General features: G+C 44.7%; 1 protein-coding gene across 1 annotated transcript; it reads right to left on the bottom strand.

Moving 5' to 3' along the window:
* Window positions 1–19,898: 19,898 nt before the first annotated feature.
* On the bottom strand, window positions 19,899–57,923 carry MINAR1 (membrane integral NOTCH2 associated receptor 1). The gene is made up of 4 exons (XM_004421887.3): window positions 57,443–57,923; window positions 33,800–36,150; window positions 28,911–29,165; window positions 19,899–24,023 (listed from the first exon to the last, which is right to left on the bottom strand). The coding sequence occupies exons 2-4, from the start codon at window positions 36,098–36,100 to the stop codon at window positions 23,826–23,828; spliced, it is 2,754 nt and encodes a 917-aa protein (XP_004421944.2). The 5' UTR covers window positions 36,101–36,150; window positions 57,443–57,923; the 3' UTR covers window positions 19,899–23,825.
* Window positions 57,924–72,089: the final 14,166 nt, after the last annotated feature.

Below are 72,089 nucleotides of genomic sequence, written 5' to 3'. Positions count from 1 at the left end.
CATTTTGTCCAGGCAACAGCATCCCAGTCATTCTCCATGGCACCCACCAGAGTGCTCATATGATGACTCTCTCACTCAACAACCCTCAGGTGCTCCCCATCATCTAGTGAATAACACCCAAACTCACTGTCCCAGCAGACAAGGCCTTCCCCTAATAACCCCAACCAATCCTTACAGCCTGATTCCCTCCTATTTTCCCATACAGACACTGTGCTGTGGCCCAGGACATGCCTACGATTATCCAGGTCTCTATGTACTGTTTCTCTTGAAAGGATGTCACTCTGAATCCCTCAAGACTGGGCTAGATGATCCTCCTGTGAGTTCCCTAGGCCCTGCTCTGACCCTCACACCAGCATTTGCCACTCTGTGCTGCAATTGTCTGCTTACTTGTGTCTATCACCCAAGTGAATTGAGAGCCCCTTGAGGGCAGGAGCTGTTTGCTATTGTGCCTGAGCACCAACTTCAAGACCTGGCACAAAGTAATGTCTCATATATCATGGATTGAATTGAAGTGTGTCTTCCATGAACTCCCTTCCATTTGTGATCTTTTCTTCTGAACTCCTAAAGTACTTGAATCACATCTCCATAATCCCATTCATCTAATCATTTATTCATCCAATTGATATTGTTTGAATGTCTTCTGGGGCCAAGCCCCACTCAAGATTTTGGGGACAGATACGGTAATAGGACATAATCTAGCCTTTCAGGAGATTTATATTCCAGCAGGCAGTGCAGAAGCAGAGGTGATGATGAGACACTCTACTGGAGTTATAACAATCTCTTTCACTAAGTAGAGAGCTCCTGGAAAGCAGGGACCTTCCAAGATTTTTCAGCTCTCTATCTTCAGTACCTCATCCAGAGTAAGTAAATAGTATGTAATTGTTGAGTGAATAAGTAAATATAGGTAATTCCGTACTTATGCCAATAATTGGGTCATATCTTCCTATCTAGCAGAACCTTTGTGATCTTAGACGAACCCAGAATTTTGGAATGGAAAAGAGCATCAAAGATCAATGAGTCCAGGGTGTTACCTATAATTTTTGTTCCTTCTACACGATTCCTACAATTGATTTCGTGAGGATGTGAGAGCTCCTAGGTATGGAGGTATCATGCAAAAGTAAGATCATGTTTTTTTGGTCCAACTTTAGATGTGGCAGAGATGGAGATTTTAAATTCATAGGCTCCAAGGAAGCCTGTGATCCGTGTACGGCTGGCAACTATTGGTGTTGCTCCCATTCTTCATTATCACAGATAATGTGACATGCAGTTCAGACCCTGTTACAATGAGCACTATGACAACCAGAATATTTGCCTGATGAAACAATTGCCAAGCTTCAACCCACTGCCCACTAATTCCACACACCAGTCATCCCAGGAAACTCAGATAAAAGAATTTGGACAGTTCATTGAAATTCACTGTGTTCCTATTTGTCTCGGAATTAAAACCACATTAATCAAGATGTGCGACAATTCATTCGGGTTCCTTTGCATTGGCTTGCTATGCAAATCGCTAGTGGATACAGGGAAATATTTAACCTAATTGAATGAAAATACACTGAAACCATGTCTGAGTCCTCTTCAAACAGCCTTGGCAACTGCGTTATTGAGGACAAGTAACGAAAGGGCTAAACATAAATAATTTCATCAATTCTTAAAACGCTAGTTTCTATAGCACAACTACTCAATATCTTTTCTCCAATAGCAGCGGTGTCACAATAAATTATTTTATATTGTTGAATTTTTTGTGTGTGTGTGTGATGAAGATCAGCCCTGAGCTAACATCCATGATAATCCTCCTCTCTTTGCTGAGGAAGACTGGCCCTGAGCTAACATCTGTGCCCATCTTCCTCCACTTTATGTGGGACGCTGCCACAGCATGGCCTGACAAGCAGTGCGCAGGTGTGCGCCCGGGATCCAAACCCAGGCCGCCAGCCGCGGAGCGCGCACACTTAACCACTACGCCATGGGGCCGGCCCCTATATTGTTGAATTTTTAAAAATCTTTACCATTTTATCCCTACCTCCTGTTTGGGGGAGTATGTGAAGCTTTGCAGCACGAGGACTCAAAGGAACATGAGAGGCCTCTGAGCTAACGGAATCTGTGCTTTAAATGCCTTGCATAATAAGATGAGTTGTTACATTCCCATTGGCATGGTCAAAGCCAAATGACAGGGATTAGGATTTAGGGATTCAGAGAACAGCAAAGCATCTTTATATCCTTGAGGACAAATTTGTAAACATCTGGTAAGGACATGGGTTGAATCTTTAGGAACCGGGGTTGTCATATTAACCAGGATGCAGAAGATGAACGTGGAAGCTCTGGGGACGCAAAGTTACGTTCATATCACAGCTCTGCTCCCCACAAGCTGTGTCCCCTCAGCCTACACGCCTCACCTTTCTGCATCCCAGTAAGATCGCCTGTAAAAAGGAAGAAATAGAATCTCCCAGGATGTGGGAAGGTGGCTGGGAGAAGATGAGGTAACGTATCCAAAGCAGCCAGCTTAGCGCCTGACACAGATACTTAGTAAATGTGATTCTCCCCACCACCGCCGCGCCCTTAAGGAGCACCCGGGTATGCAGGTGTGCACACAGTCTGTGGAAACAGTAAATTCAAGGATCCAGTTCCAGGGGCCCTTTAAAAAGGAAGCATCCCCAAGAACAGTTATGGGAGTGATTGATTAACTCCACCTGCCACAATTCATTATGAAGGCCAGGAGGGAAGATATTACTGTGACAAATTGCTTGGCTTTCTTTTCTGTCTTTACATGAACGCATTTGTCAGCACAAAAGGAGGAGAGAAAAAATAAACAAAAGAAGTTCTAGTGTCAAAGAGGATCTCTTACTGATTCAGTCCTGCAGACATTCGCATTCAGAATGGGACGAGATGGCTTCCATCAAGTGTGAGGACAGCCCTTCCTGAGGACAGGCAAATGGCCCGGTGACCTCAGGAGGTGACTCCAGGGTATCGTCCCTCCAGCCCTCAGATTCTGCACTTCCCCCTCCCTCCCATTTTTTTCTTAGCAGGGGTAATGGAAGAAAAGAGAGAGGGGGGGAAGGATAATGAAAGTAATATTTCATTCTTTGATGATGGCCTGAGAGGGTGATGGCTAAGAATTTCAGCTTCAGAGTTGGAGAGATCTGAATTTAAATCCAAAATCAAGTCCAAGTTCTAACTTGCTAACCGTGTGACTTTGGATATATTTACTAATCTCTCTGAGCCTCAGTTTTTGCATTTATAAAATGAGTATAATAATACCTACTTCTTAAAGATGGGATAAGTATCAAGTGAGACAAATGTCATTTATCATTGTCAGATATTATATTATATAGTCATTGGCTTCTTTGTGTTTCATGTGTCTCCCCATTCAATTATTATTAGGGTAGAAAAATTGTTTTGTTCACTACCGTATTCTCAGCATGTAGAACCCTGCCTAGCACATAACTGGCACTTTATAAAAACTGGTTGAATGAATAATAATGTATGTAAAGGGTGTAGCGCAGTGTTATTACATAGTAAGGTCTCAGGGTATGATGGCTTTCAAAAATTCAGTGAATAGGTGAAGGAATCTTTGTCTTGAGATCTGGAAGCCAAGTTAGATTTTGCTTTGAAAGGCAGCATAGCAGAGTAGACAAGAACATAAGCTCTGATTTCAGAATGCCTGGGTTTAAATTCTAGATCTCCCACTCTGTAGCCTTGGATGAATTACTTGAGCCCCTGTACCTCTGTCTCCTCAACTGTAAAGCAGGGCTGGCAAGAATATTGGTACCTCCTTCAGAGAGTGGTGGTGAACATAAGTGTGGTCCTTAGAACTGTGCTTGGCTCATGGAAAAGTCCACTGTGATTAGTTGGCTGTGGACAGGGTGGGTTGGAGAGAGGAAGGGGCATGACACAGCCAGAATCACCAAATATCAGGGTCTTGAATGAGAGCTGAAGGTCACTCCCTGCCAACCACAGTTAGAAGAGCTGAGACCTGGGCCTGGCTTGGGGTCAGGCCTGTGTGTCCCATCCTGAGACTGAGGCTCCTTTGCAGTGCCACTCCTGGGAGTGTGTGGGAGGGGCGAGGGGCTTTCCCTGTGGGCATGGCCTCCCTAAAGGCACAGTTCCTCACACTGGAGTGGGCACCATGGAGACACAAAGGTGATTCTCACTCCCAAGAAGAGCTTCTTTGAAAGTCCTTGTCACCTACATCACTGTCACCCACTCCAGGACTAAGTTCGAGCCCTTTATGATAAGATCCTAGCTCACCTTTCCCCTCCTACACGCGTGCCACAGGGGTAATGACTTGCTCTGTGTGTTTCTCCTGACAGACTCAGATCATGAGACTGGGACTGGTGTCTGGATGTTCACTGCTCTACCCCCAGCAGCCAGCAGAGTCCCTGGCGCATCATATGGGTTCAATAAACAGTCTGTAGAATGAATGAATGAATAAATGAATGAATGAATGAATTAATGAATGAGGTACACCCGTTTTAAAGGCAAACAAGAGAACTCTAAGAACATGCAACATGTTTAACTGAATTATACCTCCTGTGCCACAAATATGCATCCTCTTCCTCTCTCTCTCTGTCTGGAATTCAATCCCTGCCACTTGCATTTCAGTAACAAAAAAAAAAGGGATAACTGTGCACCTGGATTCCCCCTGCAGACTCAGAGATGCAGAGCACGGGTATGCGCTGGGCTGGGATGCCCCACTGAAGAGCCCCAACGGTGATGGGCAGGGGTTTGTAGACTCTATGAGAGGTTACCTCCTACCTAAAGGTGCCCCCTCAGACCTGCACAGGAATGTCCTTGTATCCAGGGGTCTGGGGCCACCTTAAAGAGCACAGGGAACACCAGGCCATGGGCAGCCAGAGCCCGAGAGCCTCTGGAAGCCTGTCACTTAGCTCACAGCCAGCCTGACTCGTGCAGACAGTGATTTATTTCAGAGGGATGTGTTTGCATTCCAGCCGCACACCCAGGGAAGCTTCTCTTTCCCCATTTGCCAAGCACATGCCTACACATACCCATACACACCTCACATATGTATACTCACACTGCCACACACACCCCCACACAAACTCACATGTCCACTCACCCACATATTCACACACGTACTTACATGTACTCACAGTCATACACATACACGCAAATACACTCACACACACATATACATTCTCTCACTCCCACACACGTAAACTCACACCACCTTACATACACTCATGCAGTCACATTCATACTTACAAACACACACGCACATGTAATCATCCCGGCCAAAGTGGGAGGAGAGAGAAACAAGGCTCCTTAACCCCTCAGGGAGGCAGTGTCCTGGCCTCTCCCCCCACCCCGGGGTCTGCGGCCCCCAGTTCCTGGCTGGGGCTCTGAGCCCTTTCGTTCAGGCAGATCCTGGGCTGACGGGGGCCCAGCAAGCCCACCTGCCCAGGGGCCTTGAGCACCTCTGGCCAGGCCTGCCCCACCTCGCTGCTCGCTGAGTCCCCTACACCAGCTCTGTCAGAACTTCCCTCTTCATCCCCTTTCTGTCTTCTCAGCAAACGATAAACTCCCTGGCTCCCCTGTCCCACCCAGCTCCAGTGTCCTTGTGTCCCTCCCTCTCTTCCGCCTTCCCCCTTGTCCCAGTAGGAAGAGGGCAGCACAGCCCACGGGAAGGAAGCACACACACAGGCTTTGGAGTCGACAGATGTGGTCTGGTTCCAGCCTGCTCACTTCCTGGCTGTGTGAATTTGGGCAGGTCTCTCACGCTTCTCTGATCTCGAATTTCCTCATCTATAAAATGAGATCACTCGTGTCTCGGATGATAAGTAAAGGAGATAAGGAACGGAAGGGTGCCAAGAGCGGTGCCCGGGACCCAGTGGGCGGTGCATACACCGCGCGCCTCTCTTCTCTTTCTTCCCACCACATTAAGCCTCCACCTGGGCCTAGGTCCCTGTCCTCCAACCCCCAACCTTTCTCTCTACTTGGGCTTCTGCCCCTTGCCCTGTGATCAGGCCAAAATCTTTTGCTCCCTCAAGACAGCCTCCCTTGACAACACCCCACTCCACTGCGAACCCTCTTCTTTTCATTTACAATATTAACACAATATTTACAATATTAACCTTCATCTCCTTCTCCTACTTCCTCCTCTCCTGGCCATCGCAGTGAGGCTTCCATTCACTCCAGCCCACTCTCTTTAAATTACACTCAGTCATGGCTGCCGTGGGGTCCTCAGTGCCCAATTCAATTGCATCCCCTCAATGCTGCCACAGTTCTGGTGCCATTGCCAGCCCCCTTCAGGATGGAGTGTGGGGTGGCCAGAGGCAGACTGCCTGACTTCAAACCCCAGCTCAGCCACTCACCAGCTGTGCCACCTCAGGCCACTCACACTCCCTCTCTAAGCCTCAGTTTCGTCATCTATGAAATGGGGCTCCGAGGAGCACCTGCCTTACATGAGGTAACGCATGCTAGGTGTTTCCCGTGTAACGAGTGTTCGATCATCATTATCTCTTATTATGACCCTTAGAATCTGCTCCTCCCCAGAGTCCTGAACCTCCAGCCTGCCCTGGTCCTTCTCCTGACTTCCTTCCCAGTCCTCACACATGGAAGTTCCACAGGGCTCTGTCTATAGGCTTCAGGTTATGTGCTAGCAAGTCTTACCCCCTCCACAGCTGCCACCATCCTCTCCTCCCAGATGACTCCACCTCCATGACTCTGGTCTTGGTGCTTCTCCTGTGTCCCAGGCCTGGACCGGTGTGGGACTTCTGCACAGCTCTACATGGGCAGGGGCTGCCACTGCCTCGGTCTAGACAGCCATCTTTGGTCTTTGATCAGGGGAGCTGAACTCCCACTGCCTGGGTTTAGACGGCCATCTTTGGTCTTTGAGCAGGGGAGCTAAATGATCAGGCTACTCTATCCTAAGAGTCTCTGGAGGAAATAGGGACTGGAAATGGCAGCCTGATGAGGAGACAGCTGCTGATAGGGCAAAGGAAAGGGAAACTTTCCTCAGTAACCATTACTAAGAATCCTATTTTTTTTAGTTCTAATGATGGTCCTGCAAAGTAAGCATTATTGACCCCACCTCAAAGACGAGGGAATGGAGATGCATCTAACTTCAACTCGGTCACTCTACACCTGAAACAACATCTACTTTAACGATACTTTTCTCCAGACACTGTGCCAGTTATCTTACTATTTTAATTGTTCCAGTGACCCTCAGAAGGAATTATTCCCATTTTACAGATGTGTAAACTGAGTTTCCACGACTTTCTCAAGGTGGGGCGAATTTCAAGTTGAATTCAACTGATGAAAGAGTTACCTTATTTGACAGCCAAGCTCCCTCCTTGCCTCCCTTCATTCTACCTCCTCCCTCCTCCCTGCCACATTTTCTATGTATGCATATAGATAACTAAATTCTGAAGAGACCTAGTCTGGAAATAGAAGATAAGATAGAATCTTCTATAAGGTCCCCTGCTGATGGGGCCAAACCCTAATGCAAGTCTCGGCAGAGATGTCTTTTACACTCATCCTCGAGGAGAAAACTAGACTTTTAGACTATATTTCTTTTGGGTGGATTATGAGAACTCTTCAAACCAAAAAGCAGCTCTATATTTCATAATCCAGTAAATTTCACGGTTTAGTGCAATCTTCCACAGATAACAAAAGATAATTTCAAGGAAATTGTTCTTTGTTTGTGAATCATATATTACTGTGAAATTCTGTGAGGAAACTGACTTTCAGTTCCATAAAAATAGTATAAAAGATGCAATAGTCGATTTAGTAAGCCTGGGTTTACTTCCGAGAAGTATGAGTGGCTTCAAGATATGATATTGCACCCAGAAATTACAGAGGTAGGTAAAATTAGAAGCGAAATTGTTTGTAGAAAGAGTATTGTCGCAGAAATGAGAAGCCTACGGTTAAAGTCTCATCTCTCCTACACACCGAGTGCGTGACCCCTTGTAAAATGAGAATGGCAATACTTATTTTTCATGGTTCCTGAGGATACAAGAAAACATTCTGAATTTTTTTTTCTTTGAATAGTAATACATTCACATAGTTTGAACTTCCAAAAGTATAAAAGGATACATAATGAAAACCATTTTTCCCATCCTCCAATTCCCTTCCCTCTGCAAAGGGTAATCACTGTTATTAGTTACGCTTCTAAAGATGTTTTATGTATATAGATATAGATGCTATATTCTTTTTCACCTCTTTGTTTTTATAAAATAGTAGCATACTAGATACAATTTTTGCTCTTCGCTTTCTTCACTTAACAATATGAATGTTAAAACTTTCGAGTGGCGCACAAATGTAAGGAATTACTATTATCATTTTAAAATATTATTTTAATGATGTAAAATGGTAATTATGAAGATTAAATTAATTTTTATTAGAATGTGGAGAGAAATAAAGGCGAAAGGGTTAGACTAATAGAGTGCAGCTTGGGGGCCAGCCTGGTGGCGTAGTGGTTAAGTTCACATGCTCCACTTCAGTGGCCTGAGGTTCACAGGTTCAGATCCCAGGTGCGGACCTATGTACAGCTTATCAAGCCATGCTGGGTGGCATCCCATATAAAGTAGAAGAAGATGGGCACGGATGTTAGCCTTGGGCTAATATTCCTCAGCAAAAGAAAAAAGAGGAGGATTGGCAATAGATGTTAGCTCAGGGCTAATCTTCCTGAAAAAAAAAAAATAGAGTACAGCTTGGATGCTTTAATGAAAAAATAGTGTACTGAAACCACTTACACATTCCAACTTTTTCAAAATTTAATTTACACACTTCCTCAGTCATAACTAATTAGCAAATACACTTTACATGCAAAGGACGCTTTCCCACTCCACTAAGACACTGGACAACAGAGCTGTCTTGTGTTAACAGTGCCATCTAGAGGTGGAAGGGAATGCCCACTATTTCTTCCCCAGCTGATTCATTCTTTGCTTATCTACACCTCAGGAAATCCATTTCCTACACATATATACACTTGTGTGTCTTCTTTTGATTCCCTTACTCCTCTTTCTGTCTTTGAAAACTGTTGAACCCAGGAAAAGCAATTCAATTCCTTTTTTCTACATTTTAATTTCCATTACCAATTGACTCTGAGTATGGCTGAGGCACTCAAGAGCAGAGCTAGTTTCACATTTGGGTCCCTGAAAGAAAAATCATCAGTTTGCATGCAGTGTCATACAGATTGAGAAGCAGGATGGGTCTTAACGTCTTCTGAAGTGACCAAAGCCTTCTTCAGAACCTCTAGCCTAGTGGTTTTCAAACTTGAGTGTGCATCAGCATCATTTGAGGGGGCTCGTTAAAATCCGGAGTAAGCTTGGGACGAGGTCTAAGAATTTGCCTTTCTAACAAACTCCCAAGTGAAGCTGGGGCAGCCTCCTGTAGTTGCTGCTGGGTGGTGCTGCCCGGATCCTCTCTTCAGCCCTGGGCTGACCAATCCCTCAGCTTCTAGAGTGTCGGGGCTGACGGCTCTCAGGTGAGTTGGTGTCTGGGAATTGCCTTCAGCTGAAGAAAGCCTCCTCCCTCCAAGCCACACCCTCTCCCCAGAGGTGAACTGCCTATGAACACCATTCCCTGCAGAGGCAGAAACACCCAGGCCCCTTGCTTCAAGGTGGGACAACAGCTCAAGAAATCCCCTTGAGCAGGGCCAAGGCCTCTGCTGCAAGTGCATTGTGGTCCAACTCCTCCTCCTGCTCAGACCTACTTCCTCACCCCTCCAGGCCCCCGATCCTGCAGGCACGCCCCAATGAACTCCTGAAAACAACCTCTGTCCCATTGCCTGTCTGCTGGAGAACGTAAACCAAGACACTGTGTCCAAACTAACATCTTAGCCTTGAAAATACAGAGAAAACTATGTAAACAACAATGTGAAAGTGTGTTGTAGATTTTGTAGTGCTGTGTTTAGGTAAAGGACCATTATAATTATTATATGCATCATTTAAAAAATTTTGTTTTATGCTATTTTTCATTATAAATGGAGAATGTTCCAGTTAATTAACAGAAGTTTATCTACAGGCATTTGTAAGCTCATTGAGCATTCCAACCTCACATTAATAACATTCTTTCTACGGTAGGTAACATTTCTTTTAAACAGCAACTTGTATTATTTTTCACCTTTAACACAAATATTAAGAAATACTCCATCCATTCTTTCAACAAATATTCATTGAAGGCGTCTGGGCTTGGCACTGTTCTAGGTGCTGAAGGTGCAGCATTTATGGAGATTCTATTCCAGTATAAAAAATAAATAATTATGTCTGCCTAATGATGAGTTCTACAAATGAACTAAAACCAGTGATGGGACACTTTCTAAAGTGTCTGAGTAGGGAGTGATTTTGGTAAGGAGGTTGGGGAGGACCTGTCTGAGGAGGCGACATGATGACAACTAGGGGAGAAGAAAACCCCTGGCCAAGCAAACGACAAGCGTGGGAGTCCTGAGGGGGAACAAGTTCGGTGTGCTTGAGGAAGAGAAGGAAGGCCAGAGGGCCTGGGGCCTGGTGAAAGAGGTGAGTGCGGTCGGAGAGGAGGTCAGAGAGCCTGGCCAGGTCCTGCAGATTTTAGTCTACGTGCAATGGGGAGCCACTGGAGGGGGACAGAATCAGATCTCATCCGATTAGGTTGATCTCTTTGGCTTCTGGGTGGAGCATGAACTGTAGGGGTAAAAGGAAAAGCAGAGATGCCAGAGAGAAGAATATTATCATCATTTGTGTGAGAGATGGTAGTGGCTTGGAGAAGGATGGTGCCAATGGAGATGCAGGAAGGGCATTATTCAAAATATATTTTTGAAATAGAGTCAATAGGATGAATGACAGATTGAATGTGGAGAATGAGGGAAAGAGAGGAATCAAGAATGCCTCGTAGTCTTTTAGCTGGAGAGTTGGTGACACAACCGAGAGGGGGAGGATTGGCAGAGAATTTGGGAGAGAATGACTCACGCTTTCCCATTTTAGATATATTAAATTTGAGGTATCTATTACATATCCCATGAAGATGTCAAGTAGGTGTTTGGATATATATGCTGGAGGTCAGAAAAGAAATCAGCTGTGAGGATATATATGTGGGGTTCATCAGTATATAGATGGTATTTTAAGCGAAGGAACTGTGTGGGACTACCTAAGGAAACTGTGTCGATGGAAAGAGGAGGGCCCAGGCTTAAGCTGGAGTGTGGGAAAATAGAGAGAGCAGGAAGAGCAGAGGAGCTTGGAAGGGAGACAGAGAAGGAGATAGAAAAGAAGAGGCCAGTGAGAACGAGAAACGCCACCATAGTGTGTCACAAAAGCCAAGAGAAGAAAGTGTTTTAAGCAGGGAGGGTTGAGGTGTGTTGAATGCTCCTGCGTGGTTGAGTTAAACAAAAACAGAGAAGGGATTGCTGCATTTGGCGAGATGGAAGTCACTGTGAACCCTGGCAGGAGCAGTTTCAGTATGGTTATGGGGACCACTGGAGTGGTTTGAGGACAGGTGAGGGGCTGGGGAAGCAGAGGCTGCTCTGCTCTGTTGAGGCCCCCCTTCCCTGCGTCACAGTCGAGAAAGCGCCGCTAGACAAATCTGGGGTGACCACAGCACTGGCCTTGTTTGTTACTCTTCTTCAGATATCACAGTCCTGCCTAGTGTAAAATGTCCGAAAACAATTATTTCATTTATTTCATCTACTTTGTCCACTTTTCTAGATGTGTACTGTGGGAGAGCAAGTCTGGTGCCAGTCTCTCTGTCACAGCTGGAAGCAGATGTTGACTCTTTTATATCATGAAGTCGTCTTTCCCAAACTTGATCTAAACAAGGTGTCACACTTAGAAAAAGCCTTTATTGTTACATATATTTTTCTGCCAGTACCTTAATGACTTCATATTTCTTAACATTAAGTTCTTTAGACCATGTAGAATTATTTTGGTGAAAGACGTAAGGCATCAGTTTAGCTTTTCACAAATGGTTAGCCAATTGTGCTAACACACTAAATAATCCATCCTTTCCCCAGAGGTATAAATTGCCTCCTTTACATACCTAGATTTTACATATAATTGCATCTATATCTTGACTCTTCGTTTTGTTCAAATAAATCATGTTCCTGTTGCTCGAGCAGTATAGGAAAATTACTCTGAGTTCCAAAATACTGACTGACCAATGAAGTGCTAAAGCACACTCCACAGAAAGAAAACATGCAAGAATAGGATCACATGGGACCTGGAGGCGAAGAACCTTGGCTTAACTCTTAATTGGGCAAGTCACTCAACCCACTGGTCTCAGTTTCTTCAGTTGTAAAATGCGGACAATGACATTCCATTATTCCCACTCTACTCTCAACTCTGCACTCCAGCAGGAGGGAACTCGGAACTCCTAAAATACGCCTTCTTTTACACATCTCTATGTACCAGCCCACAGTGTCCTCTCTGCTTGGAATAGCTTTCTTATTTTCTCTTTTTGATGAACTTTTATTCATCATTTGAGAAGTGGGTATCAATGTCTCCTCTTCTCTGACGCTTTCCCTGGTGACTCACCCTCTTCTTTGCTCTCCCAACAGCCGGTGTCCACATCTCACGGTGCTACAGCTATTTATTTACTTACCTGTCTCCTGTGGCTGACTCCAAACTCCTTGGGAATAGAAACTGTGTTTCTTATTGTCCTCTGATCAACAGAATTAACACTTGGAAGGTGCTCAGTAGGCACTGGTTGGAGGAACAGATGGGTGAATGGACATCGATGCAGGGCTGAGTGATGGTCCAGCAAACTGACCATCCCTCTCTGCCTTTGGTAAGCACATCCCAGATGAGATCTTTGCCTTTGTGGCCCATTCCTTACCTTCTTTTCTGCCTCCTGATGACAGAGCCCTTCTCTCTCTCTGAGACTGCTGACCCCTGATGCTAGATCCCTGAAAGCCTGTTTAGAGTTCCTCTAGCAACTGTCTACTTCTCTTCCAACAGACTCTGTCCCCTACTTTCTCTGTGGGTTCTGAACTCCTACTCCAGGGTTTCTGTAAACTCAGGACATTCACATGAAACCATCAGGCCAGTCACTCACTGACCTGCCAGCCTTTGTGATTGTGGCTAGAAATCTGGCAGTTCTGACTACAGGCTTTCAACCTGACCCTCACTTCCCATCTCTACCCTTCCAGGGCTGACCGACTGGGCCCATGACCTCCCATCTGGCTCTGCCCCTTGAATTAGAGGAAGGCAACTAACATTGTTGAGTAATTATTATGAGCCAGGTGCTTTGTATATGAATTTGCATTTAATTCTCTCAAAACCTTGTGAGATTGGGGTTATTGTTTCCATTTCCAGAAACTCAGAAGGGCTAAAATGTGCTCAAGCTTAAACAGAAAACATCCAATTCAGTAATCGAGCCCATATCTGGCTGATTCCAGAGACCCATGCTCCTTCCACATCTTCCTTTGTCTGGTCTCAGTTTCCTGGGCCCTTGCGGTCACGCGGCCATCATGGACCTGGGGTATGTTCGGATCAGGCCAATTGACTTAGACTCCTGGTGTAAATATGTGAGTGGATCTGTCTGGGCTCCCAGCCTAGTAGGTCTTCCCCCGATTCCAACTCCAGGCCAAACACTGCTTGGGATTTGGGGTTAAAGCAGTTGTGCTCACCCAAATTTGAGTTCAAGTCCCATCTGTGTTGCTTATAGGCTGGACGATCTGGGGCAAGACTCATATCCTTGGTTTCTTTGGCCTGCAATAATAATCCCTACTCATGAGGCTGACGTGAGGAGGAAATAAAATGGTCCACATGGAAAGGTCTGGCAGAAAAGAGCACAAGTCAATGTGGTCCAATCATAACACCCCACCCCAGAGAGCCTCATACACACTCCCAGGGCCAACTGAGTTCCAAACGGCAGACTAGCTCTGGAATCCAACTGCCTGGCTTTGTATTAACCACGTGTTGTATTTTCTGCGTTTGGACACTCTGATATCTGGGGCCTTGCTGTCTCTGGAGAGACTGTCCCTCCCAGGGTTGGCCAATTCCCAGAGATAGTAAAGAACTCACCTCGAGTGCACGCTTTACGAATGCAAACCAACCATTCCAGAGCCCACACACCAACAGCCTCCTTTATCAGACTTGCACACTCTGGCTACTATCCACCTACCCCCAACTAGGGACAGCCCCTGTGAAATTGTTCCTACTGGCCAGTCAATCCTAACCCTGCCTACCCACCCTGCCTCATCCGTTCCTTCCCTTGGAAACCACATACAGGCCCTTTGCCTACAGTTCCCTCTCTCTCTCTCTCTCTCTCTCTCCCCCTCTGCCCCCTGCTAGAGCCCGGTGCTTCCCTGTGTGGCCCCTCATGGTGCGGCCTGCCCCCTCCTCTTGGGAATGATCTTTTCAGTGGCAATCATCTCCTGATCTGTTGGTCTTACTATATCTCAATTTTTTTCTGTTAATATATTATTTTAAAACAGGCTTTGAATCCAAGATTCAAGATCCCAGCTGTATAATCCTAGGCACACCTCTCTGAGCCTTCATTTTCTCAACTATAAAATGGGGACAAAAACCATTTCTACTTCTCAAAGTTGCTGTGAGGGTTAAGTAATAGATTGCCTGGCACATGCTAAGTGGTCAACAAGAGGGATCATTAGTGTGATTATCGCAGCTGTACATTCTGCGCTTGCCAAGCACCCACCACGGTGCCATGCGAAAGCCAGGGGTGGACAGGGCATGACCCTGACCTGGACAACGACAAGCAGGTAAGGGTCCTTCTCCATGTGTTTCCTTGGTCATCCAAACACAAATTGGGGCTGCCAGGGCTCTGATTAATTATAGATTTGCTCAGGAGAGGCCAGGAGTGGAACTTGGTTAACCTTAGGACGTGAAGGAGCAGTTGTGCTGGATGGTTAGCAGTACCAGACCAGCACGGGTCACAGAGTGCTGCTGGCCACGTAGGTGGCTGGAGAATGGGTGGGCAAGTGGATGGCACTGCTACATTGGTGTCAAAGTAGGGTTCAAGTCAGAACACAGCAGTGAGCCAGGCTTGCTAAGGAGCAAGGTCAACGCAAGGCAAAAGATCATAGGCCAGGAGTCAGGAGAGGGTAATTGGTCAAAGCTAAATTATAGGAGCACATGTCTATTCACGAAGTTACCAAGACCATTCTCTACCTGAGTGTATCCCAAGAATTGGACCCAGCCCAGCAGGTGGCGCAATGGCAGGGGTGTGAGTGTATAGACAGAGAATAGTGACTTCTAGGAAGTCAGATACTCCTTCGTCCTGCACAAAACACAGGTTCCAAAAGCATTACAGACCGGACCCCCAGACCTGGGCAAGGATGGCAAATGCTACCTTGTTCCTGTGGGTCAAATGATACTTTAGTTTTACAGTTCTACCAATATTTATTGCATACATACCATATGCCAGTCTTGATATTGAAAAGGCTTAATCTTCCAAATAATGCAATAACAACTGTGATAGAAGTGTGGGTGCACTGGGGAATAGTCCTTGACCCAGTCAGTGGAAGAAGAGGGTCAGAGAAGGTGTGTGAGATCAATGATTCTCAAACCTTAGCATGCATTAGAATCACTAGGAGGGCTGGTTAAATCACAGATTACTGGGCCTCCATCCTTCCTCCCGCCTCCACGCTTTTCTCATTCAGTAGATCTGGGGTGGGGCCTGAGAATTTGCATTTCTAACATGCTCCTGTGTTAACCTGCACTATGTTAGTTATTATTTTTCAAAAATAACTGCTGCCTTTCCCTACCAGGCTCCTCCCTCCTTAGACCTTCCTTGAGCAAGAAGTGTTTTTCCCCATTGATATCAGGCTGGGCCTGGTGACTCAACTTGGCAATGAGATGTAAACATGGGACTATGTGTCATTTTGGAGCAGAAGCTGTAAGAGCCATTATGTACTTCTGCCATCTCTCTTTTCCCTGTCAGGAGACCAGCATGTCCCAGATATAGGGCTGCTCGTTGAGCCTGGGTCTGTAATGAAGACATGAAATCCAGCTGCACTGACCCATGATGGACATGAAACATGGGAAATAAACAGACCTTTGTTGTTATAAGCAACTGAGATTTGAGGATTGCTTGTTAGTGTGGCATATCTTGGCCTAACCTGACTGATACAGAAGACTTCCTGGAGAAATGATACTGAGTAGAGTCCTAAAGGTGAATTATCTGGGCAGAGAAGAGGTTGGAGACAGCACTCTGTGTGGGGTATCTAGTGCATAAAACATTTTAGTGTAGAAGGTGGTGGGAGAAGTAGGCAGGAGCCAAACCATCGAGTCTTGTATGTCAAACTTTATTCTGTAGGGGCCAGATGAAAGAAAACTCACATGTAACACGTCCAAAACAGAGCCTTAGGTACCGTTCTCCATCCCCAAATTGTTCCTTCCAAAGTCTTTTCCAAGAAATTAAACAGCACTATCACTTACCCTGTTCCTCAAGCCAAAAATTGAGAAGTCATCCCGAATCAGCTCATCTCATTTTCTCCCTCTCCTCATCAGCAAGTCCAACTGGCTGCACCTACAAATACAAGTTCAGTCCTTTCCACCTCCACTGCCTCACCCAGGCCCAGCGCCGCCATCTCTCCCCTGTATTGCTGCCACTTTCTCCTGACTGGTCTCCCCGTTCCACCCTTGCTTCCCTTTAGGCCATTCTCCACATTGCAGCCAGTGTGATCTCTTAAAAATATAAATCAGATTATGGGTTATGTCATCTCCCTGCTTGCAACCTTCCAAAGGCTTTCCATTATATTGAAAATAAAGCTGAACCTCCTTACTGTGGCCTGCCAGGCCCTACATAATCTAGTCCCTGCCTATTTCACTGATCTCTATTCACACCACGTTCCCTGGTATAGTTCACTAAGTTCAAGCCACACTGGCCTTCTTCCTAGTCTTCGTTCCCACCTCAGGACTTTTATACTGTAAGTTCCCTCTGCCAGAAATGTTCTTCCTCAGTTGTCCACACACCACATCCTCCAGGAAGCCTTCCCTGGCTACCCTAACTCAAGCTGTGCCTCTGCTCCTCTCTCAGTTGATTTCCTTCATTGCACTTATTTCTGTTTGAAATTAATTTATTTGCTTATTTGATTCTTATGGACACACTCATTAAAACGGATGTTCAAGACATCAGATCCAAGACTTTCATTCATTCATTTTTTCATTCATTCATTCAACAAATATTTGTGAACCATCTAGTATGTACAAGATATTGTCGGCTCTAAGGACACAGCGGGAATAATATTTCAGCCGCAAGCCACTGCCTTACACATTCAAATTGCTTAATAAATATCAGTTGACTAAATAAATGAATGAATAAACCAAAGGGTAGGAAAAAGGTTGGATCAGAAAGAAGTATATAGGTCACATATGTATTGCTAATGGTAAAATGAACTTTAATAATAAAATAACAAAATGCTAATTTAGACTGACTGAGACATCCAGATCAAACAGCACTGGTCCCAGAGAAAATGAGCTAGAAAAGGCTCCCTTATTGGGACTTCTGAAATTATACAAGAATCATTCAAATGTAGAACAGGACTGAGTAGCCAGCATGAAAATACCATGTACATTTCTTCTATCAGCAGGTGACTACTCAGTAACTTATCAGGCATAATTTATTAAGTACTTATACTTTCCTCGACAAATGAAAGGAAACTGTATTTGCAATTAATCACACTTGCACTGCTGATTTATAACAATAATTTTATGTCCAGGATTTAATGAATCTTTCAAGAATTTTCAAAAACTGCTACAAGTTGAAGTCAATTTTGAGACAGCAAAGAGACAATGTTTGCATGGATTGAAATGCAGTACCTGGTTCCAGTCAGAAACTCGAAAGCTCTGTTCCCATTTTCAGATACTAGTATATTTCTCACATAACACATTATCACTTCTGTGTGAAGTGATGTGTACCTTCTCCTCCTTCTTTCCATCACAAAGACTAATCAAGACATAAACCAAATCCAGGTACAGCAAAATCTCAATAAGTCAGGCTCACCATGGAGAAAGCCAGTGGGAGCAATGCAAAGCCTGAATTCTAGAGCACTAGAAAAAGGTGTATGCTTTTTTAAAAAGTACATTCAATAATGTAAAGCAAGTTAACCAAGTATTGACTTTTGCTAGCACTTGGGGGGAGGAATCTAAATCACTGACAGATTTAAATGCCTTACAATAGCATATTGCATATTGATTTGTCCTCATGGGGAGGATAAACATTTTTCCCTTCAAGATTACTTATATATTATTTTCTTAATTCACTTTTTCAGAGCACTTAGGAAAAATTCAATCCAGGTCTAGTCAATCTATATGCAAACTTTGGATTTGTGGGCCTGAATTGATATTTTATTGTAAAACTAAAAAGCATTCTTATACCCACTGTTGCATAGTTACTCTAACATTCTCCAAGATCTCACCAGAGACTTCTTTCTGTGTTTAGGTGTCAAGATATAAATTGCTTTTTGCTATGTGCTATGATTCATGTTTAATCACTTTTCGTTAATGACTCAAGCAGGGAACTCAGTGACATTTGCAAATGGCAGAATGATCTTAAAGAAGCCCTTCAACATCCTCCACGATATAATTTCACAAGCAAGAAATGTGCTAAAGCTTCTGGCCAAGTCAGCTATTGTTCATTTACTTCATAGCGAGGAAGGCCGTAACGTCTCTGGGATGAAGAAAGTTATGTTGATCTTGTACTTACACAAGAATAGATGCATAGACAAATGGAGCAGAAAAGTCCATAAAACAATATATATGTTCAACAGACTTATGTCAAAGAGGGAAAGACAATCTTTCTAATAAATGGTGCTGATCAATAGATATTCAAATGGGAAAAAACATACCTTAACCCTCTACCTTACACCAGGTATAATTATCAATCCCAGAAAGAGTACAGATCTAACTACGAAAAGTAAAACAATAAAGCTTCTGGAAGAAAACATAGAGCATCTTCATGACCTTGGAGCCTGTAAAGATTTCTTAAACAGGACTCAAATTGCCAATTATAATGGAAGAAAATGATACATTTCTATATTAAAATAAAGAACTTCCATTGTTCAAAAAGGCACCATTAAGAGAGTAAAAAATGCAGCTCACAGAATGGAAAGTAGTATTTGTAATGTATAGCTGAGTAATAACTCATTTCCAGAATATATACAGAATTTCTAAAAATTAATAAGAAAAAGACAAACAACCTAATAGAAAACTGGCAAAAACATGAACAGACACTTCACAAAATAGGAGATTCAGATGGCCAATAAACATACAAAACGGTAGTAAGTCTTATTAGTCATCAGGAAAATGCAAATTAAATGCACAATGAGGTACCACTACACACGCAGAAGATCGGCTAAAATGAGAGACAGATGATACCAATTGTTGAGTAGGACGTAGAGCAACTGGAACTCCCAGATATACTGCTGATGGGAGTGCAAATTGGTAGAACTATGTTGGAATACTTTTTGGCTGCATCTACTAAAGCATATCTCATGATTCAGCAGTTTTACTCCCAGGTGTACCTATTACAGAAATGCCCACACATATTCACCAAAAGACACATACAAGAATATGCATAGCACCAAACTGGAAGCTAACCAAATGTCCATCAACAGTAGAATGGATAAATAAATTATGTTATATTCACAATCAGTGCAAAGCGAACGAGAAAACAACCACACACAACAACATGGATGTTTGCACAACACCATGTTGATCGGTAGAAGAAAGACACGAAAGAGTACCTACTGCAGGAATGCATTTACATAAAGCTTAAAACAGGCAAAACTAATATGTGCCCTTACAAGTTAGGATAGTCATTTTTCTTTGCAAGGTTTCAACTAGAAGGGGGCATAAGGGAGCCTTCCAGAGTGCTCGCATGTTCTGGTTTTGATCTGGGTGCTGTTACATGGATGTGTTCAATTCATGAAAAATCATCAAGCTGGACACTTATGATTTGTACATAAAACTGAACACTTACAATTTATGCATAGAATAAAATCCCACTGCAAGATAGCTTATAATTTTTCAGTTTATTTTCGATTATACTTGGAGAGGCAGATTTTACATGATAGCTTCAAACCAACCATTGTACGTTAACCAAATTTTACACAAGCCATTTGAAAAAAGATCTAAAAATGTGCTTAGTTATTGGTATTATATAACATTGATCAAGCACCAAGAGTGTGCTGAGAGCTGTACAGACAAACATAGAAAAGACAAGTCCCTGCCTTCTAGGATCTCCGTTCCTTTAGAGTCTCCCGCGTAAAACTTCACTTTACATTTCACACCCTTTTATTCATAAGGCATAAATAAGGAAGTTTGTTGCATTTCTCATTGTTACTTCATTAATAAATATCTAATACCCTTTTCCCCAGTTATACCAACAATTACTAATATCTTTGCCTTAAATACAAATTTCCGTAGTACAATATACAGTATATACTGATTTGGTATTCACACAACTGACCACAATTTTCTTGCAGGTTGGTTATAATATGAAGCATGTTGAATTTCAACATTCACAAATTTTTATACCACTTAACGGAATCGTTTACTGTTGGCAGAGCTTTTTTTGTTAAAAAAAAAAAATGAGATGCCATTGCTCTTACATTGATAAACGGTAAACAAAAACGGCACTGCCTTGATTCCAATAAGGGTATCAGAACTTATGGCACATTCAGAACAGTGAATTTTAGCACATCTATTAAACTAGCCTTGCAGATATCAATCACATAGCCGCATGCCCTAAAGTACTAACAATTTATGATCAGCTAGTAATGGGTGATATAAGTATGATTTGCTTTACAAATACATTTGCAGTTTAAAGAAGAGAGTACTAGTGTAAAATATCTGAAAATTGAGAGCTGGGAAATTTTTTTGCTTTTCTGCAAGGCTGTGTTCAAAGCAAATTCAGACTAGAAAAGAGCATGAAGTGATGCTGCATTTAATCATTGGCTAACGATATCTGATTTCAAAATAAAACCTTAAATAACATCTGATTGTTCATTTTTTAAATGCAAGAGAAATGAAGTGAATTTTCATAGTGTAGTGATTTTAGGCTCAGGCACATTTATGTGGAAATGCCAGAGAGTATGATAGAAGATGGCACCCAGTACAGAAGATAGGCCAGTCCATATGTCACCTGCAGGGACCTCATAGCAGCAGGAGATGAGAGGTCAATTTTAGAGGGATGAGCAGATGTCTCCTTCCCAGCTAGACTCTGGCCTTGCCCCGTTCTGCAAATAAAAGGATGGAGGAGCTAAAGTGCGCCTGGGGTCCAGGGAAAGAAGGCTGTAACGAGCTTGGGGTGAATGGAGAGAAAGGGCCCAACCATGAACTTCACTTTCTCTAGATCCCAAGACCCCAAGCATCCATCAGCTTCAAGCTGTGGCAAAGGTCCTTAACTGGACACCAGACTCAGAACTATCAGACTGAGGATGACCCCTTTCCAGAGGAAACTACTTGCCTTTGAGCCATCACTGTCTGGTTTCTCAGGGGTATTACCAGGTCTGGATGTTTCCATTAGGTGGCAATGATGTTGAGTTGAATTTTAAAGCTACACTGGACTTAGAGCAAGAATAAATTTCTCTGACTACCTCCCCAGTTATGAAAACAGTAGAAGAAAATTCTACAGAGTCCCTTCACTTCCACGTGGGGAGGCGGGGGGTGGGGGGTGCTTACAGTCACGCCCTCCCTGGGTAGCTAGGCACATGGCCCAAAAAGAGCCCATTAGGAATAGAGTCACCCAAGGGCAGTGGCAATAGTGATTTGGTACATCCCCCATCATCCTACCTGGCAAACGGAGGAGTCTGGTTGGGATTTGACAAGATTTTTCTTATCCTGGGTAAGTGCCTCTCCACTTCTCTGCAAATCATAGAGCAAGAGATTGAGAACTACCTATCTCTGATATTCTCATGGCTTAATCTGTAATAAAGGGGAGAGTGGTGGGACTAGGATGTGTTATAAGAGCCATACTGGTTAGGAGGAGAGTTGGGATGGCAAGATTAAGGTAATCAAGTATCCCTTTGGGGTGAGAGAAACAACCTTATTGAATGTGCCCACACTCAAAACAGAGCACCAAAAGACTAAAATTCTGACAATAGATGGTAATATATATATATATATTTTTTTTCATTTTCAATGATAAATCCTCAGTTTTCCTTACTAAGGCTGAAGTTTCAGTCACCTAGTTGAAAATCCATACATAAACATGAGAATAGAAACAGATAACATGAAGACCTCTAAAAATAAGAGTTCACTACAGATGGAAGCATCCATCGTTTATTTGTTCACAGCATGAAATGTTCTGACTACCCCTTATGGTGAACAATAGAATTAGACACGGCAAGCTAAGCACTATTTGGAAGTGTTTAGGATGGATGCTGGACTCCTATTGCTTTAAAATCTGAGATGCTTCCCAAACCTCTCTTTCAGGAATTTAGTATATCACTCAGAGTGATTCTTCTTACTACCAACATTTATTTATATCCCACCTTGTTCTCAGAAGAATTAAGGTAGCTAGTTTCTGTCAATCATTTTTCTTTAACGTGTAACAAGACATTAGAATCAAATGCTGAAAAGGATTCTTTCTGTACAATTATGTCAAAGCACCATTCAACAGGTGGAAACTGAGATCAAATTCTAATGAAATTACAACGGCTTCTTGTACACTGGAGAAACCTTACTCTCAAGTTATTTAACAGACAAGACAATAAACCAAAATCAGGTATTTAGATAGACATATAGATAGATAGATAGATAGATAGATAGATAGATAGATAGATAGATAGATAAATGGTTAAATAGATAATATTTTTTGCACTGCTGACAAGTATTCAAAACTCTGGAGTAGGTGTTAGAGTAGCTGAGAACACCTCAGTGCCTTTATCCTATTATTGACAAGCTTTCAAAATGTTTTTAAAGCCATTGGAGATGGCTGATATCAGGGGTGCACAGAAACCATGGTTAACGGTTAGAATGTCAAAGTTTAGCCATTGTCTCTGCTCTTCAAGGCACAAGGACAAGTTCCAAACTCTTCAACTCATGTGTGAGAAGCAGAGCAGCCAGTACCACCAGGAGATAGAAGCTCAAGGAGTGAAGCCACACACCAAAGCAAGAACGGGAGATCCTTTGGGGCGGCCGTGATTTTTAGATATTGACCTTACACCATTAGCAAGCAGCTCTCCCACATCTTGGGGTGGACACAGGAAGGTCTCCTGGCCGGAATACCTTGGCCTATTCAGCAGAGAGAGCACACTTCATGCCATGCCTGCTTTGGCAGTTCAGCTCCTTCCTACCCTAGGCGCAAGGAAGAAGGTCCAGAATGCGTCCATGAAGATCTGCAATGAAGATCGTAATGATGACAGAAGGGCAAGAATGACAAGTCGGTAGCCCTTGATAAAAGTCAGCAGAGAAGTAACATCCTTTATGGATACATACCTATTATTCACCTGCAACAGTCTAAGAACATTAAGGAAAATAGAACCTCTCCTTTTTCCTTCTCATTTTGCTACCTCCCTTAGCTTCCCCCAAAAGAGGCACGTATTAAATATCTTCTGTATGACATATTCCCCGCCATGAAACTTCATCAAAATGGAAAGAATACAGTTAATTTTCCTGCATTTTTTGTTTGTTTCTTTCTTTCTTTTTGCTTGGAATTCAATTTGTATCTACTGGTAGTCCATTACATTCTTTTGGTAAGAAAAGATATTGCACTTCTAAAAATGCATCCGAATGTAATTAAGTCAAAGCTAATAGGTAGGTAGATTTCTTTCTAGAATGCATACTTTCTGAAGACCATCTTCAGCATTGGCAGAAAAGCCTCCATGATTTCATCTCTATTTCAGCCAACTGTTGCCACACTGCTGCAGTTTTAAACTATGGAGGAAGACATTGCTAGTCACAAGCTGTATGCAACGTCGCCCCCACGGCTCAGGATTTCATCGTGCAGATGGGCACAACGATGACAAGGATGACCGTGCACGCGGCAGCAGCGATCAGAGCAGCTATCTTGCAGACCTTGGCTCGTCTGAACTCGGCTTCTTTACGTTTTAGCAATGAGTCGTAGCCTGGCGTATAAATATCTTCCATCCAATATTCTAAGTTGTTTGGGTTTAAAGATTCTTGCGTCTAAAAGTGAAGAGAAGACGTTAGAAATATACCGAATACTTGCAACCAGGTCCAAGATGTTCTGACAATCGTCACTCCTGAAGCACCTAAGAATTGTCTGCAGCTGGCGGTTAGAGATGACCGAGGCATCCACCACTGCCCACCAGCCCTGGCCTGAGACCGGCTACCAAGGACTCCGGCTCCCACACATCAGAGATTGCACCTGCCCTCCCTTACTGCAAATGTCATCATGTTTTTCACACAGGGAACCCCATGACTCCTCCATTTATGAGCAAGCAAAATAGGGCAGAGACAAACAAGACTTTAAACTTTAAGGGCATACAACCAAGAACAGGCTGGGCCTGCCGTAGGGGAAGCAGGGAAAGTCTGAAAAATATTCTCCACTAACAGTCCCGAAGAACAGAGCCGTTTGAAGCAAGACTATTGTATCATTCTGATTCAGTTCCCAGTTCCTTGGGAAAGCTTCTACTGAAAAATCAAAGGCATCTCTCAGATAAGCAGTTCAAACAAAACGTAAAATATTTCAATTTCAAACATTTGTCTGAGCAGGTCAGGCCACTGCTCAAAGTCAGGGTCTACAGACCGGTGGCAGACCGTCCCCATGCCAGGTGCAGCGTCCCCAACGGAAGAGCCCCCACCAACATTTGTCTCCCGGTCTCCCTGAGATTAATGAACTGTCTGCAGGAGAAATATCATATTTAACCTGCATTGCTCATGAATCCCATTCCCCATTGATGGTTATAATCTATTTCCATAAAGAAAGGCAGTGTTCTCACTTTATGGCAAGCATTTAATAATGTAAGTGTCACATAAAAGCAACAACACATTGCAATTCCAAGTGAGGTCACCTAAATCTTTGAAACACAAACAAAATATCCATTTTGAAGATTTTCTCAGATTACTTAATGCTCATAAACACAGGCACATTAAAAATCACATACACACACACACACACAGGATTACAAAACAAACCCTCCACAAACTTAACGAAACTCAATCGTACCATGTTATTGGTGGAATGTTGATGATTCTAACCCATGCTAGTCATCCTCCACCTGTCCTTCTAGACTCATTCTCTGCTCTTTTCCGCCTTGCTCTGTGATCCCAGGAGACTGGCCTGTAGAAACACATCTATGGGGCTCCCAGGTGGGTTCAGTCAGTGGGATGGGGTGTTTACTCCCCCGGCTTCCTCCCTGCTGGGCTGCAGTTCGGCAGAGGTTTAGTTTCTATCAAGCACCTGCTCCCAGTCCTGGGGGTCTTGGTGGGTTTCAGAAACAGCTCCTTTCCCTTGGCCTTCACATCCAAGGGTGGCAGCAGCCTCTCCCTGTTCGAGGCTCTAGACCCTGCCCACATCACGGTAACACTCTCTGACTGTGCCGTCTGCTTCCTGTTGGGGCGCTCACTGACCACCCAGGGGCCGTGAACTCCTCTGGCTGCTTTAATGCTCTCCTGTTACTAATGGTCTTCTAGAACAGGGGTCTGCAGACTACGGCCCGTGGGCCAAATCCAGCACAACATGTGCCTTTTACAGCCTACAAGTTAAGAATTGTTTCTACATTTTTAAATGGTTGAAAAAAATCAAAGACGAGTAATAGTTCGCAATATGTGACAATTATATGAAATTCAAATCTCAGTGACCAAAAATAACATTTTATTGGAACATAGCCACACTCAGTCATTTACAAATTGTTGGTGGCTGCTGTTGACAACAGCAGAGTTGAGCAGTTGTGACAGAGACTGTAAGGCCTGCAAGGCCTAAAGTAGTTACTATCCAGCCCTTTACAGAAAGAGTTTGCCAACCCCGTTCAAGTACATTCTATACAACATTGCATAATGAAAAGTGTATGGGACTTAGGAGATCGCTGAAAATTCTCTCAGGTCCCCTTCCTCACTGAGGCATAATGTTTAAAGACTACTGTCAAATTTTTCGTGTTATCTGGAGGGGCAGAGGCAGTACTGGCCATCTAGGATGCCCATCATGAGAAAAAGGACACTCTCAATAACAGAAAAGGCCTTGGAAATGCAGGGTGCTCTGTCCAACCCTACAGCCTTTGCAAGAAACTCCTACTATAACATCCTCTGCTGAGTCCCGGGACCCACAGTCTCCCTGAGCTGCCCACAGCAGTTCTGCTACCGCCCAGCTCTGGCTGTTAGAACGCGTGTCCTCATGCTTGAGCTGTACCCTCCTCTTCCTCAAAACTCTGCCCTCCATGGGCACTTGGGATCAGTCTGCTCCCATAGGCATGAAAGCCCTTCAGCAATTTAAAGGGCACTCTAGAAGGGAGAGATGGATCCAAATGGGCATATTTTGTTGGGGGACTGGTATGCAGCAGTGAGTTGGGTTCAGGCAGAAGGCTGAAGTACCAGCCCTCCCTGCCCTGGAACCTTGAAGACAGGCTGTGGCTATGGAGGTTGAAACAACCACCTCCTCTTCTGAATCTTCCCATGGCTGGCCCAGGAGGTAAACAGTGTGTAAATGACACATCAGATTTTCTCTTCTCCCCTCCAGCTCAGACAGAGGGAAATTGGCTTCCTTTCATAAGTACATATACTTCATGGGCTGCGATTCAGCCTGTGAAATAAACTATTTTTAATTAGTTTTTTCCATAACTGCAAGCTCTAATGATACCAAGTAGCAGAGAGGTAATATCAAGGTTTCAAGGGACACAGGTGAGTGTTCTCAGTTGTCAATTAGGCCTGCCCAACATTGGAAACAGAAATAGGGTTTGCACCTCTGCCTACACCCTCAAGTGGCCACCATCGATGGCGAATCTACCTCTTGACACCAAGGGACCCCAAGAAGATTGTTCAGAGGCTGAAGCTGCCCTAAGACAGTACCTGAGTCTCTGCAAAGCGATCAAAACTAACAGGGTGGTGCCTCTGCCTTTAGCAAGCTCCTGAGGCCCAGTTCGCTTTGCTGCAAAACCCCTCGCAAGGCTATTGAACTCTCTGCTCCCTCCCATTTTGTGCCACTGGATAAACTGTCCTTTGCATTTGTAAGGGATGTCACCTAAAGCTCTCTAATCCAAAGATCTGCTTTTATTTTTCATAATTTTGTCTTTATGCCTATAAACATTGGCACATTAAAATTGCATGTATCTGTAGGGACAAAATCTCCGAGACCCTCCTCTCAAACTTTAAAAAGATGTTTCTCAATCTATGACTCATTCAATTAATCTGACCCTTTCAAGTTCATCCCATGATACTGGTGAAATATTGATTATCCCACTAGTTGAGCTGTTCACACCTCCGGGTCCTTTCTGACTCGCTTGCTGCTCGTGGTATCCTAATACCCATGGATAGTGGTGTGACACCGGTGGCACAGCTGCAGGGGGCCCCACTTGCAGAAGAATCAAATCCTTGCCCAGCCTGCTTGCCAACAGGGCAGTAACAGGAGAGGAAGTGGCCTAAAGGGACAGGTGGCATGCAGCACACACAGGGACGTAACATGCTGGAGGGAAGAGGTGCGAGGACTCTCTCGGGGATGGTCCTGCTGCCGCCACAAACCTCACTCTCAGGATCTGGCCAGAGCTGCCCCTTCCCATAACTGCTGTCATTTAGGGTCCAATATAAACAAATGTCATTGCCGTCATGTTTGTGACATGAAGCTCCACTACACTCATCAACAGAGAAATGAAAAGGTGGAGAGGCAACAGAAGAGAAAGGACATGAGACTTATTGCCCGTTAGTCCAGTATGAATTTAGACTTGTCTGACCTGGGGCAAGTTACTGAGCTTCTCGGGGTCTCGATTTCCTCATTGGTAAACCAGAGATGGCCTTAGCACTTCCTGCCTCAAGGCTGCCCCATCGTGCCCTGAGAGCCTGCTGTGAAAAGCACCGTGCTGAGCTGACTGATTTCAGCATCACTTAATCAGCCCCTAACTGCCTTTTCAGTGCCTACTTAATGCCAAGTACTTTAAATACATTATTTTCATTTCTCACAACGACTCCACAAGTTAGATATTATTATGCCCTTTTAACAGGTGAGGGAACCGAAGCTCAAGGAAGTGAAGTGAATGTCCCAGATCATGCAGCAAATGGGCCAGCCCTGGATTCGAACCCAGCACTGCTGGAATTCCAAGTTCCTTTTTCTCCAACACACTGCACCTCCCACAGCCCTCTCTGCCTTAGAGGGAGGCCATTTCAGGGGGGCCTTGCCATACCAACCCCCACTGGCATCTCTCCAACTGACCTTTGAGTGGCGGGGTCATTCTGGGACCTGTACGTGACCAGCACTATGGGACTATGACCTCACGGCCCACAAAGCTAAACCCACAGATGGGGACAGGGTGCTTCCTGTGCTCCCATGGTGATGTGGAGACAAATAGACGTGGTGTGAATGGAACCAGGTGGAGCTGCCCACCAAAATAAAAGTGTGACCACAACCCAGCCCTGCCTGTGGGTGAACAAAAACACGCCCTCCAGCCACAACTGCATTCACAGAGCTGCCGAGGATGGCTCTTACCTGGGACTGCTCCATATGGAAACATAATCCATAGCTTGGCTCCCACAAATATGCTTATCCCACGTGCTACACATGGAAGGAGAGATCAGCTTGTATTTCATTAAACAGTTTGGCCCAGGTCTTGTGAGCAAATGTGAGAATCTGCACTTGGTATGGAGTCTTAAATGCATCGTTAGCAAATAGGATGGCCAAGGGGAATCAGTCCATCAAGCATTCCCACCGCTAGATGTTTACAAATAAGCAAAACAGCAATCCCCTTGTTAAAAATCTCTGCTCTATGATTTATTAAAGTTCAGAATTCCATGGTGGGGACCCAGGAAGCTGAGGTTGAGGGAGCAGGCTGGTCTAAGCCACCCGCGATCATTCTTGCATCTGCCAGGGCGTGGCTGGGCTCCCCCTGCCGGGAGCAGTGAGAGGCTCACCTGCAGGTCCAGGGCTGTCAGCTTGCCCTTGTCACCCGCGTTCCGCGCATACTCCTCAATGGTCCAAGAAGGCTGGCCCCGCTTCACCTCGGCCAGCTCGGTCAGCCGCATGTCCGTGTACAGGGGGTTGTTCTTCATGTGGGCCTTGAGGGAGGTGGGATAGGGGTGAGGGCTGAACACCTGCTCCACCAGGAAGCCGTCTTTGGGCTGCTTGGGCAGTCGGTGCTGCGGGGGGATGTCGTACTGCCTGTCTGCCTGCAGAGGGGCACAGAGAAGTCCAGAAAAGCAGCATAGATGCCATCGGATTTCACAGTGCATTGGGCCCACGAGCTTGACATCACTAGGCTCTGTAGACACCCAGTTAGCAAAAATGCAGTTATTTACGGACAAATAGAAAGTAGACCAGTACTGGGGGAATTCTCTAAGAACAGCCTATGATGATAATAGTACGAATATGAGCTACCACTTCTGTGCCAGGAAGAGATTATTTTATCTAATCCTCATATCATCAGTATTATTATGACTCCTCATTGTGCAAGTAAGGAAATGGAGCCCAGAAAGACTCAGTAACTTAACCCAGGGTGCACAGCTGCTAAAGGGTGGAGCTGGGATTTAAACCTGATCATTTGGCTTCAGAGAATCTTTGCTTAATCACTGCATATTACTGCCATCTCTTTCTTTTATCAATTTGTACCTGGTACCGAGGAGTAAAAGGTATGGGTCCTTCTCTCAAGGAGCTTGCTGAAACCACTGATGTCATGCTGCTTCTCTGGAAGGAAGAAGCCAAGCCAGAAAGCACATGTTGGGAGCCCCTAGTGATTTTCAGAGATATCTGTATGGCATTCAAGATAAGGGAACAGTCTGGGCACCAGTGTGGAGGTAGGAAGGGGCCCAAAACAGCTGGACACCACTTATGTTCTCAGTCTTTGAGTTTCATACCAGGGGGCTCTACTCTCAGTGAACCCTGTTATAACTGGGGCCTTACGACACTTTCTAAGTTTAGGCTCTCAGATCTCCATATAGATGTCACTTCCTCCAAAAAGCACTCCTTGACCCACCAAGGCTGGGTCAGCGCCCGTCTATGTGACTCCTGAGGACTGCATGCAGACCCCTCTGCCAGTGTTGTCCCACTGACCTGTGACTGCCTGTTTGCCTGTCTGTCTCCTCTACTGGACTGTGAGCTCCTTGAGGGCAGGGCACTGTCCTGTTCCCTTTTAATCCCTGATTCCAGCAAAATCTACCACCAAGTAGAAGGCACTCCATCCATATTTGTCAAAGGGATGGATATCAATGACATGAAGTCATGCATATGAAACAGAGAGCACAGAGAGCTGTGGATGTGAGTCACAGAAAGAGGAAAAGGAAAGACAGGATGTGCGTGGAGGTGAGTGTTGACGAGTAAGGGAAGGAGGTGGGTGTCACGAGAGGGAGAGTTTACGTGTCAGCACGTGATGAGCAAATGAGATGTGAGTGTGAGTGTGTGTATCCCACACGTGGACTGGACCAGAAGCACATGCCCACCTATCGGGAAACCTCTTACCCAAACATAGCACAATATTTAGTGCTTCCAAACCACCAAGCTGGCACTGACACAGAGGAAGCAGGATAAACTTTGCCAAACAAGGAAATGAGGTTCCCTCTTACTTTTTAACTCATCAAAGCCAAGTATCTTCTAAGAGGCTTCACTGATTTATCTACTCTGTTCATCATGGCTACTCAACACTCATAGAGCTCCCACTGTAAGCTGGGCCCGCACTGAGCGGGGGAAGCGGGCAGATGGCAACAACAATGGCAACAGCAGCCACTGCAGTCATAATTACAATCAATTGAGGGCTGACTGTGTGTCCACCGCTATGCTCAGTGCCACACGTGCGTTATCTCATTTCATCTTCTCAAGCACATTCCAGGGTTGTAACTATTATTATCCCCACTATGGATCTGGAAACCCAGGTCAGAGAGGTTGAGAGACTGACCCAGTGGTGCACAGCCAGTAAGTGGTACAACCAGGATTTGAACCTGTTCTTAAAGACAGAAAGTTTAACTGCTGCTCATGCCTGCCTCCCTGCTGCTACCATTACATTCTAACTTGGCAGTCAGTATATATACATAATATATATTTTTTTAATATTTTATTTATTTATTTATTTGAGGAAGATTGGCCCCGCGCTAACATCTGTTGCCGATCTTCCTCTTTTTCTTTTTTCTCCCCAAAGCCCCAGTACATAGTTGTGTATCATAGTTGTAGAGTTGTAGCTCTTCTATGTGGGACACCGCCTCAGCATGGCTTGATGAGCGGTGAGCAGGTCCACGTCCAGCATCCAAACCTGAGAACTCCAGGCCGCCGAAGCTGAGCGTGTAAACTTAACCGCTATGCCACCGGGCCTGTCCCAGTAATATATTTTTAAAATAAAAGTTTGTATCTACTATGTCTGAACAAAGAGGACTAAAGGCCAGAGATCAGAGATCAGCAATAATCCCTTGGAAAGCTTTCAGAAGTTTATGAATTCAGAGGCCTTGAGGGGAACACAGGATCTAGATCAGCACAGAGTAAGTGGACAAGACATTCTTGATGGAGGAATCGTGTGAAGAAAGGTTTGACAGTGGAATGGGGCCTGGCCATCACAGATGCTCAATGAGTATTAACTGAATGAGTGACTGAATGAATGAGCATGGCATTTTTGAGGAAAAACAAGTAGACTCGTCAAGGTAGAGAGGGCCCAGTCTGGGCAAACTAGAGCCTTCCTGCTGGGGAGAAGTACGTGAAATTCCCAGGCTTTAAAGGCCTGGCTGAGAAGTTTGAAATTTTTCACTGAGCAAAGGGGATCCAAGGAACAGTTGCAAATAGGAGGCACTGCACACCCACAAAGTAAAGTTTTAGGATGGTGAACGCAGCAGCAGTCTATGAGACAAGATGGAAGGTGCAGAAGACAAGTGAAAGAGACCAGTTATAAATGTGCCCAAAACTCTCAGGTGGGATGTGGTAAGAGCCTGGACTGGGGGGACAGAAGGTGGATTTAAATGGAAAGGGAGGCAGAGATACAAGAAACATCACTCCAGATAAACCCACAGGGTCTAGTGGCTAAACTGGATATGAGAAAGCCCACAAGGAAAGTCAAAGATCAGGGAGGCCTCCTCAGTTTGGGGAATTGCTAGAATGGTGACACCAGAATGGACACAGTGAGAGGGCACGCTGGCTTTGAAGGAATAGAAAAGTCTAGTCAGGACCTGTAGATTTTGACACTTGGGTAGACATCCAGAGGAACCAGCCTGGAGCAGGTTGAGATATGGGACTGAAGTTCAGAAGGTGGGCCAGGGCTGGTCATCACCATGGGAAGCGCCAGCCCAGAGGTGGTGACAGCCACAAACCAGGAGGGAGAAATCGGGTCAGAGAAAGCAACAAAATGAAGAACACAGCTCATCCCAAATATTAGCAACTTTGCACTGTGCATGTCAAGCAGATCTTTCTCAAGCTTTCAGCTACTCCTGTTGGTTTCACAAGGCTTTGACATTTTACAGATTGGAAACATGGCTAGTTCAGTTTAACTTTATATTTCTATAGAAGCACCTAATAATTTGGGTCCTCTAAATGACTACTTCTCAATGCCATCTAAGACCCAGGGCTCCAGAAACCTGGCTAGACCCTGGCAGACCCTGGCAGAGACATGACAATGGGCCCAGAGGAGAGAAACAACAGCTGGGCATCTCGTTGGAGTAGTGGCACGTGTTATACTCCGGCTTCTCTCCAACACCACATGTTGTAAGTGACAACAGAAGGACAGAGCAGTGGCTGGCACAGTTACCAGAGGGTTCTTTGGGATCAGAAAAAAATCACTTCTTTTATTTACTCTTTTCCCCTACTTTGACCCTGAAAACTGTCTTAGAGCCCAGTCTTCCAAGCTTTTCCTTCTTGGCACGATCTGAGGAATCCAGCCTCTTGCTCTGGCTTTGAGTGTCTGCAGCCCACACCATCTTCACTCCCTCTCTCTAATGGCTGGGTCCTCTGAGACCTCAGGAGGCCTCGTGGTCTGTCCACTGACCTTTAGAATCAAGGAAGGAAACTGAAACAAGCAACAAATTGAAATTGCATCACTTCGGCCAGAAAGAGTTCACTATAACCCATTAGAATGAAGAAGAGTAGCCACAAGTTCCACCAAAACAAATCATCCTTACTGCAGAGGACGGGAAAAAGAACGAGTCCAAGTATATGTGTATGCACTCACTCCAGAACCGACTTGGGAGATGTTGGCTGTAAAGACGCCAGACACGCAAGCTCCCACGAAAAGAACAGAACATACAACCATGTAGGGGAAAAACGTCTAAAAAGCAAAGAAAGACACTATATTAAGAGTTGCTATCCCTGGGTGGTGGAACAATGAATAATTTCCTTATTTATTTTTGCTTACTAATCATCTATTGATCTTATAATGAAAAAACTCAAACTTTTAAAACAACACCACGCATGCAATAAAGTACATGAAAAGGACATATGAGTTAGCCTGCTTTTAAGTCATTTCCCTCGTTTTCTTTGCCTGCATCCTGTTGTTTCAGAAAGGACAGGAAGGCATCATGGTGGTGCTCGCCTGCTCTGACACATTCCCCCTTCCATGAAAATCTGGTGTCCCACACCCGTCCAATATCTGAACTGCGCTTTCTCCTCTCGGCAACATGGCAGCGCAGGCTCCTCCTAGCTGACTGACAACTTGCTGGAACAAACAACCTGCCTCTGCTGTCCTCTCTGTTCTGAGGTGAAAGGCCTGCCAAATCTGGAAGGACAACTAGCACACGGAGGGAAGGCCTCCATCTTGTTTAACGTAATGTTCAAGGCTTGGGAATACACCAGGGCCATGATCAAGGTTGTGCCCAATTATGCGAGCTTAAATTTCAGTTACCTCTTTCGATTTTCGATGCCAGTCCTTATTCTCTCCAGGGCCTCTGTCTTTCATCTCTTCCTCACTGAGGCCCACACGGCTGGTGTACGTGATGGTGCGCCAGTCCCTGGGCGAGTTGGAGATGCTGGCGATTTTGGACTCTGTGGCACTGTTCTCCTCCGTCAGGGACCTAGACGATGGTCTGGTGAAGAGGCTTTTTTTTAAGGCCTTGACACGAAGGCTTTCACTGTTGCTTCCACTGGCGTCAGAGCAGCACCAGTCGGCGGTATTCTCCAGTTTAGGTCCGTGGGAGCCATTGTGTGCACGGAACATCCGGGGAGAGGCACTCTCATCGGACGGAGCCTCGCTCGTCAAGGAATTCAGATCTATCTGCACACTCACCTTCTCAGGCTGCTGCATTTTCTGATCTAATTTATTTAGTTTGCCCAAGACCTGGGAGATTTCCTCGCGGACACCCGACAGTGATTCGAGCTTCCGTTCAATTTCGCCGATCCTGAGCACCAGTTTGCACACACTGGTCTTCAACTCCTCCTCGGAGTGGTGGCTGTTTTCAGGCCGGTTGCCCTTTTCTCCTTTGCTGATGGGGAGTCCATTGGCAATTTTGGTTAGGTTGTGCTCCGGTGAACTGTCACAGTCCGACTTGTGAAGCTGAGACAAGGACCCTGTGCTGTTGTAGCAGGACGACTGTATCACTCCCGTCGAGCCACTGATACTCATGTCATCAAGAAATCGGAAAATATCACTGATGTCATCGCTGACAATTTCCGAGTCATCGTCCGACTGCTTCATGGCGTGCCTGTCACTGTACTTGCCCTGCCCCGAGGTGCACAAGTCTTTGCATTTCTTGGGATCCAGCACATGCTGCTCAGTCTGGGTGCCCACGCTACTGGTGTCTGAGCTGAGCTGCCCGCTGGTGCAGCTAATGCTCTTGTCTTTAAACTTTTTGACTGGTTCGTGCTTCTCCAGGTCAATGGGGGATGAAACCTCTTTAGATTTGAGCCCATTTGGTTTTGCTGCGTAGCCAACAGGGAGAATTGGCTGTTGATCCTTTGGCGTGAGGTAAGCCGGGCGCCTATCTGGGCCTGGGAAATTGGGGGTCTGGCTGCTGGAATTTGGATAGCATAGCTTCTCCTCAGAGGGATTTCTATTGAAAAAGGACCGTTCAAAGTCAGGGACTTCTTCGGTGTTTAGGCTCCAGCTTTTGGCTGGCCAGGGGGTCTGCTTGCCTGGCCTCCCTGGACAGCGCCTGGCTTCCTGGGTCCCCATCACTGGAGTGGGTCCAAAATACGTGGAAGCTTGAAGGTCATCCAAGCTTTCATGCTTTGCCCGCCTTTTGTCAGGAACAGGGGAATACACGGGATTCAGGTACTGGCTATTGTAGGGCATTTCAAAGCTGTGATTAAAGAAGGGCGTCTTGTGGGGCTCCTTTCGACTCTGGGGTTCCCCATGCTCACCGTCCGCCTTGCTAGCGGGGCCAACCAAACTGGGGGACACGGCCATCAGATTGTGAAAATCCTCTTTGAAGATGTTCCTCTTCTGGACACAGGACTGGACCACAAACGGCTCCTCGTTAGAAATGAAAGTCTCCTTGAGGCCCTGGTTGACCGGCAGGGAGTCCTGATCGGAAATGGACTCGCTCTCAATGTTCATGGGGAAGTAGGTTCGCTGCATCTCACAGGGCTGAGGGCTGGCGACCGAGTACGGGGCCAGGGCCTGCAGCCTGTCCAGGGACGCAGCCCGGGTTTTCACCTCTTTGCTGACGCCCAGCAAGAAGTTGGGTTCGGAGGCAGGGACAAACTGCAGACAGTCCTTGCAGTCCATCTTCTGGCACTTGGACGACTGTCTGGTGGGGTAGCCGCGGCTGAAAGGCCTCTCGCTCAGCTCACAGTTCAGGGGCTCACACTCGGCCGAGGTGCAGATCTCCGTGTCGGACCTGCACGATTCGAAGGATGCCTCCTTCTTGCGCACCTTCTGCCGGCCAGTGGGCAGCTTCTCCCTGGCGGCGCCCCCATTCATTTGGATCAGGTTGAATATCGTCACAATATCTGCTGCCACCATGATTTTCTTTGATTGCTGGTTATTCACGGTGCATTTCATCTTGTCCTTGAATAACGTGGCTGGAAAATTGGGATCGAGACAAGCCGTGTAGAAGAGCACGCTTCTCAGCTTGGCAAGCTGGGACAGATCAAAGCGGGCACACAGTGATTTGCACAGGTCCTGGTAGGAGACGGTATTTTGCTTGCTGTCCAGTTCCTCCAAGATCTTCACCAAGAAGAGGGAAGTTTCCTGACTGGCCTCCATGATTTAGAATTTCAAAGGCTCACTGACTACACTGAAACTTCGAATCAGTTCTACAGTGACGATATCGAAAAAGAGAGGGAGGAAAAAGAGGGTTATCAACACCAGTGGAGTTTTAAGTCAAGCTTGTTATGAACCACATAAAGAAATATAAGGAAAAACTTTCTAATGATTAAAAATGTATTAAGAGCTTTAAAAATATTTATAACATACAACGTTGTAATTCCCTTCCCAGGAATCTACCTTAAAGAAAGGATCAATGATGATGATTTATACATAAAGATGTTCACTATGATGGTATTTATAACAGTGAAAAAAAAATAAAACATCTTAAATATCCAAATAATAGGGGAAGGCATAAATAAAACACGTTATGATATACAATGCCTTTTTACAAACATTAAAATTACGTTAATGTACATCCTAGGGCCGGCCCCATGGCTTAGCGGTTAAGTGCGCGCGCTCTGCTACTGGCGGCCCGGGTTTGGATCCCAGGCACGCACCGACGCACCGCTTGTCCGGCCATGCTGAGGCCACGTCCCACATACAGCAACTAGAAGGATGTGCAGCTATGACATACAACTATCTACCGGGGCTTTGGGGAGAAAAAGGGGGGAAAAAAATGTACATCCTTACAATGGAATACTACTCATCGATAAAATGGAACAAACTACTAGTACATGCAACAATATGCAAGAATCTCAGTTGTGTTGTGCTTGAATGAAAGAAGCCAGAGTCAAAAGGCTACATCCTATACGATTCCACTTTAATGACATTCTGGAAACAGATCCGTGGTTGCCAGGGGCTGGATGTGAGGTGAAGGGGTGGCTATAAAGGGGGACAGAGAAATTTTCTGGGGTGATGGAACTGTTTCACATCTTGATTGCGGTGCTAGTTATGTGACTGTACGAATTTGTCAAAATTCATGGAACTGTGTGCTAAAATCTGTGCATTTTACTATGTGTAAACATCACCTTAATTTAAAAATTACATAATGAAAACTTTTTATGACAAAAGAAGACTATGATACAATATTAAGTGAAAAATATGAAAATGTATTTGTACAAGGAGCAAGACCTTAATTATATAAAATTATATATTCTTGGAAATGAATATGAAAGAAAATAATATACACTAAAACGTTAATGGTGGTTACGTTTGGATTGTAAATATGGATTTTTTTTCTGAATTAGTAATCTTTGTTCCTCAATATTTTATTATGCAAATTTTCAAACATACAGTAAAGTTGAAAGAATGTTATAGTGAACACATATATATCCACCATCTGGATTCTACTATTAACATTTTGCTATATTTGCTTTGTCACATATCTATCCATCTACCCTTCATCAAGCCATCTTACTTTTTTAACGCACGTCAAAGTAAATTGCAGACATCTGTACACTTCCCCTAAACATTTCATCATGCATATCATTAACCCAAGTTCAGTATACAGTTTTTCTTTTAATATAAGATTTACATATAATGAAGTGCACAACTCTTAAGTGTGCATTTGCTGAAGTTTTGACAAATGTGTATGCTTGTGTAGTAACCAAACCCCTATAAAGATCTAGAATGTTCCCATTTCCCCAGAGAGTTCCCTCATGCCCTTTCTCATTCAACCACTGTTCTTATTTTTTATAGGTAATGTTTATTTTTTCTTTATAATTTCCCACTTGTTCTAAAATATCTACAATAAGCATGTGTTATTTTATAATCACCAAACAATAATAAATCTTACTTTGAAATGGAAAGAAAAAGCTACATTAACTAATCTTGGATGGAAAAACTAAAAGCATCAAACCAAAAGTTTAACCGAATTTCATAAGAGAAAGCAAAGCTCATTGATCAACACAGCCCCACGTTCTGAAATTTACAACAAAACATCATATTACACAGTGTGTTAGCTTCCTCAGCCCCACCCTGCTTAGAAAAGGCATTTTGATGGTTGGCTTATTGATTTTAAAGTTGACTCAGTCCACACAGGTCCAGCCCATTTTCTAGGGGAGCAGTGTCTTTTCTTTGGGTTAAATTTCAGCTGCTCTCACCAATGGGTTCTCTCTCCATCCTGAGGGCAGTGTTCCCAATGGGTTTCTATACACGTTAGCGTGTCCTCTCCCTGTCTGCAGGGACACGCAGAGACCAGTGGCTTGGATTTTCTTGTATGGAAAAGGCAACGAAGACCTGAGAGGTTTTGTTCCTTTCCAGAACAAGTCACTGGGAAACCCACCTCTCCCGCGCAGCACCCCCTGCCCTGCACCAGTCATCGAATCCATCTGATGAAAGCATCCTGTGTCAGGATGTTCTGGTTCGTTAGAGGTGTGGACAACCCGTCACACTTGAGCTTCAGGTAAACAAACGTGCACAGAAAGCCGAGCAGCGGATGAATGGACGCAATCGAGGGAAAAGCAACACAACTCACGCACATCGTGTTTTACAGCTTTGATGACACAAAGCACTTTCACAGACACTCTTTTCTTGAATTCCTAAAAAACCTTAAGAAGCCTCTTTCACTTTTATTATTACTCTCTGACAGATGAGGAACAGGCTTGGAGAGCTTAAGGAAGCAACTGGGAGCAACGAGAACCAGAGCCAGGACCTCCAGGCCACCCCCACGCTGCGCTCCCCTGTGCCTCCCAGGAAAACCCACGACTGCTTCCCTGCAAGGCTGTCTCTACTTTGCATGGCTAAAGAATTATGAATCCAGGTCAAAAAGGGTATTTGGAAAACCAAGGCCAGTGTCTCCTAAAGTGGATAAAGGAAACACAAGTGATCTGCTAAATCTAAGTCATTTTTTATTAAAACTGAAATTTGGGAGCTTATGAACGGAGCAGGGACGTGCCCTCATGCAAATGGGTGCGTGGACACATGCGGGGCACGTGTGCGTCTGACGATTAATCATCATCATAGACACACTCCATATGGATTTCTTTTTTTTTTTTAAAGATTTTATTTATTTATTTTTTCCCCCAAAGCCCCAGTACATAGTTGTCTGTCATAGCTGCACATCCTTCTAGTTGCTGTATGTGGGACGCAGCCTCAGCATGGCTGGAGGAGTGGTGCCTCGGTGCGCACCCGGGATCCGAACCCGGGCCGCCGGCAGCGGAGCGCACGCACTTAACCGCTAAGCCACGGGGCCGGCCCTCCATATGGATTTCTATCATACGCCAGAAAACCAGAGAGGAGTAAGGAGCAAAAGGGGGGCTCAACTGAAAAGTCGATTTCTAGGCTCTCCACAGTGTCATAGGAGGCAGCCTGCAGCACGTGGCCCCTGGCAGCTACCTCACCGGACCACACAAGAACTCTGCGGTGTGGGAAGAGCACTCCCATCTTGCAGATGAAGAAACTGAGGAACTGAGAGGGGGGCTAACTGTCCAATCCAGAGAGGTGACATGAGTTGCCTCTGGGTTAGGGGCCCAAGTGGACTATGACCCAGGCTAATGATGCTGTTGAAGGAGCACCAGGCTCAATCATATGCCAGGAATAGCCTCCATCACCATGTGATGGAATTGAAGGGGGGGCAGGGGGGGCCACTATAGCCTGACCACCTACTATGTGCTGGTACTTTACACAAAATGTCGACAGAAGCCTGGAGAGGGAGGTACCACCACTCTTCAATCTATTCAAGACAAATGAGGGCAATGAGGCTACAGAAATTACACCAAGAGCAACATGCGTGATCTGAAGCCAAATCTGGTTAAATCCAAAGCCCTGGCTCTTTAGTCAGTGACAAAAGAGCAAGGCAGAAACATCAGCCTGAAACTTCTGGGAGCTGAGTAAAACTGCCAAGGAACAGGTATGTGTGTGTGTGAGAGACACACACACAGAGACACACACTCACACATGCACAGACACATTCATACACTCACACACATCACAGACACACATGTACACAGTCACACACATACAGAGACACACACAAATCACACACAGAGACACACTCACATACATACACACACACTCACACACTTGCACAATTCTCAGCCATACATCCACATTCGCACACTTCACACATGTACACATGCTCCTACTCCCACACTCACATACATATGCACACACACTCCTATCCACGCCCTTTATCTCTTTGGTCTCTCTTAGCTCAGCCCTCAGGGCTTGAACATTCTTAAGCTCGCAGCACAATCGGATGCATGTTTGGGAAAGGCCAAGAAGCCAACGCATCCACCCTCTCTGGAGTTTGGGAGGCGACCCCCAGTACATCACCTCCTGGCAACCAGTTTCTCACGAATCACAGTAAATACCTGGAGACGGCAAGCACCAGCCACGGCTGCGTGGCACCTCCACCGGGCAGGATAAGCCCCACAGGCACTGAGGGGTACACGGAACCCACCCCGCAGCCTGGGGAGCTACATGTTGAGGAACGCCATGCCCCCCATGGGCAGGGAAACCAGCAGGAGGAGCCAGGAGCAGCTGGGCATCTGGAAATCAGACCCCATCGGGACCCCATCAGGCCCAACTAACCACCTGGCTCCCCCAACGAGGCCCAGGCCTCCCCTCCCTGCATCTCCTACAGATCACTCTGCATTGCCCACAGGAAGGCCTGGGTCCCCTCACTGCCCACACTCCCGGAATCCTGCTTCTCTCCCAGGCCCTCCTCAGACAGCCCTCTTCCCCCAGTCTCTCACTGGTCCCCAGAGTTTAAATCACTTGTTCCCTCCTCAGTGGGAGCAGCCCTCTGCCTGTGCCTTGGTTATAGCATTTCCCACAGAGGGAAGATTTGCCTGGAATGGTTTAAAACAAATTGAGATCTGGTCCCTCAACCCTAGATCAATTAAATCAGAATTCCTGGGAGGGGTCCAGAACATCAGAGTTTTTTAAAGTCGCCCAGGTATTTCTGAAGCGTGGGCCTTCAGACTGAGGGATTGAGAAGCCCCATCTAGAAAGTAGAGGGCTGGGTTTTGTGAGAGGTAGTGAAACCTAATGGTTGAGAAGATGAGCGATGGGGCCCACAGACCTGGGCTTAGATTCCAGCCCTGCCCATCACCAGCTACGTGACTGTAGCTAGTAGGCCGTCTACAGCTCCCAAACTCAGTTTCCTCATCGGTAACAACGGGTTTAATTAGCAAGTACACGTAAAGCACTTAATGAAGTGTCTCCCAAATGACAGCTATTCACCAAATGACAGCTGTCACTCACAGAATAGCTGTGGCAGTGGGGGTTCTAGTAGTCTCAGTCAGTTTATGCCTCACAGTGCCCCCTGCAGGTTATGAACGAGGACTACATAGGTATTTTTTGAAAAATGACTCCATTCTATACAAAGAGCAAGACACGTCTGCCAAAAGCAACATTTTGGCCTCTCTATGTTTACACTTTTAATGTCTTCAAAGACTCTTAGTTTCCTACTGTAGAAAAGCCATGAGTTACTGCCTTTGGATTACACACCACCTCAGAGGGAAAAGAACAAGTTGTCTATGGAGTTCATTATTCATCTCTTTTTTAAATAGGAGGAGAGTGCATAAACTGATTCCATGAGGAAGTTCTGAAGGCCAGAGGTTGGATGTGTCCACTCAGGATAAATAGACGTGTCCTCTCAGCCGCCTTCCCACACAGTACTGTAAGGCCAGCCCGGCCCCTCCTCATCACCTACCTGGTGCCCACCCCATGCATCCGCCTTGTCTTTCCTTGAAGATTCTTCAGGAATTCAGCCTTCACACACATTCTTAGCACCAGGATGAACATGACACTCTGCTAGGCACAGCTCAAAAAGATAAGGGGGCTACTGTGACAGAGCCCACCATCTCTGAGAAGAAAACAATCGTTAGGGTCAGCGTCAGATGGGACCACAGTGAGCAGCCAAGCTAAGCCCTCGTTTTTTTGTGTTTTTTTTTTGGTGGTGTTTTTGTGTGTGTGTGTGAGGAAGATCAGCCCTGAGCTAACACCCATGCCAATCCTCCTCTTTTTGCTGAGGAGGACTGGCCCTGAGCTAACACCTATTACGAATCCTCCTCCTTTTTGTTTTTCCCTTTTTCTCCCCAAATCCCCAGTAGATAGTTGTAGGTCGTAGTTGCACATCCTTATAGCTGCTGTATGTGGGACGCGGCCTCAGCATGGCCGGAGAAGTGGTGCGTCGGTGCGTGTCCGGGATCTGAACCCGGGCCACCAGTAGCGGAGCGCGCACACTTAACCGCTAAGCCACAGGGCCGGCCCCTAAGCCCTCGTTTTTACCAGTTGGAAAACTGGGCCCAGTGCCATAACTCTTCAAAGGCACGCGGAGAGTTGGTGGCAGAATTGTCCCCAGACCCAGGGTTCCTGACACCGAGCCTATTTTCACAGGTGTCCACGCAAAATGCCAGTCCTGAATGTTAGGTGCCAGAGAAGTACAAATAGCTGGGAGCCTATGAAAGGGTGATGAATTCCAGCCACAGGGAAAGGGAAAAGCTGACTACACAGAGCAGAAGCCTTCTGCAATGGCCTCAAGACTAAAGAGGAGAGGGGTGTTTGATGGTCTAGGGGACAGGGACAAAGTAAGGAGTCCAGGCAGAGGGCAGGAGGCGAGAAGGTGCAGTGGGGCAGGGCAGAGTCTGTCTGTTTGGTCAGGATGGAGAGAGGGAGGCAGAGCTAGACAAGCAGAGGGGCTTTAGAGAGGGCACGGCACTGAATCTGGGCTGGGCGTCTGGAATCGATTCTGTAGGCAGTGGGAGCTGGGAGCACGGACAGAGCAGGTGCTGGAGGGGCCAGGCCTGCAAGTGAGGATGAGCACTCAGCCTACAGGATGCGCAGACTGGGATCCACATTCTCTTTCCTTCAACACCTCCTGTATCTGCAGGGCCAGGAGAACTCCAGGCTCTTCTAACTCCGGATCCATGGCTGTTTCTACTACACAACAGTCTGTGTTTCGGGAAGGCCAGGAACCAGATGCCGGATTTTTTTCCCATTACTCATGGCACCTTGTACATTTCTCATGTCACACTCCAGGTATGACAAATGTTGTTGTCCAGTCTATGAGGCTAAAATGAATGTCCACCTTTTCACAACCTTATGCATTTTTAACTGCTCAAAGTGTTGACATCTGATGTTGATCAAAATGGAGCAGAAGAAAGAAAGATACCATTTAAGGACATAACTGGCAGGATTGCTGCATGAATCTTTGGCCAGAAGACAAGCTCTCTGAATTTCATTTCCACCAACTCACTTAAAGGTTTCACCTCCCCTCTGCCAACAACCCCAAAATCTGATGATGAGAACAAATGATTAAACCTTGAACTGGATTAGCAAAACCCAACTATAAAGTGTTCTTATCAAAGCTTTCCCATATGCCATAATATATTGATCTTTCAGAAACCGAAATAATGTGCCGAGATAGAGCATGGCCCCAATTCTCTCACTTCACGCTCCTGAAAAGCATACTGAGAGAGAATTTGTCTACAACATTTGCATAATCCCTGCCTGCTTGTGTTTTGGATTTTGTTTTTTTCCAGGATGATGCTTACTATTGTGATTCAGTGAAACTATGGATTCAAGGAAACTATAAAAGGAAGGTATTAATTTAGGAATCTAAAATTTATGGTTGGGAATTTCTACAGTCCCTTGTGTCACCTCTAATAAAATTTCAAACTGAAGGGAGACCCCTTTCTCTCCTAGAGGCAGCTTTATTCCACAAAAACTGCTAAACAGGGCAGCACGGAGTTGGGAGGGGGGCTACGCTTCTGTTTGCCAAGATGTATCCCTGCAGAGCGCAACGCTGGTCTGAGTCTTTGATTAAGAAGTCAAGACATTATGAAACAATCTACAGATCTGGCAAGAAGGCAAGCTTAGAAAATGTGAAAAGCCTCTCACTATAAACTCCTTGAAATGCTGGATAAAATACCATTTTTCCCCCTTAACATGTGTAGCTAAGCTTGCAAGAGAACAAGGTAAATGTCCAGGTGCTAGAAACAGAAAGGACTGAAAATCACAGAGGTAAGCAGGAGAGCTGGTAGTGTGGCTGCTCTGGGGGAGGGGCAGGGAGGGTTCCTGCTCAATTAGAACAGAAAAGGCCCTCCATGAGATGATGAGTGGGAACACAGATGTCTGCTTAAAGCTGGGACCCTTGAGGAACTGTTCTCTAGCTCTAAGTGAAAGTATGAAATAGAGAAAAAATCTGCTCATGAGCACAGGAAACAAGGAAACTTGCTAGCCTCTGCCTTGGTTTTAGGTTAAATATAAGTGCAAAACTGCTCTGGACCATCAAGGGTGCCCCACAGAGAAAAGAAGCCACACAAAAGTTGAATTACATTTTTAGAAATTACAACACACAGCAGGAAATACTCAACAGTGAGTAAGAGTTAGCAGACACAAAATAATGAGGAGGATTGATACTTTACAAAATGGCGGGGAGGGGGGCAGCCCTGTGGCATAGTGGTTAAGTCTGGCACACTTCACTTCAGTGGCCCAGGTTTGCAGGTTTGGATCCTGGGCATGGACCTACACCACTCCTCAAGCCATGCTATGGCAGCAACCCACATACAAAATAAAGAAAGATTGGCACAGATGTTAGCTCAGGGCTAACCTTCCTCATCAAAAAAAAAAAAAAAAAAAAGAAAAAACTTCAGGAAATGGAACAGCAATCTTAAAGAAAGCTGTAAGTATATTTAAAATAAGTAAAAATATTTTAAAAATTAGGAAATCCAAATAAAAGAAGACACTGTGAAAAAAACAACGTACAGATCTGGAAAAGAACCAAATAGTACTTCTAGAAATTAAAAATAGTAATTGAAATAAAAATTACAATGGACAGATCAAATAACATATTAAACATAAGTAAAGAGAAAATTAATGAACTGGAAGGTAACTCTAGGGGAATTTAGCAGGATGCAGCACAGAGATACAAAGCCTTGAAAAATATGAAATTGAGGTTAAGAGAGCATAGAAGGAGAAGTTTTAACAAACGTCTAATAGGAGTTCCAGAAAAAAAATAGAGACAATGGTAGAAAGTCAGTAACCAAAGTGATAATGTCTAGGAATGCTCTAGAATTAGAAATATGAATCCTCAATTCAAAGAGGAAGTTAAACCTCGAATAAGACATATAAAAATGAATTCCCCAAAGCATATCATATTGAAACTGAAGAATACCAGAATCAAAGAGAAAGCTTTAAAATTGGGGGAGGGAGGGTAGTAAATTACCCAGAAAAGAATAAAAATAAAAATAGATTTTTTCAAGAATAAAAATAGAGACCAGAAGCCATAGGAATAAAACACATTAAGTGCTAAGGAAAAATAACTTATAGTTTGTAATTCTATTACCAGATAAACTATTGTTCAGAAATAAAGTAAAAAAAAATTTTCAGAAGAAGACAAAGAGTTTGTCACTCAATTCCTCACGGTAAAAACTACTAAAGAAACTCTTTTAGAGAGAAGGAAAGTGAACCCAGATGCAAAAAAACTAGTAAACATGCAGTTAATTCTGAACATATATCAACTGTATAAAACTATATCAGGGACTAATTTTAGAGGTAAAATAGAAGGGGGAGTGATAAGGGCTAAAATTTTCTAAGCATTACCTTGTATTCTCTGGAGGAGCAAAGGGATGTTAAGTAAATTTATATGTTAAGTCAAAAATGTATGTTAGAAAAACTTATGGATAACCACTAATAGACAGGAAAAAAATGTAGAACTTAATGTAGGACTTCTAAACCAATGTAGAGAAAACAGGGAATAAATAAAATTGAACCAATTAATAGAAGGTGGGAAAGCAGGGAAATAAAGAAGTAAAGACAAAGTAAGGCAAGAAAAAATCACGAATAAGATGACAGAATTATTTCCAAATACATCAAATCACAATAAATGTAAATAGGCTAAATTTACCAGATAAAAGACTGTGTCTCTCAAATGGGATTTTTAAAAATTAAAAAAAAAAAAAAAAATTGCAGTCACATGCTACCTATAAGAGACATACCTAAACATGTTGTCATACAGAGGTTGAAAGTATTAGGATGAAATAAGATAGTAAAAACCAAATCAGAATATAGTTGGTATTCGTTACAGGCTGAGTGGTATAATAGCTAAAGCTCACAGACTCTGGAGCCAAACGCCCAAGTTTAAATTCAAGGTCTTCCACGTACTAGCTGTGTGACGTGAGCAAGTTATTAGTCTCTCTGTTCTCAGTTTCCTCAGCCATAAAATGGAGGTGATAATAGTATCTACCTCATATGGTTGAGTTATATGTATTAGTGCCTGACAAACAGTAAGTAATTTGGCAATATGGATAAAGCTCAAGATAAACAAATGCCATTGCCCTCCAAATCCACCTCTAGTTATACACCACAGATAAACATTCACGTGGGTCCACAAGGAGGCAAAACTGTTCATTAAGACACTTTTTAATAGTAAAAGAGAACAGTGGGGGAAGAGATAAACTTGGGTTTATTCATATAAATGATATTACACAGCAGCTAATCTGAATGAATGATTTACAATAAATTTAAGGATAAACTTCAAAAACATAAAAAGCATGGAAAAAGAAAGTTGCAAATCAATGTATCATAACATTGATGTAACTTGAAAAAAAAATAGATTGTTTAGGGATGTATATATAAAAAGGAAAGTACAAAAACATACCTGGAAATGACGTACACCAGGCTTGGGTTAGTGGTTTCCTTCAGGGAGAGAGAGGGGAAGGAAAGATGTGGTGAAAGACCCAAAATTAAGGCCCAATATTATGTGCTGCCTTGACATCTGGTGAAACCTGAAGGGTCTCAAATGACCTAACCACAAGTTCCCCTCTCCACTCTGCTCCCACAGATAAGATCTCCTAACCAAATAACCCTCCTTATCAAGGGGACCAGGCACAGTTGCTACTTATCCCTGAGTAGCAGGTTTTGGTACCCTGCCAGCCCACAGAATTATTCAAACAAGCCAATCACAGCTTCCCACAGGAACCAGGGGTCACCTCACCCTCTTGTTACTACAAAGCCTGCCTCCCACAGACCCTGCTTGTTCACTCTGGTTCCTGAGTGCAACAGAGTGCGTGTGTGGTGTGCTGCGCCCTCCTCCTCCAGCTGGGAGTGTATGTGATTAATAAACAGCTGTCAATCTCATCTGTCCAGTGTCAGGTGTCAGCTGTTTACCCATCCCCATAACCCCAGGCAGGGAATCCTCCCTCTACAATGGGTGAATAGCAGGTGATTAAAACAAAAGCAGTGGCAGATAGAACTTAACTATCACATATTCTTTTCTTAAAAAAAAAAAAAAAACAATAAACAAGTACTGAAGCAAAAATGATAAAACGTTAACACCTATTTAATCTCAGTAGTACATGGACATCTCTTAGGTTATTTTATGTACTTTTCTGCATTTTTAAAAATATGTACTAATTAAAAAGTACAGTAAATTTTAAAAACTAGAAAAACAAGTTCCCACTTAGACCTATCAAAAACGGAGCCAAAAGAAAAATTTTATACCAAGGCTCTAAAAAAGGTGAGTAACCACTAAGAAAATTGAAGAGAGAGTTTTTTGCTGTTGTTTATGTTTTCCTGTGTTTCATTTTTATGGTGAGAGGCTCTGCATGTTAGAGGAAACACTAAATAGTTATTTGCTTTAGGTTAATTAGTTTAAGAGTTCTGGGTCAAAATGGCGATCTATTTGGATAGTCAAATACTAAAACTTATGACAAAGCTCCTATAATTATAATTAGACAGAAAAATCAATGGAACAGAATAGAAAGACAAGAAGCAGACCCAAATGTAGATAAGGATTTAATATACGATGAAGGTAGCCTTTGAAGTTAGTGAGAAAATAATGGTTTATTCAGTAAAACATAAATGTATCTATAGTTAAGTATTATTGGAATAACTGATTAACCAAGTGGTAAAAAATTAAGTTAGCCTTCACTCCTTGCCATATACAAAAGTAAATTATAGGTGAAATAAAAAGAAGGAACTTTGAGTCAAGTTTTATATATCTGAGGTTGTAAAAGGACTTTCCACACAAATTGAAACCCATTCCAAAAGTTGAAATCACGAAGAAAAGATTGATCAGTTTGGATAAATGAAAATGACTTAACTTACGATGTCAATAAACATCACAAAAATTGAAAAAGAATAGAAAGCATAAACTTTTTGCATCTCTGAAAGTTCTAAATATTAATAAAAATGAACATCCCAAAAGAAAAATGATCAATTTACAAAGAAAGGCAAAGAAAAAAAGTGTACACCAACATAATAAAGAAAGAAAGCAAATTAAAACAGCAATTGGTTTGACTACATTATAATTTATAAATCTAAAGAAGATAAAAATGATATTTTCTTTCCAAGGTGGAGAAGCACTAAAATCCTACAGGTTTTTTGCCTCCTGCATCAGTGCTGGTTAAGGACAAGGCTCACACCCCTGCGGGGAGCGTGTGGAGAGCAGGCACTCCCGAGTATTGTTGAAGAGGTATAGATTTCTACGGCTGTGATGGGAAGTGATCTGCAATAAAACTTGAAAATGTGGGGGCTGCCCCAGTGGTGCAGCAGTTAAGTGCACGTGCTCCACTTTGGTGGCCCAGGATTCGCAGGTTTGGATCCCGGGCGCACACCGACACACCGCTTGTCAAGCCATGCTGTTGCAGCGTCCCATACAAAGTAGAAGAAGAGGGGCACGGATGTTAGCCCAGGGCCAATCTTCCTCAGCAGGAAAAAAAAAAAAAAGAGGAGGATTGGCATCAGATGTTAGCTCGGGGCTGATCTTCCTCACCAAAAAAAAAACCTTGAAAATCTGAATCTCCTTTAAATTAAACAAATCCATGCTTCTAGGTTTTTATCTAAAGGATACAATCAGATATATGCAAAAAAAAAGAAAAGTGCTACAAATACATTCTCTTCAATGTCGCTTATAACAAGAAAAATCAGCAATAACTTTTGTATCCAACAACTGGTTATCTAAAATTGTAGTACATAGATATGATGAAGTACCATGCAGCCATGAATAAATCATGTTGCAGAAATATTTTTATTGACATGTTTAAATTTTAATGACGTATTGTTAAGTGAAAAAGCATGTTACTAAATGGTATATTGTAATATGATATAAAATTGTCTATATACACACATCCTCTATATACCAAAATGTTAACAATAGTCCTTGGTGCTTTTTTCTTCATTTTCTTTCAGGTCTGTATTACCTAAATGTTCCAAATATGTGATTTTTCTAATAAAAAATAAAAAAGAAAGGATTTACAGGCAAATCCTGGCAATGAAGACTTGAGGAAGTAAATTATCATCTCTGATCTTTGGTTTTCTCATATAGAAAAGGAAGAGATCAATTCCTCATCCTGGGATTACTCACAGGGTCAAATGAGACATTCATTTATTCATTCAAAAAATATTTGTTTTGTAACTGGCATGTGCCAGGCACTGTTTTAGCTAGTGGAAATACAGCAGGATATAAAGAAGACAAAAAAAAGAAAACCTACCCTCATGAGCTTATATTCTAGATGGGGAGACAGATAATGAGCAAAATAAACAAGTAGAATGTATCATATATTAGATGGTAGAAAGTGCTATAGAGCAAAATAGAGGAGAGGAGGGGGGTGGAGGTTGCAATTTTAAATAAGATGGTCAGAGAAGTCCTCAGGGGAAAGATTACATTTGAATTAAGTCCCAAAATAGGTAATGGAGCAAACCATATGCCTGCCTTCCTTCCCTGAAGAGGAAGGCAAGCATCCCAGGCAGAGGGAACAGCAAGTGCAAAGGCCCTGCGGTAGAAGCATGACTAGAATGTTTGGTTGGCCATGAAGGCACTTTATAAAATATGGTATGCAAAGAAATATTATTTATTAGTGTATTATCTCTGATATAATATTTAGCTCCAAAATGATTACTTTATTTATCAAAATGTCTCCAAAAAGCTTCCTAATGCTCAGGCATTGCTCATGTTCCATTTTAGAGTGAAATAAGAAGTAGGAGCTCCCTTAACTTCCCCTCTCTCCACCTAAAATCTTCCCTAGGTCAGCCTCCCTCCTGACCTTTGACCTCCCAGGAAGAGGGGAGGCGCTGGACCAGATGATGGCAGCCAGAATGGAGAGGTACAGACAGATACCATTTTTTTGGCCAGGGAAGCCAAAATGCTGCTTAACAGCATAAGAATCCTCTGGTTCATTTTGCATTCAGGAAAGTTCTTCTGACTCTCCTTGCATATATTCTCAGAGATATGCCATTTTTCTATCTTTTAACAGTTTGCTTTCATTTCAGCAATAAATCTAAATGCATATTCTAGATCTTGTGTGTGGCCACCTTATAACTGGGTATGGCTATGTGGTTTCAGTGTCTACAGGTGCTTTTGGGACAATGTTGAACTTTTATTGTTGTGGTTCCCAACTGGGGTCCATGGAATCTTTGAGGTCCATGAGTTCAGTTTAGAGAGGGTGGAGTTTATAGGATTAAAGAAACACTGACCAAGGTGAAGAACTCATCAGATTCTCCAGACCGCCCACTGCCCCTGGAAGAAGTCAGACAAAGTTCTGCCTCTGGTTCTGCAAAGTTCTGTTGCCCCCCCACCCTTAGGTGGCAAATACTGGTCATCTCAGAGGTTGTGCTCGATTGGTTTCCTACGGCTGCTGTGACAAATTACCACAAACGTAGTGGCTTAAACAACACAGATGTACCATCTTAGAGTTCTAGAGGTCAGAAGTCCAAAATGGATTTTAAAATCAAAGTGTCAGCAGGGCTGCATTCCTTCCAGAGGGGCGAGGGGAGGATTTATTTCCTCGTGTTGTCGAGCTACTGGAGGCTGCCCGTTTTGCTTGACTCACAGCCTCTTCTTCCATCTTCAAAGCCAGCAATTACATCATTCCGACCTCTACTCCAGGGGTCTCATCTCCCTCTCTAACTCTTCTGCCTGCTCTTGCCCGTTTATAGACTGGTGATTCCACTGGGCCCACTCACACGATCCAGCACAATCCCCCCATCTCAAGGTCTTTAACTTAATCACACCTGCAAAGTCTCTTCTGCCATGTAAGGTAACACATTCACAGGTTCTGGGGATTAGGACATGGGCACCTTTGGGGGCCATTATTCTGCCTATACCACAGGGCCCTTCAGCAGAGGGTCTGACTCTGATCACCAGTGCACACGGAGAAGGAAGGAAAGCTCGTCCTCTCCACTTTCTCATATTTAGGGTAGACATAACTGGAAAGTCTGCAGTCCTCGGAAGACAGATGCTCTGCTCTACTTGAAAAATAAGATCTGGTTTGCCCAGCCTATCAGTTAGAACCCTCTATTGACTGGCAGCTGAGGACAACGATAACTAGCGATGTTAATAAGGACTCTCCTCTACTATAATCCTGAAATACATCCTAAAATCCTGGAAATCTGGAAGGCCGCACTGTCATGTCCCTCTCCCCACTCTCCCCAGTCTTGGAGCTCACAGCAACCCTGACCCATGCCAGCAGGGCATGATGGCCCTGAGACAGGAACAGTCACAGTCTCCCAAGGCAGCCTCTTCCACATTCCCAAGACGTTGTTCTCCCACTCTCTGGTCCTAGCCCTGCCCCCGGGACACGCAGAAGTTGCAGCCCTTTGGAGAGGGCAGCTCGTCCAAGGTTTGAGGATGGTTCTTCCAGCCTGGCTACTCCAACCACTCACTCCAGGACCCGGCTGCAGCTCCCGGCATCCTTCCCATTGATAGGGACATGGCTGCAAGACGCGGTCTCTGACTCGGAACGTCAGCTCAAACCTCAGCCCTTCCCCTTCCTCAGGCAACTTGCAACAGCACTTGTAGGTGTGGGTGATAAACCGGGGCTCAGGACACGTGCCCAGCGATTCTGACTCAGCAGATCTGCGGCGAGGCCTGGGAATCTGCACTTATAAAGATCCCCAAGAGGCTTTGGTGTGGTCGATGCACTGACAGTTGCTGGGGAATTCTGGACGAGACACACCTTGGTGCTGATGATCCATGGTTCTTCTTTAAATAATTTCCAATTGGCTCACGTGCTTCTACAGTTAAGCCTCCCAATATGGAAGTACAGAAAAGAACAGAGGTCTCCTCTCTCAATCCGGACGCCATCTTTCACCAAGGATCTTTTCGGTGGCCACGCCATACTGTTGACTCAGACCAAGGTTATGGGGGACTGAATCATTAAATCTTTTTCCCTCATGTGGCAGCCACAGAGTCAGGCCTCCCCTGTCCCTGCAGAGAGCTTTCTGAATCATCCAATGCATTGTTCCTTCCCTCCTTCACTTGACAGCACTTACTGAACTGTCCAACCTGTGCCAGACACTGTGCTAGTCAGCAGGACAAAATGATGAATGACACTGGCCCATTCCTCCAGGGGCTCACAGTTTAGTAGGAAAGGCAGAGCAGCAAACCGTCTAACACAGTGCAGTGAGTGCTCTGATGGCAATGGGGACAAACAGGAAGAATCCTCAGCCAACTACCCCCACTCACTATCCACCCACCCCACCCCCACTCACTATCTACCCCCACCCCCACTCCAACCCACTCCACCCACTCACTACCCAACCCCAGTCCCCCTACCTACTTCCCCCACCCCATCTCACTATCTACCTCAATCCCTCCTACACAGCCCACTCCCACCCACTCACTATCTACCCCCAGCCCCACTCCTACCCACCTCCACCCACCCCACTCACTATCTACCCCACCCCCACTCCTAGGTACCTCCCCCACCCACTTACTACCTACCCCCACCCCCACTCATTCACTACCCACCCCCAATCCCACCTACTCACTACCCATCTCCACTCCCATGCACTTACTACCCACCCCCACCCACTCACTTACCCACTCCCACCTACTCACTATCTACCCCACCCCTACTCCTACCCACCTCCACCCACACCCACTAACTACCAACCCCCACCCCACACCCACTCACTACCCATCTCCACTCCCACTCACTCACTACCCACCCCACACCCACTCACAATGCACTCACACCCCACACCCACTCGCTACCAACCCCCACTCCCTAGCTACTCCCCATCCTGCACTCACATTGACAAATGACTCCCATTTTCTTCAACTTCGACTCTGTAGACAGGTCCCTATTCCTCATTTCTCTTGGTTGGCCTTTTCACAACCCTTGTCAATCCTCCAGGCTTCCATGATGTTCTAAAGCCATTTGTGCTCACAGGACTCCCACCAATACCTAACAAACCTTTTTTGGTTTGTTTTCTCAGCTGTTTACTAAAGTCTCCTCAAGTAACCATAAAACTTGCATGTTTAGCATCCTTCATAAAACTTTTCTTTCTCAAAATCTCAGTGTTATCACAGAGGCTGCAATGTGTTCATTACTGCACATCAGCCATTGGAGGTGTCAAAACTGCTCAGCAGAACACAAAGGGAATGGCAGGAAGAAAGGGCACAGCTGACGGAGGGCACCCTGAGGAAGACACTCGAGGCAGAGAGGACAGTGGAGGGTTCATTGGCCGAGAGCTTTTGCAATATGCTGTTCTCTAAGGCCAAGCCAGCAGAAAAGGCTGTCATGAAAGCTCTCATTGGCTGAGGGCATGGAATTGCTCAGAGCACCAGAAAAATCATACAGTAATCATGTTCAACAAATCAAGCACTAAGAATGGTATTAAATGATGTACTTGCGTATGTATGTAGTCCATTCAGCAGGTAGTTCTCTAACTTGGATAAAGAGGGCTACATCAGCGTGTCATAGCCATATGACACTGGCCGTTCAGCTCATTCCACTCACGCCTCCAGCTTTAATTCCAAGCAGCTTCTTTTTGTTATCTGGCTTCTAATGGTCATTTCTCCCTGATCAGTGAACACATTTATCAGCTTCACTTTCTTCCCACTAAACTATTAAACCAGCATTTTATGGCTTATACACTAGGCTTTTGGTTATCATGGGTCCTTCTCTAAAAGGGTATAGTATCAAATGAGCTCTCCAACCAGCAAAAATGACCACCACATGCCTCAATGTGGCAATCACACTCAGGTCCTGGCCCCCATGAAGCTCTGTCTCAGCAACCATTGGCGTTCCTGGACAACACTGCTATCCTGATGTGTTCTGATCCAAAGCCAGAATCGTCCTCAGCTCTTTACATATTGCATCTGTCAGGATAGGCTGGGTTATGCTGCAGCAACAAACAGTCCCCAGATTCCAGTGGCTTAAAACACCAATGCTTTACTTCTTATCCATGCTACATGTCAACGTGAATCACTTAGGGGCTCTGCTCCACACCATCTTCAATCCTGGACCCAGGCTGAGGGAGCAGCCACCTTCTGGAGCTTTCACTGTCACTGGAGCAGAGGAAAAGGAAGAACCTGGGAGGCACCTGCTAACTCTTAAAGCTCTCATGCACATTTCTCTAGCCAAGCAAGGCACACAGCCACAACTAATGTCAAGTGAGCAGGGAAATGCAGTTCTACACATGCTCAGAAGGAAAGACTCAGAATCCTTATGAACGGAATTAATAACCACCACACATATATTGCTTATTACCTCTTGGAGAAATCAGTTCCTAGTTAACAACTTTAACTAGTTTAAAGGTTGTCTTACCATGAGCCAAAATCTGCCTGTGCCAGGCAGTGTTCTAGGCACTGGAGATATAGCAACAAATAAATCAAAGTCCCTGCCCTGCTAAGATTCACACTGTAGTGGATCTGTCCTAAGTCCTTGTTTGGTCAAAACACCTTTCCTCCCTCCTCCCTTCCTCGTCCATTCAGCAAGCATTTACTATGCACCTACTCACGTGCCAGGCACTGTGCTAGACTCAGGAGACTTAGGGCTGAGAAGGTAATGGTCCTCCTGGGGCTCCCGTTGCAGGGGTTTAACTAGCCTTCAAGAAGGATCAGAAGCAAGGGAAAAGTACGTGACACATTCACAACACAGAACTAGGTAACCACATATTTCATTTCAAACACTCAAAGAGGGAATATGTCATATTCTAGAGAGAAGCCTTCCAGTGATTCTCAAACTGTGTTCTGCGGAGCTGTTAGAGGTTCCAAAAGGGTACATCAGAAATCACACTGGGAGGGAACAGATCGCCATGTCCTTCCTTCTTCACTATTTAATCTATTTCATATACTTAACTTTCATATAAGATTTAACTTAAAGAGAGAGAGAGAAGGGAAAAAAATTAATCATCTGGTCTGATGCTCTCTCATTTTATATATGTGAAAATAAGCATGCAGAAAAGTTCAGTAACTTACCAAGGTCATATAATGAGTTAGAGGCATACCTGAGCCTGGCCGTCAACGCTTTCTCCCTGTCTCTCAACTCCAGAGCCCTCTTTTCTTTCTTTTTATTTTTTCAGTTTACACCAAGCCTGCAGGTAAGCTTCAAAAACTAAGATCCTAATGTCAGTGGGAAAAGCTAATCAGTGGGCTTTAGTAACATATTCACAGAGGAATCTGGAACCTTTTCCCAGCTAGTTTGAGAATACACGTCACCACTTGGCTGGAGCGGAGAGCAGGGCCTCCCCCTTCCGTCTCCCGGTCATCAAATCCCTGCCCAGCAGGCACAAAGCCAGAGCTGCACCACTGGTTTCTGCTTCACATTTGTCAAGATTCGAGAAAGGACGTATTTTGGGAATCCTGAGTGAGAGAACCCCTAGACCAGTTCTGTGTGCTGTGGATAGAGACAGGACAGACATCTTAACCTTCCAGGAGCATGAATGTTTCAGAGGAAGTATCAGAGAGCTAATACACACAAAGCCTTTTAGAGCTGGAAAGTCACAACAATTTTGCCTCTAGCATTGGCTAGGAAAAAAAAGACACTATATATGTAAAATTCAAAAAGAACACACCACCAACAAAGAAACCTTTGTCTGTCTTCCAAGCATTAAGTGCTATACAACACTTCCTCACCAAACTCATCAGAAATGCAAATAAACTGTTTGATCTATTCTTTCCCTGGCAACTGACATTTATTTTCACATAGTCCCAGATCCATACAAATCTCTCAGACACACACCATAAAAATCAGACTTTATTTACCAGACATTTAAGGTTTTCCCTCTAGGCTCCAGTAACCTAAGAAAATCACCAAATTTGCTCTTTCTGCAGACTCCCCTCTCTCTCCTGCTCCACCTTCCTCTGATATACAAGAAGAAAGCCCATTAAAGGGGGTTGTGCCACTCTCCCTAGAACATCAGACACCCTCCTCTCTCTAACTCCTTTCTCTTATTTCAACATGCTCAAAATACTGCTGCCAGGCTCTCGATGAGCCGGTGGCCCAGAGCTCATTCCAAAAGACATCTTGCAGCCACAGCTGTCTGCTGGCTTCTACCTGCAGAGCAGGCTCCACTGATGCTGGTGGTCACTGAAATGGGAAGGATGCACCGACCCTCTCCAGCCCAGAGAGATGGCGGCAGCAGCTTTTCTGTCGGAGGAAGGGGTGCATAACCGGCCCCATAAGCTGCTGCCAGACTCCTCATGGCTACTCTTCATGTCATGCATAAAATCACAGCAGAGCCCAGCAATGAGGCTCCCAATCGCAGCCATGAGGGCGGCAGCACGGACTCTGCCATCTCCCCATTAAACCACCCCATTCACAAGAGAAATGGGTTTGAAGCCTTTAAGGTAGACCTCTATTGTTTATAGCAGAGACTCTGAATTTTTCCCCTCTCCATAGGTTTCCACCAAACGTGTATACAACAGTTTAACACAGCTACAATCTCCCAGCAAAACAATGCTGATTGAGTGGTATTACAGTTAAGCTACTCAAATGCTATTGGAAGATCCGGGCACTCCCGGAGAGCAGACAATGAGACTCCGGCTGGATTCAGTAGCCCCGAGGAAGACTCGGAGTGCTGGCTTTAGGAGCGATGGTGGAGCAGGTAGGAGATGCTGCATATGCGTGAGTTAGACAGCATGTAAGTACACGCCCCGCCCCCTCGGCCTGGCCTCTGTGTTTTCTGGCAGGTGAAGTTGAACAACCTCATCTCCTCGGGAAGAACAACGATGCCGTTCCACGTCAACGTGACTGGAAATCTCAATTTAAGAACTGGATGCACCGTTCGGGCCATATGGGGTTTGTCCAGGTTTCTATCTTACTTTGCGCCTCTGATGTGTCAGGCTTTTTGCACACCTAGCTCGCATATTTAACCCTCAAAATATCGTTTTGGAGAAGCGAATTTTCAGCCACGAAAACTTGTCGCCCAAACTGCGGTCCTTTCCCGCTGTTTCTCTTCCCGAATCCCTGATCTCTCCACCAGGTTTGGTCAAGCCCAGCACCGCACACACACCTTTCCGCCACAACCCAGAGCGCCGCGGCAAGCCCCCCCGCGCCCCGGCGGCCCGCAGTGCTCGGAAGCCGAGGGGAGGCAGGGAGGTGCGCCCGCAGCCCTGGACTTCACATCCCGCTCGCGTGCACACGGCGAACACACCTCGCACTGGCACACACGCACACGTGCGCTCCCACCCCGCGCCCGTCCCGGGCTCTCCGAAGTTACCTTCGAGGTTCCTCCGGCGCAGGGCCCACACCGCCCCGCGGGTCTCCCGCTTCTTTCCGGCGGTGGTCCGCACGGCCTCCAATGCCGCGCCTCGGAAAGGCTCTGGAGCCCACCAGTCCCCGCCTCCCGGCAGCTCGGGTTCCGCGCCCCAGGCTGCACCCCGGGGGGTGGGGCGCGGGCAGCTTCTGCCGCCCCGGGTCGGGGTCTGCCCTCACCTGCGCGGCGCCCACCGGGCTGCAGCCGGGGCTGGGGCCGGCGCACGGCGGCTGAGGCGGGCCCTCGGGCTCCTCCCGGGCAGGGGGTAGCCAGCACGGGCTCGCATGGCGCTCGGGCTCGCAGCGGCCCCGGGATGCGGCCTCAGCCCCCGGGCGGCCCCCGCCTCGGTCTTTGTGTCTCGGCCAGCTCCGCCACGTCACGGGCTTGGGGGCAGTGAGCAGCGCGGGCCGGGAAGCCGGCGGCAGAGAGCCGGGCTCGGCTTCTCCATAGTCGCCCGCCCGGGGCGCGCGGGCAGGCAGAGCGCACGGGCAGTGACTGCGCGCACCCTGGGGGCCGGAGGGGGCGGGCCCGGCGAGGCGCGCGGCGGACGCGCCTAGGGGGTGCCGGGCTGGAGGCTGCAGCCGGGAAGAGCGGGAGTGCGGGCGCCGCCAGAGCTCTGGGAAGGCGACGTCCGCTGGGTCCCGGGTCGCGCCTGCAGCGCTGAGGGAGAGCGAGCGGAGGCTGCGCGCTGGAAGGAGCCCGGCAGCCGAAGCCGCCGGCGGGGCTCTCGTCTCCCCACTACCCTGCTCTGAAGGTGACTGCGGCCCCCAGCGGCCGTGCGGGAGCGAACGACGTCCTCGCCTCTCCTGTTCCCGGGTGCGCTCGGCTCGCCCTTCCCCGGCCTCCGACTCCGCAGTCCTTTGCAAGGCCAGGGCAAAGTGATCACTTCGCTCATTGATTTTCCCTCTTGGCTAGTCTTGGCGTAATTGGTACCCAGATTGGAGACTGAAGGTCACATGACCACCCCATTCGCAAACAAGCACAAATACACACACACAGACGCACACCCCCCAAGCCCAACGCAACTGGGGTAGGTTTCCAAAAGTCAAATTGGATACATGGATCAGAACTGGAGGCCTTTCGTAAGTCACCCTGTGCGCTGCAGTGGGGCTGAAACGCAGTAGCTGCCTCTGGTGTCACCATCTATACAGGTCCTGTCCCCGCGGCTGGGGGGAAGCTCACATTAACAGCATTTTGGGTCCCCTCGTCAAGAAGAGCGCAAAAAAAGTCATGTTTCAGACCCTTGGGATCCCAATTCGAAAGGAAAGCAAAGTCCCCCACCGAGTCGCGGAACAGAATTGCCGAGGAGCGTACCTCCCCGGGGACAGAACTCTCCCCTGGGCCGTGGTCGCTGGCTTTTCCCGGAGCGCAGCCAAGACACCGGCTCCGGCGTTTGCTACCTGTGGTCTGAGCGCCGGCCCGGGGAACGCAGATCGCGGTCTCAGCCTCCCTCCATGCGCTGCCTGGATGTGGCTGGCGACAACGCTCTAAAAGTGAACCTGCTCATATATGGATACTTTAAATACTGCCTGATCAGAGTGACAAGTGTTGACAACTTGATTTTCCCAGAGCTCTTCTCTGCCCGAGTTTCTAAATTAATTTGCCTTTAGTACCTCATTGGGAGGCGAGTTCAAACCTCTTCTAAGGAGAGGGCAAAAGGATTTGAAAGGGTAAGGTGGAAGGAAAGTTTGTTCCATTCATTCTACCTTCCCCAGGGATTTAAAATTCGTAAATAGTTCTGCCTCTGTCTTTTGTCTCAATAGTGTTTGTGGCAAAGAGAGGTGTAAGCTCAGGAATAAGGGGTGTGAGGGGAGGAGGCTGGGGATAGCCAAAGAGCTCCTGGGACTCTCAGGGTCCGCCCTTTAGTTCAGAGGATTTCTCCCCAAAATGAGAATGGTAGACCTACGTCAACCACTTAGCAAGGACGCTGTGCAGTATCTGCTTTTGCTTCCTCTAAGTTTACTTTCTTGTTCTTTCTTATTTCTTCAGAAAATACCATCACAGAGACCAGGTTCCAGGAGGAAAAACCAGAGCTTCCTAAAGCTAAGAATGGGCAAAAATTTGTTTTTTCTCCTTTAGTTCAGCTGAGACAGGCTAGAGGTTTATTTAATTTCTTTTCTGAAAAACCATTTTGGAAACCAACATTTTAAATTTAAAACAGCATGAAATGAACACGCAGAGTGTAGATCTCTGACGCTAAAATCCAGCTCTATTCTAGTCAGAATTTGGCTAGTGGTGTTCATAGTGACAGAGGATTCAACTGGTTGCCCTTTCCCCGTCCTGGCTCCTGATTTCCTGAGCCTGTCCCAGAAGCCCCCCATTAAAGCCTTGGGAAGTATTCCTCTCGCTTTCTGTTGGCTTCTCACCCCTCCCCAGGAAAGGGAGAGGCACAGGGATGATAACACCTCTGACGGGTGTTCTCCCTCACATTGCTCTCCGGGAAGAGGCTGGAATTCTGTGATTCCCTTTACTTTTCTGCACACACAAGGGACGTTGTGTACCCACACTATGTACCCACATCTATCTTCCCTAGCTGGGGAAGAGAGAAGGTCATTTCTCTGCATCATTTCCTGTGCTAGAAGGATACCAAATAATAGTCACCATTTATCTATGAGCCCAAGGCATAAAAGTTGGGAAAAATGATGCAAATTCACGACATTATACTCCCAGGATAAGTAAAGATTTAAAAAAATTATTTTTTTTAGTCTGGGAAACAGAAGGAGACAGAAGATGAGATGGGGACTGGGCACCAGACCATGAAGACGAGAATGGACTCAGTACCCAGTAACCATCCAGCCTCCACTTTTCTCCCCATTTCTTATGGTGTCCTTCCCAGATCCCCACATTTCACTTCATATATCATTGGTAAAGATGTGAAAATCCAATAAAGTGTAAGCTAAACTGCAATGAATTTGGAATCTGAGGATCTGATTATAGGTATCTGTTAAATGATATAAACTACCCACGTGAACATGGACAAATTACTTGACCTGTTTTTGTTTCTTTAACATTTGAAATGTTGGATTCTACTTAAATTTAGCATTTGGGCTGAGAAATATGGTTGGTTTCCATTCTACAGAATCTGAGCTTGATTATGAAGCCTTAACAAATCTATGAGGATTCATGTGACCCAGTCTCAATAAAGTGTCCAATTAAATACAGTCCGGCAGCCAAAAGAAATTCATTGTTTGTCATATCTTTTACTTGAATTTCTCAGGGACTAACATCTTCTTCTATCTCTTTTCTATAGTTGCTTCTTACCTCAGCTGTTTCAGAGCCTCTTTCTTTCCAATATCCCCCAAATGCTCTCGGAATACATAGCACACATCTTTGTGTTTCTCTTTCTCCCTCCCCCTCTCTACTCTTCTTTATTATGTAGATTTACATACTCATTCTCCTCCCTCTAGAGGGGAAAGGGGAGAATTGTGGTCAAAATCAGAATTCTCTTTAGTGATAGAGCTGGGGGGAGGCTGTGAATGTTCACACATTAATACCTTTGGTCCATCGTAATTAGATCTCCTTTGGGTACATTTTAGATATATTGAAGTATTAGAAACAGGTACTGGATGCGGTATCATTAGACAAAGATTTTTGTCTCTAGCTCATCTACTGACTGTCTAGGTGAACTTGAGACATTTCTTAACCTCTTCTGAGCTTCAGTTTCATCATCTCTAGAAGTGGAATAGGAACCTTCATAAGGTCGTTTGGAAGATTGAATAAATGCAAAGTGCGAGTCTCAATAGGCACTCAGCAAACGTTTGTGGCTCTTAAGATGGCAGGAGAAGGAAAGAAAGAGAGAGAGGAAGGAAGAGTGGGGAGGGAGGGAGAGGGAGGGAAGACTTACATCTTGGGCATCTAGGTAAACGTTTGATTGTACCAATGAACAAGGAACCGAGGCACAGGGAAGTGGTTCCCTCCTCTGGGCTGAAAGGCTGAGCTGTGATCTTTTAGACCCCGAGAGGAGATGCTGCTTTGCTGGTTTGACAAAACGGCAAGCAGCACAATAAAAAAATCGTGCCACTGGCATGGGTGCCCAGGACTAGTGCTCAGCAGCTCACTCTCTGATTCTCCTCTGAGCAGCCCAAGAATCCTGTATCCTTCTTACTCCTGTGTATCTTGTCTCCTGCCAGTACAGCACTTAATGTGCCTCACCCTGAACCTGGGGCTTTCTAGATCCCATCCTATTAAACCTCACTTGTCCTATATCATATCTGAGGTCTTGAAAGGATATATATAATGCAGAAATGAATCTCAGAGATCATTTCAAATGCTGGTTTTTAAACTGAAGGAAAACAGCAATCTCTGCCCTCTACTTCACCTCTCAAGGAAAGCCTTTTTGATATAATATCTGTTCCCAGAGGAGTTTAATCAGTGGCAGGGATTTCAGGCACAGTAATAGGCTTATGAGTCACAAATTTGGGGTGAGGTGGAGTATAGAGCTGCTTCCCAATGCTAATTACTCGGCTGTGAGTTACATGGGTAGACACTGGTGTCAGCAGATTGCCAATCAGGAAAATGAGGCCCAGAAGAAGCTGTCAACTTCTAAGCCACGCTGTGCATTAGGAACAGATCTGAAACTAGCACCGAGGTCTTCTGAAACCTAGCCCAATGTTCACAGTGGGCAACTGCCCAAATTTCCTGAAATGCTGCCAGGTGGTGGTGCTCAGAGCACTTCCACAATGCTTAGGAGCTTCCCTAAGTCAGGCTGGAGACTGGGGGCCTCTGCAGACCAGGTGAGTCTAGGAGTACCCCTGGCCATCTCCAGGGTGCTGGGCCCCAGGCTGGACATGCTCTGAGTTGAGTATGAACCTTTGGGTTCCACTCTTCTGCTTTGCAAGTGGCCTTTTCCAAGCAGAGGCTGCTGTGGTGGTATGTTCGGCAGGTACAGAGGATATTTGTTATTTTTTTGGCTGCCTATATTCTGAATTCTCTTCTTATTTTGGAGGAAGTTGCCATTGTGAAATTTCAATACCCCCCTTCTCCCGAACCCTGGCAGATTGGGCGTGGGCAGGTGGCCCAAGCTTGGCCAACCCAGTGCTCTTCCCTGATGCTATGAATCTGAAGCCAGTGATGGTGCAAGAGAATCTAGTGACAGTTCAGAAATTGTCCCACCACTAGTAGTGGTAGCATCTGGAGTGCCATGGCCTGGGTCCAGTAGAGGGAACAGCAGAGCCGTAAAGAGATCCTTCTTGTAGTAAGACCTTGGCTGTGATTCCAGCCCCACTGCACCCCCAATTTCCCTCAGTGCATTTTCCAAGTCTGATTCTCTGGCCTTTGCACTGATTCAGGCAGCTCCTGAGATCCTTCCAATAAATTCCTTTCCTGCCCATGTAGACCAGAGTCAGGGTCTGATGTTGGCAACACAGAGTCCTGACTGGCAATGAGCAGTTGGCTTTCCACTCTTGGAAATTCTCATGCCTTGGAAATCCCAGACAGGAGACCAGACTGAGGTCCAGCTCAGAGTGTCAGCCACATTGGAGCTGAACTCACCAGGCAACGAGCACTTCCTGCTGCTCCGTCTCCTCTGCAGGATACAGGGCCGTGTTGGACAACACGTGAGCTGCAGGGTGGTGCACGGACCGAGGAGGCAGGCTGCTTGGGTTCCAATCCCAGCTCTCTCCTCTCTGGCTGCGTCACTTGGGCAAGGCATTGCACTCTCTAGGCCTCCGTTTCCTCACCTGCTGCGTGAGGAGTTTGCATCACGTCATCCCTAGAGACCTTTGCCATCCTGATGTTCCAGGATTCTGGGATTCATGGAGGAGAGTCCCCAAACAACATCCTAGCTGCCAGCTGTCACCTCCCGTTGAGTGAGGTCCCTGGGAGGAGCTGCCGTGAAGAAGAGACGAGGGAAGAAGATAGTAGGGGAAAGGAGTTTTGTCCACTGTTTGAGTTCTTTAACTTCCTCGGGTGAAGTGGGAGGGGAGTGAAATGTGCTGTCCCGGAACAAGGGTGAGTGGGGAAGTCAACGAGTTTCAGGCCTCAATAAGTTTAGGAGACACAGTCCATCCTAATTGCCTATTGATTTGCAGTGTCCAAATGAGATAATGGTCATACCCTTTGTTACAGAAAAATCATGACTCCTTTTTGAGACCATAATTACACAATAATGTTTATATAATTCATAAGTGTTAGTGCTTATGTTAGAAGATGAAAGTTGAAACACGAGTTCCCAAGAGAAGTAAATAGGCCTTCCTTCTGTTTCTTCTCAATAGCGCCCCAGTGTCCAACAGCATCCAGGTGACTTGGAAAGCCAAAGGATGGGTTGTTGTGGATTTTGATAACTGATATATCCCAAGCACTGAAACAGTGCTTGAAACATAGTAGGGACTCAGTAAATATCTGTCAAATGATTTAGGTGCTCTTGCAAACATTACTTAACATGAATCTCATCCATTTCTAAGTCTCCAGGCCCCAGTGCAAGGCCTGGCACGTGGTACATGCTCAGCACACGTTTGCAGAATCATCTCCGTGTTTCCGTGGCGGTTATCTAGGCATGACGTTAACCTCACAATATCCTCCTGGTGCCAGGGAGCACGGGTTTGGTTATGTGTTTGTTTTCTTATCGTGACTTGATAGACGAGAGAACAATGCCACAGCACTGTGAATGAAATGACTCCACCAAGGTCATTCAGAGAGCAGGAATTTTCTAAAGCTGATCTAACATTTTCTCCACTAGACTGAACTTCAAAAAGAAATTGGATCTCAATTCAGCTTACCTAAATAATATCGCCTGACCAAGGAGAGCTCACTGGAGGGAAACTCCACGGAGAAGGATACTTAAGAAAAATCCATTTATGCTGCGCCTGGATTGCTGGTGCTTTAGGTGCTATTTTGTGATCAGATAAAGGCCGGCCTCTCTATCTGAAAGTCTGGTAACTAAGCCTCATTCTGAGATCCCATTATTTCCCTGGAGTTATCTGGATCCCTGAGATAAATAAAAATATTTTTAGGGTTGGCACAAATGGACATGCCTCCAGGTTTCTACTGAAATAACCATCTCCTTTATCATGTCAGAGATGTGGAGTTACTGGACAACTTGAATCATCCAGAATTATCTACCAGCTACATAGAAGAAAGACAGCTTTGTGAGCACTGGATCACAGGGAGGTATGCGTATATTTACTCCAGGAAAATGCTGAGTGCTACGATCTGCCAGGCCCTCTGTTAGCTGCACCTGAATGCAGAGATGTCACCAAGAGCTAACAATTACTTAAAACTTATTACATGCCTTGACTCTGTTCTGAGATTTGTCTTACTTAATCCTTACAAAAATCCTATAAGGCAGGTAACGCTATTATTTCCATTTTACAGATGGGAAATTGAGGTGTAGAGAGACTCAGGTGGTTCCCTGAGGTCACATAGCTAGTAAGAGCTGGAGCAGGAGTTTGAGCCTAGGAAGTCTGGCTCCAGAACCTATGTTTTGAATCTTTACACTATACTGAGATGAGTGACACATGGCTTCAAAAGTCTCACTGTCCACTGGGAAGGACAGATGCCGAGAAAGTCCTTACAACTCAGGGTGATCAGTGAGTACAGAACGGCATGGGGACACTGAGGAGGCAAGGCTATCCAGGGGTCATGGGAGTGTCACTTTGTTTTCATTAAATAGATTGCTTAATTTATTGTTTCGAATAAGTAATACATACAATGGTACAAAATTTTACAATATTCAAAAGGTACCAACCAGTTACCCTGTCTAGAGACAACTGCCTTACTTGTCTGCAGTTTCTTACATGTCCTTCCAGACATAGACTAAGAAAATAGAAGTAGATCAGCATCATCTTTTATATTTTTACACATTGGAAACATTCTATATACATGATCTTACACATTAATTTTTTTCTCCATAATTCTTTTGGAGATCACTCCATATCAGTATTTATAAGATTGCCTTATTCTTTTTTTTAAATAAACTTTTTATTTTGAGACATAGGTAGATGCACATGTAGTTACGTATTTCTTTTTTATGGTTGCATAATATTCCATTGTACAGATTACCGTAATTTGTTTAATGAGTCTCCATGAATGGATACCTGGATAATTTACAAATTTTTGCTGTTATAAACACTGATACAATTAATGTACTTGTACACGTTATTTTACACATTTGAGAGTAAGCATCTGTAGGATAAATCCTTAAAAGCAGAACTGATGAGTCAGACGATATATGCAATTTTAATTTATTGATATTAAAAATTTACCCTCCATTGAGGTTATACCAATGCACACTCCTAACAGAACAGAGTTATCTGCACGATTTCAATTTTTTGGACAATTTGGCATTTCCTTCATGGCCCGATTGATGGTCAGATTTTCTTAACTTCTATTTGCTGAACATAGAATTCAACATATGTCAATTTATTTACCTTTAAATGTGTTCTTTAGATCTTCTATAACTGCCCCCTTTTTGCTCCCTTGCTCTGACAGGGACTGAAGTCAGCTTTCTTAGTAAGAGCATGTTTTTGTCTATTTCCCCTTTCAGTTCCCATAGTTTTTGCTTCATGAACGTTGATCCCATGTTATTTGGAGCAGAGATGTTCAAATTTTACACCTTCACCGTGGGTCGCATGGTGTGGTGTTATTAACCTGGCTGGAAATAAAGATTGCAGTCTCCGCTTTTTTTTTGTTTCCATTTTCCCACAATATCTTTGTCCAGTCTTTAATTTCCAACTTTCAAAGTCATCCTGTTTCAGCAGTGTTTCTGAGTGTCTCCTGGAGAGTCAAGCGTTGAATTTTGCACGGCAATCCAACCTTTAATCAGTGAGTTTAATCTACTTGCATAGATTGCTATGACATGTTTTAGTTTAATTCAGTTGTCATAGTTTTTGTTATGCTTCCTATTAGTACAGTTTCTTTCACTGTATGCCTATATTTTCTTTGCATTTGGGGAAAAGAGATTTCAATAATTTTTTAAAATTGTGGTTTTTTTAGTGACTACCTTTATAAACATAACTCTATGTAATGCACTTAATCATCAGTTTCTTTGGACAGTATTCATTAATTCCCCATCACCGCATCACGGTGATGACAGCCCTCCCTGTGCACTCTTTCTCCACCAAATATTAGGTTTTATGTTGCTTACCTTTATATTTTTAAATGTTTCCATTACTTTATTTCTAGGCTTTAAATTATATCCTTTACCCTCTATCCCATCTCCTATTCCCAAATTTTATTAGAAATACAATATACATATCATCAGGATTTATTACATTTGCATTCTTTTCTGTAACCACAATCCTTCTATTTATTTTAGTCTTGATCCCACAGTTAAATAAACTGATTTATTTTGCCAGTCTTTCTTTGTGATAGTGACTCGATTCATCTCTTGTTTAGCTGAAATTCATCTTCTGTTAGTTTCTTTAGGAATGCTTCATGGAAACCACACACCCTGTATTCTTACATATTAAAATATTTTCCTCTTGCCTTTACACTTTATCAAAAGCTTAGAGTGTTGCCCACTGGTGTCAAGATGGCAGTGTAGGCGGACTCTGAACTCACATCCTCCCACGAACACAACAAATTCATAGCTACTTTTGGAACAATTATGCCTGAGAGAGAACTGAAAACTGGATAAAAAGAACCCCCACAACAAGGGACAGTGCTGACTGAGGTGGAAGAGGCAGAAATTCCCTTCTGGAGAGAAACAAAGCCACCTTTGCAAGCCACAGTGCTTCACAGCTGCCCGGGAGCAATCCAAAGATACGCAGCCTTCCCTGGAGGAGTGGGGGACCTGAGCGGGGGAGCTTGCCACTATAAGCAGCTTTTGGTCCCAGCACAACTGAGACAAGTGTCATGATATCTTGCTTTGCTGGCTGCAAACAGTGGTGGGGAATACCCCCAGAAAAGCTATCAGACACACAGGAAAAAAAAGCTGGCTCTTAAAGGGCCCATGCACAAATTTACCCATTTCGGAAAGCAACCTAAAATCACCACAAAGAAAGGTACACAGTCCTTTGGTGAAAAGAAACTCACCTGATAGTCTCCGGGTGCATCTTGGTGAGAGGTGAGACCTCTCCAGGAACTGGGACATTGGTAGCGGCCATTATTGTGGCCTAGTACAGGTGTGCTGACACAGACGCTGGCAGATGTCATTGGAGTTCTTCCTCTGGCCTGCTAGCCCAGGGTCTGCCCCACCCACTAGAGCACCAATTTAATCCAGCTCAGCAAGGGCAGGCAGCCCACCCCAGGGACTGGCCCCACCCAACAGTAAGCCCTCAGGCAACTGGTGGGCCTGCATAGGCTGGGTGCCTGGATCTTCTGAAGCCGGATGAGTGGGTCCACCTCTGTGGGGCAGGGCATGCACGAGGAGTGGGTGGAGTGTGTGGGGCCTCTGCAGTGGGGCAACTGTGTCCACTTCAGAGGGTCGGGGTGTGCGCATGGGGCAGGACTGTGTTGATGGCGTGTGTGGCCCTGTGAGCAGTGGGGCTTGTCAGCTGCAGAAGACTTGTGCTTCTCAAACACCCACACAAGGGATCAGCACCACCTTCCAAAATCTGAAGCAATCAGGTGCTCCTGTGCCTGGGGCCGGCCCACTCAGCTGCCAGCTGACAAGAGAGCTGACAAGAGCCTTGTAGGCCAGAGGCCTACAGCAATTGTAAGTCCCTGAGCCTAACAACCAGCCACACTGGGGGCCTACTTACTTAACAGAAAAACCACAACAGGAATGTGCTATTAGACATTGCAGCCAACTGTGCTGGGGCCCCCCACACACAATAAAGTGACTGAAGGGTCCATAGCAGCCACACACAGCTGAACAATACAACCAGCTGGCAAGGGGGACAACCCAGCCTCCCTGGGCACCTGCAGCAAGAGAAACCCTGGCAGAACGAAAAGACACACATAGCCCACACAGAGGTCACTCCTGGAACAGTTGGAACTGGTGACAAGAGGGAAGCACACTGCTAGGCCTCATAAGGCATCTCTTACATAAGGCCACCTCTCCAAGATCAGGAGACGTAGTTGACTTACCTAATACATAGACACAAGCACAGAGAAAGAGGCAAAATGAGGGGGCAAAGGAATACATTCCAAGTAAGGGAACAGGACAAAACCCCAGAAAAAGAGCTAAATGAAACAGAAATAAGCAATCTACCTGACAAAGAGTTCAAACAAAGAGTCATAGGTTGATTACTGGTCTTGGGAGAAGAATGGATGAACACAGTGAGAACGTCAACAAAGAAACGGAAAATATAAAAAAGAACAAATCAGAAATGAAGAGTACAATACTGAAAATGAAAAATTCACTACAGAGACTCAAAAGCAGAGTAGATGACACAGAAGAACGGATCAGCGAGCTGGATGAAAGTTGGGAATCACCCAACTGAACAGCTAAAAGGAAAAAGAATTAAAAAGAACGAGGACAGCCTAAGGGATCTCCAGGACAACATCAGGGGCACTAACATCCATTTTATAGGTGTCCCAGAAGGAGAAGAGAGAGACAAAGGGGCAGAGAATCTATTTGAAGAAATAATGGCTGAAAACTTCCCTAACCTAAGGAAGGAAACAGACATCCAGGTACAGGAAGCACAGAGAGCACCAAACAAGATAAACCCAAAGAGGCCCACACCAAGACACATCATAATTAAAATGTCCAAAATTAAAGATAAAGAGAGAATCCTAAAAGCCCCAAGAGAAAGACAACAAGTTATAAACCAAGGAAACCCCATAAGGCTATCAGCTGACTTCTCAGCAGAAACCTTACAGGCTAGAAGAGAGTGGCACGATATAGTTAAAGTGCTGAAAGGAAAAAACCTACAGCCAAGAATACGCTACACGGCAGGGTTATCATTCAGAATGGAAGGAGAGATAAAGAGTTTCCCAAACAAGCAAAAACTAAAGAAGTTTATCACCAAGAAATCAGCCTTAAAGAAATGCTAAAGGGACCTATTTAAGGGGGAAAGAGAAGACCACAAATAGGAAAAAATTACCTGTTTCCATGATGAGGGTAATGGATACAAACACACAAAAAAGAGGTTAGATATGATATCAAAAACATAAAATGTGGGAGTTGGGGAGTGAAAGAGTAGAGCTTTTAGAAAGTGGTCAAACTAAAGAGTCCATCAACTTAATATAGATTGCTATACACGTAGGTTATTATATATGAACCTCATGGTAATCACAAACCAGAAACCTATGATAAATACACAAAAAATTAACAGAAAGGAACCCAACATAATACTAAAGAAAGCCATCAAACCACAAGGGAAGTGAGCAAGAGAAGAAGAAAGAAACAGAGAAGAACTACTAAAACACCCAGAAAAAAAGTAAAAGAAAAGGCAATAAGTACAGACTTATCAATAGCTATTTCAAATGTCAATGGACTAAATGCTCCAATCAAAAGGCATAGGGTGGTTGACTGGACAAAAAAACAAGACCCATATATATACTGCACACAGAGACACACTTCAGACCTAAAGACACTCACAAACTGAAAGTGAAGGGATGGAAAAAGATACTCCATGCAAATGGCAATGAAAAGAGAGCTGGGGTAGCAATACTTATATCAGAAAAAATAGACTTTAAAACAAAAACTTTAACAAGAGACAAAGAAGGGCGATACATAATGATCAAGGGAACAATCCAACAAAATGATATAACACCCGTAAATATCTATGCACCCAATATAGGAGCACCTAAATATATGAAGCAATTATTAACAGACACAAAAGGAGAAATAGACAATAACACAATAATAGTAGGGGACTGTAACACTCAATTACACCAATGAATAGATCATCCAAACAGAAGATCAATAAGGAAACATTGGCCTTAAATAACACACTAGATCAGATGGACTTAGTAGATGTATACAGAACATTCCATCCAAAAACTGAAGAATATACATTCTTTTCAAAGGCAGATGGACCATTCTGTAGGATTGATCACATATTAAGCCATAAAACAAGTCTCAATAAATTTAAGAAGGTTGAAATAATACCAAGCATCTTTTCTGACCACAACGGTATGAAACTAGAAATCAGCTACAAAAAGAAAATCAGTAAAGCCACAAATATATGGAGATTAAACAAAATGGTACTGAACAATGACTGGGTCAATGAAGAAATCAAAGGAGAAATAAAAAAACATCTGGAGACAAAAGAAAATGAGAATACGACATGCCAGAATTTTTGGGATACGGCAAAAGCAGTTCTAAGAGGGAAGTTTATAGCATTACAGGCCTATCTCAACAAACAAGAAAAATCTCAAATAAACAATCTAACAGTGCACCTAAAGGAACTGGAAAAAGAAGAACAAACAAAGCCCCAAATCAGTAGAAGGAGGGAAATAATAAAAATCACAGCAGAAATAAATGAAATAGAGTAAAAAAAACAACAGAAAAATATCAAAGAAACAAAAAGCTAGTTCTTTGAAAAGATAAAACAAAACTGACAAACCTTTAGGTAGACTCACCAAGAAGAAAAGAGAGAAAGTTCAAATAAATAAAATCAGAAATGAAAGAGGAGAAATTACAACAGACACCTCAGAAATACAAAAGATTATAAGAGAACACTATGAAAAGTTATATGCCAACAAATTGGATAATCTAGAAGAAATGGATAAATTCTTAGAATCATACAACCTTCCAAAACTGAATCAAGAAGAAATAGAGAATTTTAATAGATCAATCACCAGTAAGGAGATCAAAACAGTAATCAAAAACCTCCCCAAAAATAAAAGTCCAGGACTGGACAGCTTACCTGGTGAATTCTACGTAACATTCAAAGAAGACTTAATACCTATCTTTCTCAAACTCTTCCAAAAAATTGAAGAGGAGGGGAAGCTTTCTAACTCTCTCTAGGAAGCCAACATTACCCTGATACCAAAACCAGACAGGGACAATACAAAAGAAGAAAATTACAGGCCAATATCACTGATGAACATCAATGCAAAAATCCTCAACAAAATACTAGCAAATCGAATACAACAATACATTAAAAATACCATACACCATGATCAACTGGGATTTATTCCAGAGGTGCAGGGATGGTTCAACATCCACAAATCAATCAATGTGATACACCACATTAACAAAATGAAGAGTAAAAATCACATGATCATCTCAATAGATGCAGAGAAAGCATTTGACAAGATACAGCATCCATTTATGATAAAAACTCTGAATAAAATGGGTAGAGAAGGAAAGTACCTCAACATAATAAAGGCCATATATGGCAAACTCACAGCTAATATCATCCTCAATGGTGAAAAACTGAAAGCTATCCCTCTAAGAACAGGAACCAGACAAAGATGCCCACTCTCACATTCCTATTTAACGCAGTATTGGAAGTCCCAGCCAGAGCAATCAGGCAAGAAAAAGAAATAAAAGGGATCCAAATTGGAAAGGAAGAGGTGAAACTGTCACTATTTGCAGATGACATGATTTTATACATAGAAAAACCCTAAAGAATCCACCAAAAAACTTTTAGAAATAATGAATGAATACAGTAAAGTTGCAGGATACAAAATCAACATATAAAAATCTGTTGTTTTTCTCTACTCTAACAACGAAGTAGCAGAAAGAGAAATTAAAAATATAATCCCATTTACAATTGCAACAAAAGAAAAAAATACCTAGGAATAAACATAACCAAAGAGGTGTAGGATCTATACA

The sequence above is a fragment of the Ceratotherium simum genome, chromosome 3 (genome assembly GCF_057802395.1).
Source record: "Ceratotherium simum simum isolate JZ-2026a chromosome 3, ASM5780239v1, whole genome shotgun sequence".
Classification (NCBI taxonomy): domain Eukaryota; kingdom Metazoa; phylum Chordata; class Mammalia; order Perissodactyla; family Rhinocerotidae; genus Ceratotherium; species Ceratotherium simum.
The sequence above is the reverse complement of the archived record's forward strand: the minus strand, read 5'-3'. Positions and strand labels throughout refer to the sequence as shown.

Excerpts from the sequence above, each read along its gene's own strand:
- MINAR1 (XM_004421887.3), bottom strand. The coding sequence starts at position 36,100 with ATGGAGGCCAGTCAGGAAACTTCCCTCTTCTTGGTGAAGATCTTGGAG. Across the intron at positions 29,166-33,799 it reads GGCATCGAAAATCGAAAGAG|GCAGACAGGCAGTACGACAT; the intron begins GTAACTGAAATT and ends GCCCCTCTGCAG. Across the intron at positions 24,024-28,910 it reads TGACAGCCCTGGACCTGCAG|ACGCAAGAATCTTTAAACCC; the intron begins GTGAGCCTCTCA and ends CTTCACTTTTAG.